At 46.1% G+C, this 53,792-nt stretch overlaps 1 protein-coding gene across 1 annotated transcript; it reads left to right on the top strand.

Moving 5' to 3' along the window:
• Positions 1-6,319: 6,319 nt before the first annotated feature.
• FBXO32 (F-box protein 32) lies at positions 6,320-53,546 on the top strand. Its single transcript, XM_068237993.1, has 9 exons — positions 6,320-7,091; positions 19,715-19,827; positions 22,182-22,231; positions 22,812-22,904; positions 32,523-32,616; positions 38,423-38,607; positions 40,559-40,741; positions 42,733-42,876; positions 46,635-53,546. The coding sequence occupies exons 1-9, from the start codon at positions 6,979-6,981 to the stop codon at positions 46,722-46,724; spliced, it is 1,065 nt and encodes a 354-aa protein (XP_068094094.1). The 5' UTR covers positions 6,320-6,978; the 3' UTR covers positions 46,725-53,546.
• The last annotated feature ends 246 nt before the right edge of the window (positions 53,547-53,792 follow it).

Here is a 53,792-nt window from a genome sequence, read left to right as displayed (position 1 = left end):
AGGTGGGTGGTTAGGTAGCTGGGTGGGTGGGTAGGTAGCCTGGTGGGTCTTTAGGTAGGTAGCCTGGTGGGTTGGTAGGTAGCCGGGTGGGTAGGTAGGTAGGTAGCCTGGTGGGTGGGTAGGTAGCCGGGTGGGTGTGTAGGTAGCCGGGTGGGTGGTTAGGTAGCCGGGTAGGTAGCCGGGTGGGTGGTTAGGTAGCCGGGTGAGTGGTTGGGTAGCCGGGTGGGTGGGTAGCCAGGTGGGTAGGTAGCCGGGTGGGTAGGTAGCCGGGTGGGTAGGTAGGTAGCCGGGTGGGTAGGTAGGTAGCCGGGTGGGTAGGTAGGTAGCCGGGTGGGTGGTTAGGTAGCTGGGTGGGTAGGTAGACGGGTGGGTGGTTAGGTAGCCGGGTGGGTAGGTAGCCGGGTGGGTGGTTAGGTAGCCGGGTGGGTGGGTAGATGTGTGGGTGGTTAGGTAGCCGGGTGGGTAGCCGGGTGGGTGGTTAGGTAGCCGGGTAGGTAGCTGGGTGGGTAGGTAGCCGGGTGGGTGGGTAGGTATCCGGGTGGGTGGGTAGGTAGCCGGCAGGGTGGTTAGGTAGCTGGGTGGGTAGGTAGCCGGGTGGGTAGACGGGTGGGTGGTTAGGTAGCCAGGTGGGTAGGTAGCCGGGTGAGTGCGTAGATGTGTGGGTGGTTAGGTAGCCGGGTGGGTGGGTAGCCGGGTGGGTAGGTAGTCGGGTGGGTGGTTAGGTAGCCGGGTAGGTAGCCGGGTGGGTAGGTAGCCGGGTGGGTGGTTAGGTAGCCAGGTGGGTAGGTAGCCGGGTGGGTGGGTAGGTAGCCGGCAGGGTGGTTAGGTAGCCGGGTAGGTAGCCGGGTGGGTGCGTGGGTGGGTAGGTAGCCGGCAGGGTGGTTAGGTAGCCGGGTAGGTAGCCGGGTGGGTGGTTAGGTAGCCGGGTGGGTGTGTGGGTATCCGGGTGGGTAGGTAGCCGGGTGGGTAGGTAGCCGGCAGGGTGGTTAGGTAGCCGGGTAGGTACCTGGGTGGGTGGTTAGGTAGCCGGGTGGGTGGGTAGATGTGTGGGTGGTTAGGTAGCCGGGTGGGTAGCCGGGTGGGTGGTTAGGTAGCCGGGTAGGTAGCTGGGTGGGTAGGTAGCCGGGTGGGTGGGTAGGTATCCGGGTGGGTGGGTAGGTAGCCGGCAGGGTGGTTAGGTAGCTGGGTGGGTAGGTAGCCGGGTGGGTAGACGGGTGGGTGGTTAGGTAGCCGGGTGGGTAGGTAGCCGGGTGAGTGCGTAGATGTGTGGGTGGTTAGGTAGCCGGGTGGGTGGGTAGCCGGGTGGGTAGGTAGTCGGGTGGGTGGTTAGGTAGCCGGGTAGGTAGCCGGGTGGGTAGGTAGCCGGGTGGGTGGTTAGGTAGCCAGGTGGGTAGGTAGCCGGGTGGGTGGGTAGGTAGCCGGCAGGGTGGTTAGGTAGCCGGGTAGGTAGCCGGGTGGGTGCGTGGGTGGGTAGGTAGCCGGCAGGGTGGTTAGGTAGCCGGGTAGGTAGCCGGGTGGGTGGTTAGGTAGCCGGGTGGGTGTGTGGGTATCCGGGTGGGTAGGTAGCCGGGTGGGTAGGTAGCCGGCAGGGTGGTTAGGTAGCCGGGTAGGTACCTGGGTGGGTGGTTAGGTAGCCGGGTGGGTGTGTGGGTATCCGGGTGGGTAGGTAGCCGGGTGAGTGTGTGGGTATCCGGGTGGGTAGTTAGCCGGGTGGGTAAGGTAGCCGGGTGGATGGGTGTGTAGCTATCCGGGTGGGGGGCCCGACTCCTATCCTCCCTCACTCACCTCGGGGCCCCCCTCCCGGTATGCGCGGCGGCGGCAGCGGGCGGGAGAGCAGAAAATCCAGGAAGTCTCCGCCGGGGCTGCAGCAGACACTAGAGGCTGCTGCCGCTTGGTCTCCCGTGTCTCCAACTTTGTACACTGCTCGCTACTAAACCAGGAAGTAGCGAGCAGTGTACAAAGTTGGAGACACGGGAGACCAAGCGGCAGCAGCCTCTAGTGTCTGCTGCAGCCCCGGCGGAGACTTCCTGTATTTTCTGCTCTCCCGCCGCATCGCATGAGGGGGAGGGGGGGGCCGATGTGAGGGGGGAGGACAGGAGTCGGGGCCCCCCAGGTTAAAATAAAAGGTAAAATTAAAAAAAAAACCCTGCAATACTTAATGGGCCCCTGAAGCAGCGGAACTTCAGGGGCCCTCGTGCGGCTGCACGGCCGTATGTCCGCCACTGACGCAGGTGATCCTGGGACTCCGGAGCTGCATGGAAGGACATAACGGCTGCCAGGGGCTGGAGGAAGCCCCGGGTAAATAGTTCTCATTTTTTGGGGGGGCTCGGATGTATCCTTGAAGGGTTGTGGAGATGAACTTTTCAGGGCTGCAGTCAGGATGGGCTTTGGTTGTGATTTACTAAATACAGCATGTTTTTTTGTACAGTGTTTGGAAAACCACAAATGCAGCAAGAATGCAGTGCAAGTATGGCACAAAAGTTTCTACGCTCCACTGCTGCTTCCTCTGCATGGGGGGCACCATGCACGTTAGATATATTTATGAGAGCACCACTTACTTACTACTTAAAGGACACCTAAACTGAAAAGGATATGGAGGCTGCCATACTTAGTTCATTTTAAATAATACTAGTTACTGGCATCCTTCTGATTATCTGCCTCTTGTACCTTTAGCCATAGGCCCTGAATAAACATCCAGATCAGGTTTGTCTGACTGAAGTATGACTACATTAGCCACATGCTTGTTTCAGGTGTGGGATTATTATTTTCAATATTTAGTATTTATATAGCACCAACATGTTCTGCAGCACTGTACATAGTGTATGTTTTGGGGATGTTGGAGGAAACCAGAGTCTCCAGAAGAAACCCAAGCTGACACGGAGAGAACATACAAACTCCATGTAGATAGTGCCCTTGCTGGGATTTGAACTGGGGATGCAGCACTGTAAGGCAAGTGTGCTATCCACTATGCCACCATGCTAATTCAGACAGTACTGCGGCTAGAGAGATCAGCAGCACTGCCATGTAACTGGTATTGTTTAGAAAGGAATACATATGGCAGCCTCCATGTCCCCCTCAGTTCAGGTGTCTTTTAATTCAATTGTAAAGGAAGTAAGCATCTAACTATATCTGATGTCAGGGGCACACAGCTACCTCGAATATCTTTGGCTTTGAGCCCGCCAGGAGAAAAGCGCAATATAAATGTTATTTGTCTTTGCTTTAATATCTGGGGCTACTTAATTCCTGGGGGCTCAGGGCTACTTAACTACCTGCGGACCGAGCGAGTATGAATCTACGGCGGGCAGGGGGCGCTGCGGTCCTGACCGGACGTAAGCTCTACGTCCCATTGACCGTGTGCCCCTGCCGCTCGGTCCGCTCTGCCCCCGCCGCTCGTTGCTGCCCTGCCGCCTCTATGACGGCAGAGCACTGTGAGCCGGGCAGGAGCCGTTCCCATTGGCTTACATGGAATGACAGGGTCAGGAGCCAATGGAAGCGGCTCCTGACCAGCGCACAGCGCTCTGCCATCATAGCGACGGCAGAGAGAGCAGCCTGCGGCGGGGACAGAGCGGCGTGACCGGCGGGAGCGAACGGATTATTGCGGAGATTCGTCGGGAAGTGGCGGTTTACTGTACCAGCACCCTCTGGTCCTTAAAGTGAACCTTAAGCTAGAAAAAAAAAATGAGTTTTACTCACCTGGGGCTTCTACCAGCCCCCTGCAGCAGTCCTGTGTCCTCGCAGCCACTCACTAATCCTCTGGTCCCCCGCTGCCAGCTAGTTTCGTTTTTGCCGACAGGCCCGTCAGGATTGGCCACGCATAGCTTTTTCCGCATTCCCGACTGTAATTAGCGCTATTGCGGGCCGCAACTCGTACAAAAATACGCGTTGCCGCATATCTATGTGTGCGTAATGCGGCAACGCGTATTTTATTAGCAATAGCGCTAATTACAGTTGGGAATGCGGAAAAAGCTACGCATGGCCAGTCCTGACGGGCCTGTTGGCAAAAACGAAACTAGCTGGCAGCGGGGGACCAGAGGATTAGTGAGTGGCTGCGAGGGCACAGGACTGCTGCAGGGGGCTGGTAGAAGCCCCAGGTGAGTAAATCTCATTTTTTTTCCTGGCTTAAGGTTCACTTTAAGGGGGCAGAGGGTGCTGGTACTGAAGTGGGTAAAGAGGAACTGTAGTGAAAATAACAAATAAAATTGCTTGTTGTTTACAATATTCATTTATATAGTCAATGTTTGCCCATTGTAAAATCTGTTATTTTCCCTGATTTACATTCTGACATTTATCACTGGTGGTGACATATTTAGCTCTGCCAGGTGATCTGTGGGGAATGTTTGTTTACCGAGAGTTCTATGCACAGAGGGAGATACTGCTTGCTTGGTAGTTGGAAAAAGCTGTTATTTCCCACAATGCAACAAGGTTCACAGACAGGAAACTGTCAAGACCAGGATCATGACATCACACTGTATCAGCCATACAGACCCCCCTGATGATCTATTAGAGAAAAGGTAAAGATTTCTCATGGGAAAGGGGGTATCGGCTACTGATTGGGATGAAGTTCAATCCTGGGTTAAAGTTCTTCTATTAATCTAGTATCTGGCTGTCTATGGATCAGCCAACTATATTGTGTGTCTAGTAAAGTTTACAAGTAGCTCTGTGCAGCTTCTCTGCTTCATTTTCCTCATAATAATCTTTTAAAGGGAACCCAAGTTGAGAGGAATATCGAGGCTGACATGTTTATTTCCTTTTAAATAATGCACATTACCTGGCTGTACTGCTGATCCTCTGCTTCTATTACTTTAAATCATAGACCCTGAACAAGCATGCAGATCAGATGACAAATCTGACAAGATTAGCTGCATGCTGGTTTCAGGTGTGTGATTTAGACCCTAGTGACCAGAAAGATCAGCAGGTAAGAGAAAAAGGACACTAAGAGCCCAGTATAGTGTAGTATGTATAATGAATGGCTATATTCAGAGTAAGTAAACAATATACTCACAAAGCAGGGTCACCGTATAGGCAACCACTGTAAATACAGGTGAGGAGATTAGACCAGTCCTCACTCAGGAATAAAGATGTCGCTCTCTGTAGATCAGAAGAAAAAATGGTATAAACCCCTCCACCAGGGGAGGACACGATTCTCTGACAGAGGCGCTAAGCGTTATCTGCAGACTGCACTGTTCTATACTCCTACCTGTTATTGCCTGAGGAAGCAGGAATGTACCTGCGAAACGTGTTGCTTTGCATTTTTGAAGTATTAACATAAATGTATCTGTTTTAAAATCAACAGTTTTCATGTCTCCTTCGAGGAGGTTAGTCCACCACTTCTTCCCTTGAGAATTTTAAAGTTTTTAGCTTATTTTATCCTGTTGGCGCCTCTGTTCTCCTTCTACAAGAAAGATCAGCAGGACTGCCAGGCAATTGGTATTGTTTAAATGGAAATAAACATGGCCGCTTCTATAGGTCTCACCCCTCGGGTTCCTTTTAAAGAGAACCCACGGTAAATCAATCGCCATGCTGGCGACACGCTTGTGTGTCACCAGCAGGCTGTTTACTTCAGAAGTGTCACTCTCGCCGCTCCCCCGCCTCCTCTAGGTCGCCGTTCCCCGCCTGCATCCCTTCCCTCCAATGAGCGGGGAGGGAAGGGACGCAGGCGGGGAGCGGCACTATGGAGGAGGCAGGGGAGCGGGGAGGGTGACACTTCAGAGGTAAACAGCTGGCTGGTGACATGCTGCATGTCGCCAGCATGGCGATTGATTTATGGGGGACAGCAGAGCGCAGGGGAGGGGGGGGGAGACTGGGGGAAAAAGTATAGCAACAGAGGCTGAGCATTATATGCAGACCCAGCCTCTGTGTGCTAATTGGATTCTTAGAACCCACCACGGTTTCTCTTTAAAGCTCAGGGCAACCTCACAACCCCATACCTAATCTATGCAGTAGGTTTAGCTGAGTTGAATACACTTTGAATGGATATTTTAGGTAGCCCTTGATAATACATAGAAATGGTAAGATTGGACAAAAAAGATTGTGTCATTAGTGGGCACCTTCAGCCACATCTGCTATTCGACTTTATAAATCTGACCCCTCTTTATAAATAGCACCTCTAGGAACTCTGTTGCAGAGGCAGATATTGGTATTGGTAGGGACGAGGCACATACAGCGTTTCAGGGCCGCAGCTGTCGCTTCCAGCACGCAGCAGCAGATCTCTGGTTTCCAATTGTGCAATAACAAAGATCTGGGCATAAACAAAGCCACGTGTCAGCGGAGGGGAGGGCTGTGTACTTCCGGCAACAAAGGCTGCGCTATATATAGCTCAGCACAGGCTGGGAACAGTAGACAGAAAACACTGCGAAGGCTCTGACAACAGGCAGAACAATCAGCAAAACAGAAAACACTGCAGAGACTCTGACAACTGGCAGAACAATCAGCTGAGCAGAGAACACCGGGGAGACTGACAACTGGCAGAACAATCAGCTGAAGAGAAAACACTGGGGAGGCTCTGACAACTGGCAGAACAATCAGCTGAACAGAGAACACTGCAGAGACTCTGACAACTGGCAGAAGAATCAGCTGATCAGAAACACTGGGGAGGCTCTGACAACTGGCAGAACAATCAGCTGAACAGAGAACACTGCAGAGACTCTGACAACTGGCAGAACAATCAGCTGAACAGAGAACACTGCAGAGACTCTGACAACTGGCAGAACAATCAGCTGAACAGAGAACACTGCAGAGACTCTGACAACTGGCAGAACAATCAGCTGAACAGAAAACACTGCAGAGACTCTGACAACAGGCAGAACAATCAGCTGAACAGAGAACTCTGACAACTGGCAGAACAATCAGCTGAACAGAGAACACCGGGGAGACTCTGACAACTGGCAGAACAATCAGCTGAACAGAGAACACTGCAGAGACTCTGACAACAGGCAGAACAATCAGCTGACCCAGAACAAGGGAGGCTGTGGGGTCACAATGCCTTTCCTAGGACAAGACTGGCGGTCCCCTGGACAGAGCTGGGTGAAGACAGAGGATGGCTGGAAGAGATTTCTGGAGGAGCACAGCAACTACGTCAGCGACATCAACAGGTGAGTCCTGAATCGCAGCCAATTAGGGCGTCGGTGAACTACAAGTCTCAGCAGTCCTATACCGAGGCCTACTATTTTCCCCAAAAAAGCTATGGTGGATGAGCAGGACATCTAATATTAAACAGTGTACTCAGGCATATCATGGAATACCAGATCTACTAGGATATTGTTCGGGTTTTTGGATTATTTGGTTATTAAAAAGCCTTGGCTAAAAATGCAGCAAACCACAGTGACTGCATGTTGTTTCCAGGAACATTTTTCCGGTTGAGCTGTCAGATTTGACGGACAGGGGGGCAGACAGTTATTATTATTATTAATAATTTATATAGCGCCATCATCTTCCGTGGCGCTGTACAATAGGAGAAACAAATAAGGGTACATAACTGACTTTGGTGCATAGTATAGAAGAGATAGACAAGGTAAGTTACAGTGACAATTGTATGGTGATTAACAAAACACAGCAATTTATAAGACACAAAGGGTGAGAGAGCCCTGCCCTTGCGAGCAGTGGTGTAACTAAGGAGCTTGGGGCCCCAGTGCAAGTTTTATGTGGGGCCCAAGCACTCTATTGATAAGGAGTCCCAAAACCTATCTAGGACAGCTGCAGTTACCATTATGCGATGCACATATAGAGGTGTTCATTACCAGCATAGCACCAATACAAAGCTAATAAGATGGATGAAGGATGGCCCCTAGTGGGCCCCTCTGGTCCAGGGGCCCCGGTGCAGTTGCAATCTCTGCATCCCCTATTGCTATGCCTCTGCTTGCAAGCTTAAAATGAAACAGGGAGTAAACAACTGGTATAGTCATCAGGCAGAATCAATATTGATGCAAAATGCTTCTGCACTGAAAAAGATAAGTAACATGCATAAAAGGGGGAGTTTGGGGTACAGTTGATGAGTCCTGCGGCCAGAGACATTGCCAGGGTCATGATGTGAGCTTCATTGCTTCGAGCCCAGCGATGGCCAGCCGTGTGTCTGCAAAGTAAACACTTTTCTTTGTTCCCTGCAATTCTCCTCCCGGTCTATAAGCAGTTCAGAGAATGCCAGCCTGCTCAGATACTTCCTGTGTGCCAAAAGATCCTGCAGCACTTTACAGAGAACACTGAGCCCAGCAACATTTCTCTCCAAAAACACTACCCACAGACTAATAAGTTCGCAGATATTACCAGCACACCGCAAATTTAAAGGATACCCCAACTGAAATGTGACATAATGAGATAGACATGTGTATGTACAGTGCCTAGCACACAGATAACTATGCTGTGTTCCTTTTTTATTTTTCTGCCTGAAAGAGTTAAATATAAGGTATGCAAGTGGCTGACTCAGTCGTGGCTCAGACAGGAAGTGATTACAGTGTGAACCTCACTGATAAGAAATTCCAACTATAAAACACTTTCCTAGCAGAAAATGGCTTCTGAGAGCAAGAAAGAGGTAAAAAAGGGGAATTTCTTATCAGTGAGGGTCACACTGTAGTCACTTCCTGTCTGAGTCAGGACTGAGTCAGCCACTTACATACCTGATATTTAACTCTTTCAGGCAGAGAAAGAAAAAAAGGAACACAGCATAGTTATCTGTGTGCTAGGCACTGTACATACACATGTCTATCTCATTATGTCACATTTCAGTTGAGGTATCCTTTAAGATACGCACTTTATTGTGCCAGTTTCCACAGGATAATCCAACAATTGTTTCAGGGGCCACGCAGGGTAACCACATGCCTTGATAAAGGGGGACCCTGCGTGGCCCCTGAAACAATTGTTGGATTATCCTGTGGAAACTGGCACAATAAAGCGAGAATCTTAATTTGTGGTGTGCTGGTAATATCTGTGAAGTATATATTGAGTTGTGGCACTGCCTATGCCACTTTACCAAGCACCCCAAAACAACCGATGGTGTGCCAACTTCACCTTTTGACATTACTCACAGACTAAGGCGGTCGCAAGTTGGTCTGTTTAGACAAATGATTGTTGACTTCCCCTTCACAATCCAATCGGTTAGCTGTGATCAATACACAATCTATAGCTGCATTCCATCTCCAGCTGATTTTTAGCAGGGAATTGTGTTGTCGATTGCATGGCTGCTCTGCTAGTTTCGTGGTTATCAATGTACAAATCTATCGAACCGATGATAGACGCATTGCTCAATCGATGGGAATGTTTATGACGATAGTGATTGTCACGCAGCTGAAAATCAAGTTGGAAATTCTCAGAATCGTTTTCATTTGGCCAAATAAGTTTGCGGTTAAAAGGAATTTGACATGACAGGTGCGACACAAACAGTATGATACAAGGACAGACAGTGAATTGGCAAGGGGAGGTTGCAGAGGGGGGACAAGGTCCTCCAGCATCCAAGGCTGAGACACCAAAGTGCGCCTCTCCATCCCTCCCACCCCAGCCGTCACACACTGATTGCTATTAGACTAAGAGGCCCCTCCTCCATCCCTCCCACCCCAGCCGTCACACACTGATTGCTATTAGACTAAGAGGCCCCTCCTCCATCCCTCCCACTCCAGCCGTCACACACTGATTGCTATTAGACTAAGAGGCCCCTCCTCCATCCCTCCCACCCCAGCCGTCACACACTGATTGCTATTAGACTAAGAGGCCCCTCCTCCATCCCTCCCACCCCAGCCGTCACACACTGATTGCTATTAGACTAAGAGGCCCCTCCTCCATCCCTCCCACTCCAGCCGTCACACACTGATTGCTATTAGACTAAGAGGCCCCTCCTCCATCCCTCCCACTCCAGCCGTCACACACTGATTGCTATTAGACTAAGAGGCCCCTCCTCCATCCCTCCCACCCCAGCCGTCACACACTGATTGCTATTAGACTAAGAGGCCCCTCCTCCATCCCTCCCACTCCAGCCGTCACACACTGATTGCTATTAGACTAAGAGGCCCCTCCTCCATCCCTCCCACTCCAGCCGTCACACACTGATTGCTATTAGACTAAGAGGCCCCTCCTCCATCCCTCCCACCCCAGCCGTCACACACTGATTGCTATTAGACTAAGAGGTGCCACAGGGCCCACAACCTCCCCAACACCTTAATATCTAGTTATCTGGCTTGCAGTCACTGTCATGTATCCCCTTTTCTTATTTCTTTCTGCTTCAAACACAATTAGGAATGACAGCTGAATGAATTCTGCGCCCCCTCCTACACTGCGCCCTGAGGCTGGAGCCTCTCCAGCCTATGCCTCAGCCCGGCCCTGGGAGGTTGGGATCGATGGATCACTGGCAAATACCATCAAAGGGGTACAAGCTTTTGACATGGACAGAAGGAAAACAAAGAGCAATGCACCCTGTTTGTTTTTAGAGGGTTTAGCCTGTCTAATCCCCCCTCATCTGTGACTAATCACAAGTTGTAATTTGATATCTCAGGGTGCATTTCTCTGTTTTCCTTCTGTCCTGTGCAGGTGCAGTACAGGGCGACCTTCGAGGTCGTCCTCTGCACCAGTAGGGACCGTGGCCCGGCGGCTGCGTGCGGAGATGCGGCGTGGGACATGTCGGCTGCAAGGGGATGGAGGAAGCCGCAGGTAAGTAGGTCTAAAGGTAGCAGAATGTGCTTGATGACTCCTTTAAAACAGAAGGTATTTGCATATTACACTTCCACATGAGCAAGAAGCAATGCTGCTTATGTATCTCTTCAGGGTATAGTGTGCAATTTGTTATTTTGTAGCTTTGCGCACCAGGCCTACATCCTTACAGCTTATGAATGTACAGAGCCATATAGTGCAGCTTGCAGACAGCTGATGTAGGCTGTTTGGGTCTTTATCAGTGCTCTGCAGGGAAGGGACATGACTCAGTGTTGGGTCTGCACTGATGGGGTGACTTGTTTCCTGTCAGGCTGAATGTAAACAGTGCTGTGTATGCTGGAATGTTCTAGATGCAGTGCTCCCAGCCATAGCCGCTGCAGTGGGGGCCCTGGTGATACTTAATGTATTCACTACCCTTTTTGACTTTATCCCAGAGATGGTGGGATTGCACCCACAGTGTACAGAGGTTTGGAGGGGCCCCACAATTTCTTGCTGCGCCACCGGTGAGGGCCCCACTGTGATCTGATCTGGCTTGGAATGCTGCTGCTTGTTGTTTTTGTTGCTGTTTGAGAAGCATGTGACCTGCAGTAACGCCTTCCTCCAGCAGGTGGTGCTGCGCACAGCCCTGGCACCATGCCCTGCAGCCTGGCATTGCTCACAGCAGATGCAGTGTGTGTGGATGACATTGCCCGGGGTAATCTGTTGGCAGCTGCGTGTGATCTGGTCACTGTGAGGACACGCTGCACGCCTGGACTCTGGCGGAGACTCATGGGAACTCTGCAGGCGCTGTCGCTGTGCCCTTCTGATGAAGAGAACCTGTCTCACATAACAGAGCAACTTGCCTCCTAAGTACCCCTTATCAATAATGCAATCAATAATATCAATTATTATTATTATTGTGTACTAATATATATTATTTCCCCCAATAATTCCTTACTGAACAGGTGCTGGTGTACTGAACAGTTCTGATCTCCTATGTCAGAGGCAGAGCCTTTAACCAGTACACTATTTAGGCACTGCAGGATAGGACAGTCAGTAAATACAGATATACTGAAATACAAGGGCCTGAATCACACTCTGCTGGGAGTATTTCCATGTGAAGGCATTTACTACTGGCAGCAGAGTACTGCATGTTGCGCAGTTAGCGTAACCCCCAGTATACACAGTAGGTAACACAAGCTTTCCTATGGCAGCACATATTACACACATAGCATATCATGCCTTACCGTAATGGTGCTGCCTGCACACACCAATATAACCGCCAGTACAAGAATCAGGCCCAAGAGGAGAGAGATCCTTGCCCAATGCAAACTTAATTCAGCAAAGCAATTCATTTCGTGGACTGTAAATTTCCACTTCCTCAGAACTTCCTCAAACTCCCTGCGCTTGCCCATTAGCAGCAGTTTGTACACAATACATCAGTGCAGATGTAGCTGCTCTCTACTTTTCTGACTGTTTCTGCTTCCTCTCGCAGCCACTGCCTGTGTGAGGCACACGATTACTCACATATCTGTTATCCTCACATCATGTCTGTATAGCGCTACCTGTAATCTGTACAGAGATGAAAGCTCATCAGACCTAATGAGCAGATAACAGATATGTGAAGAGTCTTGTCGGATACAGCCAGTGCCATTCATGGCCGGATTTCCACACAACCTGGATAGGTTGGGGCGGCTGTCGCTCACTAGCAGCAGATCAGCTGTTGTCTGTCCCAGTAATCGGCTGTCTGTGGCCGCACTGTCCTGCCACTAGGGGTAGCTGTCAGGTAAAAAAAGAGATGGAGGGGTATGTGTAAGGCCTCTTTTCCACAGGGCAGTGGATAGGCAGTGAAATGCCTCTCAAACTCTCACAACTGCTCACTGCTGCCTGGAAACTGCTCGCTGCTGCCTGGTAACTGCTCACTGCTGCCTGGTAACTGCTTGCTGAGCACACAGTTCAACTGCCTGTATAAAATGAGCCCTAAGACCGGCAGATAGGCACTAGGGATGGTCAGTGAGATGCAAATTTCGAGTTGGTGCAGCATTATGCAAATTTTGTATGCAAACTTATGTAGCTTGAACATGAACCAATCAAATCCTGCTGAGGTATAATTCAATTGGTCCATTTTCAAGCTGCATAAGGGCTAATTTCCACAGGCAGTTGGACCCTTTTTCCAAGAGCAGTTGATGGGCAGTGAAAAGCCTCTCAAACTTTCACAACTGCTTGCTGTTGCTTGGCAACTGCTCACTGCTGCCTGGCAGCTGCTCACTGCTGCCTGTTAACTGCTTGCTGAGCACACACTTCAATTGCCCGTGGAAATGAGCCATTAAGGCTGCTTACACACTAAGACGTTACAGGCGCACGTTAGTGCGCCTGTAACGCTCCCCCAACGCACAGCAATGTAACACAAGTGGGCTGTTCACAGTGCCCACGTTGCGTTACATGTAACGCTGCACGTTCTGCCGAAAGTGCAGCATGCTATGGCGTTAGAGCGGCTATAGCCGTGTTAGACTGTTTGCACATGCTCAGTGGGGGGCGGAGAGGAGGCGGGGAGAGCCAGCTACAGTAGCCGCGCACATGGCTACTTAATATTCACTGCACTGGCGGCCGCTGATTGGCCGGCGGGGACACGTGATGCGGAGTGTCTCGCTCCGCATCACGTGGTCCCGCTGGCCAATCAGCGCCACTCTGGGAGACCTTATACGGATAGAGCCGCCTAACGCGGCTCACTCTACCGTCCTCTCCCGCACCACCATACGTTGCGTTAGGTGCACGTTATGCGACCTTAACGTAGCACCTAACGCAATGTCTTGGTGTGCAAGTAGCCTAAAGGATACCCGAACTGACATGTGACATGATGAGATAGACATGTGTATGTACAGTGACTAGCACACAAATAACTATGCTGTGTTCCTTTTTTTCTTTCTCTGCCTGAAAGAGTTAAATATCAGGTATGTAAGTGGCTGACTCAATCCTGACTCAGACAGGAAGTGACTACAGTGTGACCCTCGCTGATAAGAAATTCCAACTATAAAACACTTTCCTAGCAGAAAATGGCTTCTGAAAGCAATAAAGAGATAAAAAGGGGAATTTGTTATTAGTGAGGGTCACAATGTAGTTTAATTGTACTAATTGTGCTACTGTAAGGCACTGTGGCCCACTGCTGTCCTGGGCCTGGGGGCAGTTTTGGCTCTCTGTAAGTAAACACAGGATAGCATGTTGTGTCTGCGGCTCTCCTGCATCTTCTCGAGGTCTGTGAGTCATTCTAGAAAGCTGAGATGTTATTTATAGGTCTTTTTGTCTCCGAGTGTAACTCAGCCCTCGGCACTGCATTGTGACAGCCGGTGCTGCGGCCACATTACTGACAGCTCCCCCAACAACCGGTTGTGAAAGGCAATACCTCCTTCAACCAAAAGTTTCCATCTGCTTAAAATAGAACAGAACATTCATGAAACAAAAGCAGATTTATTGCTGCTGCGTTGTTGTGTTGTCCTGATGGCAGAACTACAAACAGAACTTCGTAAGGCCTCTTTTCCACGGACTGTTGATAGGCAGTGAAATGCCTCTCAAACTCTCACAACTGCACACTGCTGCCTGGTAACTGCTTGTTGCTGCCTGGTAACTGCTTGTTGCTGCCTGGTAACTGCTTGTTGCTGCCTGGTAACTGCTTGTTGCTGCCTGGTAACTGCACACTGCTGCCTGGTAACTGCTTGCTGACCACACAGTTCAACAGTCCGTGGAAAAGAGGCCTTATCGTGTTAAAGAGAATCTGTATTGTTAAAATCGCACAAAAGTAAACATACCAGTGCGTTAGGGGACATCTCCTATTCCCCTCTGTCACAATTTCGCCGCTCCCCGCCGCATTAAAAGTGGTTAAAAACAGTTTTTAAAAGTTTGTTTATAAACAAACAAAATGGCCACCAAAACAGGAAGTAGGTTGATGTACAGTATGTCCACACATAGAAAATACATCCATACACAAGCAGGCTGTATACACCCTTCCTTTTGAATCTCAAGAGATCATTTGTGTGTTTCTTTCCCCCCTGAGGGGGGAGTGCATAGCAGAACCACAACACTGAAGAACTTGGCAGCCTTCCAGACACAGGCTGACAAGTCTGACAAGGGAAAGATACATTGATTTATTACAGAGACTGTGATAGTACAAAGTGCTGCAGTAAGCCAGAACACATTAGAATAGCTTTTGGAACTTGTAGGATGATAAAAAACAGGATGCAATTTTTGTTACGGAGTCTCTTTAAAGCAAACCGGAAGCAAAAATTATCTTATGCGATAATGACCTATATGTGTAGTACAGCCAAGAAATAGAACATTAGTAGCAAAGAAAAGTCTCATTGTTTTCTCGTACAGGAAGAGATAAAGAAAGAACTTCCGTTATCTATGCAAAACAGGGTCAAAGTGCTTCATTTTTACAATAATTATGTATAAATGATGTAGTCAGTGTTTGCCCATTGTGAAATCTTTCCTCTTCCTGATTTACATTCTGACATTTATCACATGGTGACATTTTTACTGCTGGCAAGTGATGTCTGTGGAAGGAGATGCTGCTTGCTTTTTTACCAGTTTGAAACAGCGGTAAACAGCTATTTCCCACAATGCAATGAGATGCACAGACAGGAAACTGCCAGGACCACGGCCCTGACATCACACTGTGGGAGGGGTTTTATTACAATATTAGCCATACAGAGCCTCCTGATGATCCATTTGAGAAAAGGAATAGATTTCCCATGGGAAATGGGGTATCAGCTACTGATTGGGATGAAGATGAATTCTTGGTTACAGGTTCTCTTTAAGCCCTTGACCACTGCCTTGTAGTGTTGCTCTGCCTCTCCTGGACAATTGTTCTGTAGGCTGAGAGAGGATGAGCTCATTGCTGGTGTTTATTTCACCCTAGTTAGCTCTGTAACTCTATCTATGTGACCCAGGCAAGTGGATGAACTTGTTGAAACCTCTCATTGTGTTTGCCGGGTGACTCACCTGTGCAATGCGATCACCTTTACCTTCTCGCTGCTGCCATTGGCCCCGTGGCCCCTGGGGAGGAGGCGAGCCATGCCTGTGCCAGGAAGAGAAGTCATGTGACCGGGCAGAGTGCAGTCATTACAGAAGGTGCATTATGAAAGCGGAGAGCGGTCCGTTCACAAAGCCAGCTGGGCTGACGCATCGCTGTGAATGGGCGATATTATCTGTTAGCTATTGTTGGGCAATATTCAGCATAACAGAGGCACAGTTCATGCCCGCGGCCCGTACGGAGCTCACACCGTGCTCCATGTGACCGGAATGAACAGGGACGGCGCTGGAGATAGTGTGACTTGTGTGTATCACTGACCGAGCTTAAAGAGGAACTACAGTGAAAATAATGTAATAAAAAAAGTGCTTAATTTTTACAATAATTACGTATATAGGATGTAGTCAGTGTTTGCCCATTGTAAAATCTTTCCTCTCCCTGATTTATATTCTGACATTTATCACATGGGGACATTTTTTACTGCTGGCAGGTGATGTCACTAGGAGGAGATGCTGCTTGCTTTTTTGGCAGTTGGAAACAGCTGTAAACAGTTATTTCCCACAATGCAACGCGGTTCACAGACAGGAAACTGCCAGGACCATGGTCCTCACAGTTTCCAGTGGGAGGGGTTTCACCACAATATCTGCCATACAGAGCCCCCTGATGATCGGTTTGGGAAAAGGAAAAGATTTCTCATGTAAAAGGGGGTATCAGCTACTGATTAGGATGAACTTCAATTCTTGGTCATGGTTTCTCTTTAAAGGAGTACCCCACTCCAGTATAAACGTCGCCATACATCTAGCGATGGGCAGATTTGACCAAAAGGCCAATCTCTCTGTGATCGAATCTAATTAGAGAGAGATCTGTCAGCTGCCCATGCACCACAGGCCGATTCCCGATCGTTTTCTGTATGAAATCTCTTAGGAGACGGACAAATCTGCTGCATCCGCCGCTGACCCTCCCCCCTCTAGTGTATTAATGTGCCCCCCCCCCCGTGTATGCATTTATACATTCCCTGTGCTTTGTCATCCACCATGTGATGCCCATCCGCCTTCCGAACCCCCCGCTCTTCCATTGGCGGTATACACGCTGCCAGCATATAGCACGTGCTGCGTGTGTGATGTCACAAACGTGCCACGCCAGCAGCATGTATACCAACAGAAAAGCACGGGATTGGGAAGACGGATGGGCACCGCGACACGGGACAGGTAATGTATATATGCACACACTAGGGGGGCAGCTCCGGGAGTTTTGTCTCGTTTGGCGCTCGGCCCTATATCGCTCGCCATTACCTTGCGCACTCGACCACGACGCATGTCCAATCGGTACATGCGACCAATTTCGGGCCCGAAATCAGTCACATCGTCGATCAGTCATGCTCTTGGCGGCACAGGTTTTCATCCAATTTGATAATAATTATTAAATCGGTTGGTCGATCGGCCGCCAATTAGAGAGATATTTGGCCATCGTCTATATTACTTAGATCAGTAATGGCTAACCTTGGCACTCCAGCTGTGAAAAAACTACAAATCCCATCATGCCTCTGCCTCCCCGTGTTATGCTTAGAGCTGTCAGAGTATTGCAATGCCTCATGGGACTTGTAGTTCCACCACAGCTGGAGTGCCATGGTTAGCCATCACTGACATAGATCATCACTATACAGGTCATGGCAACTCCACAATCACAGTTTGTACAGAAACTAATTAAGTTACTGTCCTAATTTCATAAGTGTGGTTGGAAATTGAATTACTCTGGAAATTCCCTTAACCGCAAATAGAGCACAGAGAATCCCATGCAGATAGCGCCCCTGCTGGTACAGGAATGCATGATCCCAGTGCTGCAAAGCCTTTTCAGAGTTATCTATACTTGTCTTGACTTGCCTCTGTTTACATTATGCCTGACGTTTAATCCTTTGTTATTATGAGTAACTTTAATCTGTTGAAATAATAATAATATTGATGTGTAATTATGCTCAATAAATAAACTGTTCAAGCATATATTTATATTTGGCATAAAAGTAACAGAACAATAATGTGAATAATAGTGATTTGTTACAAACCTATTCCAACCAAATTTTATTACAGACGTATTGATTTGCTTTTAAATCTCCTTTTGAAGGAATATTGAGGTGAAAATAATTTGTATGCCAAACATCAAAATACCGTGTTTCCCCTTAAAGGGGCACTATAGCGAAAAACTGTAAAATGTAAAACATATACAAATAAGAAGTAAATTTTTTCCAGAGTAAAATGAGCCATGAATTACTTTTCTCCCATGTTGCCGTCACTTACAATAGGTGGTAGAAATCTGACAGAAGTGACAGGTTTTGGACTAGTCTATCTCTATATAGGAGATTCTCAGGGCTATATTTATTTTCAAAAGCACTTAGTGAATGGTAGTTGCTCTGTCCAACTGACAAAAAACTGTGTAGGGAGCAGGGAGGCTGGCCAGCATCATTATTTAAATCCTTTTTAGGGAATATCTTTATAAAGAATAAAAGCCTTGCTGAGAATCCCCTATGAAGAGATGGACTAGTCCAAAACCTGCCACTTCTGTCAGATTTCTACTAACTACTGTAAGTGACAGCATTATAGGAGAGAAGTAATTTATGGCTCATTTTACTCTGGAAAAAAATGTACTTCTTATTTGTATATGTCTGCACATAGTTTAAATTTTACAGTTTTTCGCTGTAGTGTCTTTTTAAATAAGACAGTATCTTGTATTTATTTTTGCTCCAAAAGATGTGCTAGGGCTTATTTTGGGGGATGTCTTATATTTATATCAGGAAGTGTCGCTCAGCAGAACATTTGCTGTTGCTTTGTACTGTGATGTTCATGGATTTGAAGGTATGCTACTGTACTGATCAGGCACCTGACCTGTCATCCCTGCACACTGCAGATGACCTGGCTGTGTGCTGGGGTGACAGGACCGGTGCACGATCGGCACTGCACTGCTGTGTCACGGCTCACTGGCCACCTCTTCCTCCTCTTTACCTTCCACTAGGGCTTATTTTCGGGGTAGGGCTTATATTTCAAGCATGCTTAAAGTCTCTAATTTGTTGCTTGGACTACAGCGCACTGGTTGCGCACATAATTCTATGGCTACTCAGAGATTTTACATTTTTTCGCTTTGTGCCACGCATGCATGGAAGGATATTTTTTCAATAAACTTTCTTGCAATTTTAATTTTGGCCACAGGAAGTGAGCGCTAGAGATCCTCACTTCCTGCTAGGTCTACAACCAGAAAGGAGATTACTGTGCATTGCCATGGTAATCCGCAAAGGTTATTTTTAGAGCGCTCCCATAGCTCCGGTTGCCAGTATGGAGCCGGCCTGATCCGGTGTCCATGTTATGGCATTGACTCTCCTCCTGTTCGATGAAATTACCTAATTGGAAGGTTGATCAGACCGCAAATGTATGCGCGCCTTTACAGTTTAACCACTTGAGGACCACAGTGCTAAACCCCCCTAAAGACCAGGCCATTTTTACTGAAATGGGTCACTGCAGCTTTAAGGCCAAGCTGCAGGGCCGCACAAGTGATTCCCCCTCCCCCTTCTTTTCTCCCCACCGACAGAGCTTTCTGTTGGTGGAGGTCTAATCGCTCCCCCCCCCAAGATGTTTATTTTGTACAAATATTTGTTATTTTTTTTAAAATGTTTGTATTTTTATTTTATTTTTCCCACTCTCCCTCCCCCGGCCAGCCTATCACTGCTGATCGCTCTCTTGTACCCCAGGGGGACAGCCGTGTCACACGGTTGTCCCCAGTACAGCGCTGCTGTAGATCGCAGCGCTGTACTAAGTAAAAAGACGGCGCCGTCTAACAGTCTCCCGAGCGGCCTCTGGGAGACTGAAGACGAGGCGGAGCTCCGCCTCCCAAGCAGGACATCGCACGCGCCAAGCAGGAGATGCGTGCGCAACCTGTGCGCGATCTCCTGCAGTAGCCAGCCCCAGGGCTGCCGCTGTGGTCACGCCCATTGGCGTGACGTGGTCGTTAGGCAGTTAATGTCTTTTGTAACGCCTGCATTGAAGCTATGCGCATTCTATAATAACATCTCCTGTTCTTTGTGTTCTGAATCTCTTACAGCTACTGCAATGTGGAGAATAACAAGGAGAATCTGAAAAACAACAACCTGAACTATGACATTTCTGCTAAAAAGAGGAAGAAGGATCTTCTCAACAACAACACAAAGTCACAATGTAAGACAGTCCCATATCAGTTCAGTTTGTACATATCATATCAATCCTTATTGATATGATATGTATCATGTATTGTGGTGTTTTTTTTCCAATTGAGTCATCTTCAAGCATAACTAAGTAAACCTTATAGGTCTTCTGGTTTACTTTGCTAGGACTGAGGAGGAGGGGCCTGTTTTTCCTGCTTGCGTCAGGGTATACTGTAATCTGAGTCCAGTACAGATTTTGTTAAAGAGGAGCTGTCAGCCATACTATCTCAGAAAAAAAAAAAATATAAGTAGATAAATACTTGCTCTACTTACATAACATATGTATTGCACTGTCCACGTTTTTGATTTTAGTGATTGTTTTTTTTATAGTAAAAAAAAGAGAAAATCCTTCTTAGAATTCTCCACTCTCCATTTTAACTGTGTATATCTTGAAGCCAATCCTGATGTCATTTCCCTCCTTCTTCTGCCTGATTGTGTATGCAATACCCGCCCTCCTCTCAGTCTTCAGGCACTCCCACCCAGAACTGCAATAGAAAGTGCATTGTCTCAGCATTAGAAATATTGGCCAATTAGAGAGGAACAGAGGTGTGGGAGGGAAAACAGGAGGGAAAGAGGCTTCAGCCAATCAGGCTGCATTAGTTAAGTCTGAGGGGAAAGTAAAGAAGCAAAAAAAGACAACCCAGCATGCCCTGCAACTTCCTTTGTGCGGCAATGTACCAAATAAGAGTCAGGTAAACGGGGAAATGATCATTTATCATCAAGAAAAGTAAGAGTAAGTGATTTTAAACCTTTGGATTGCTCGGTTAGCATCCCTATTACTTGCTTACCAAATAAAAATAAAAAATTGAATTTTGATTTTATGCCCGACAGTTACACTTTAAAGCCAGGCCTCTTGTTTTGAAATGTTGAGTTGGCCATTCTCCATACAAACCTGATGGTACAATCATGTCCAATATTTCCACATACTGTGTATGTTGTGCAAATGCCAGCTAATTTGGAACTCTTTGAAAAGATTGTTTAGTAAAGCTCTCATATTATGTAGACGTGTTAGGACTGGACAGAAGTGTAAATCAAGACTGTATGGTGTATGGCCAGCTTTAGGGTTGGTTCACACAGGCGCCAAACAACAGGCCATGGTGCTCTTCTAAGTGCTGTCTATCCAAGTGAACAAACAGCGCCAGAAAGATTGTTTACTGATGTGTGCCGTCGTTTGTACGAACGCTGCGTTACGATCTAGATCTTCCCTGTTGTTTCAGGCGATTCTGGAAGCAACATGCTACTTTTAGGATCGCTCAGCATTGTTCCTCTGTGTCCCACTGCGGGGGTTAAAAATGACGCACGGCAGTAAGCGATTCCAGAAGCCGACAAATATTTTTTGCATGCTTGGAGACAAGCATTTGAGCGAGATGGCGAGTGGTTGGTTAAGATGCCAGCCTGAACTGGCCCTTGAAGTATGGCTGCGGTTTTAACTACCGGTAAACTTAAATGATATCTGAAGCAAATTAAATAAACTAGCTTTACTTACCTGGGTCTTCTTTCAGCCCCTAGAGGTCACTCTGTCCCACTCAGGTCTTCTCTCTGGTGCCACTGGCAGCCTCTGAAGTACCGTCGACCACCGGCGAGTCAGCGTCTTCTGCGCGGGCGTGCACTTGCGTTGTGTGCACCCATGTCATCGGGAGCATACTGCGAAGCCGACTGAGGGGGGGGGGGGTTGATAGGTGCTGCCAGCAGGACCAGAGAGAAGACCGGCGTTGCGGTGAGGGACAGAGTGACCTCTAGGGGCTGGGAGAAGACCCAAGTAAGTAAAGCTAGTTAATTTTATTTGCCTCGGATATCATTTAAAGAGGAACTCCAGTGAAAATAATGTAGTAAAATAGTGCTTCATTTTTACCATAATTATGTATAAATGATTTAGTCAGTGTTTGCTCATTGTAAAATCTTTCCTCTCCCAGATTCACATTCTGACATGTATTACATGGTGACATTGTTACTGTGGGCAGGTTATGTAGCTGCTCCTAGCTGTTTTGGCTGTTAGAGACAGCTGTAAACAGCTAATTCCTGTCTGTGAACATTGTTACATTGTGGCAGTTTGCCCAGAGTACTGTGGTACTCAGAGCTTCTTGTGGGAGGGGTTTCAGCACAAAATCAGCCATACAGCGCCCCCTGATGGTCTGTTTGTGAATAGCATCATATTTTTCATGTAAAAGGGGGTATCAGCTACTGATTGGGATAAAGTTCAATACTAGGTTGGAGTTTCTCTTTAAATTAAAGTTCTGTATGCTTAAAATATGACACAATATAAAGTTTTCTAAACACGGATATTCTGTTCCTGTGTCACAAATATTCATTACAGTGTTGTCTTCACAGATTTCTACCAGGAGAAATGGATCTACGTACACAAGGGGAGCACCAAAGAGGTATGCGGGCTGACTGATCGATTTTGGCTAGGTACACACTTAGCAGAAACGCTGGCGTTGCGGAAAACGCTGCGTTTTTGCCACTAATGGAAGTCTATGGGCCGCAGGAAAAAAACCATATTAAAAAAACCGCATATGCATTTTGTATGCGTGTGTTTTTAAAAACGCTGGTTTTGTTGCATAGTATGCAAAAACGCATTAAAAAAAAGCACATAATAAAAGACAATGCGTTTTGTATATATGCGAAATGCAAATGCATTAAAATGCTAAGTTTACCGTCTGTCCTGTGCAAGAGTTCAGGTCCACTTTAAAACTTCTGCAGGAAAAACTTAAAGGGCAAACTTTTTTCTTAAAGGGTGTAAATTACAAATTATATCTATTGAGTGCTCCAGTCCAATGACATTTTATGGACTTTTCCTAGTATCCCCCAATGATGTTATTTATGGTATTCCCCATCCTACAATGCAGACACATGAAAGTGTGATTAGTAGTTTTGTGGAATGTGGATAGTGTATGGGGGCGGGGCCTGAAAAGGTTTGTCTGGTTCTTATGGAGTCCTTTCCTCTTTCTGCTCCCTCAGAGGCATGGATATTGTACTCTCGGGGAGGCCTTCAACTGCCTAGACTTCTCCACGGCAATCCTGGACTCTCGAAAATTCAACTATGTTGTACGGGTGAGTAAAACTCATGTCTGCTGTTCCCAGGCTTTGCTTCTTGTTTGGTCGTTGGGATTATATATGTTACATCCAAAATCTGAAGTCTGGCAACTTCAGGATCTGTACGGCCAGTGTGAAAAGTGGCCGGCGGATGCAGCCAATGTGCAAACAACATCATAAGTACTTGCATTTGTGGACTTTGGCCAGACAGAATGCGAAATGGCAGATCCCGACCGGACAAGCCTCGAAGAAGATGTCTATACCTTAGCCAGGGGCGTTGCCAAGGTTTTTGTGGCCAAGCAACATATAATTTGTGCCCACAATATTCCTGTGCTGGTGGTCTCTCTATCTGGGGTTGAAAAATCCAGAAGGTCCACACACTCAATTGATGAATACAGCTTGGTTTATTCCCATATCGTGACAGTTCATTCACAAAACCAACAACCGTTTTGGGGCATGGGACCTTTATCATCATGTTATCAGAACAGAAAGGGACCTGCCGTGGCCCCAAAACGGTCGTTGGTTTTGTGAATGGACACTTGTCATGATATGTGAATAAACCAAGCTTTATTGTTCAAGTAAGTGTGCGGACATTCTGTATTGTTCAATTTGCTATTACGATGGTCCAGCACCTCAGGAATTGTAACTCTGCTATTGTCTGTGTCTGGGGTGACGATTGTTTTCCCAGAATACCATTGGTTGCCCGTGACAGCAGTTTGGATGGTGTGTGGGGTGGTTTGACAAGTGCTGCACTACAGTCACCAAGAACCGTTAATTCAGGGCAGAAAAACGTTTGTTGGCTGCAGACTGTCTCTCCAGTAATAATATTTACTTAGGGCTTGGCAGGCCTGAATAAAATGTAATTTACAGGGCTGGGTGGTGGCCAGGATGGCAGCGCCTGTGTACTGTCACAGGATGATAAAAGCATCCAGCTAGAGGATATATCAGCTGCTGGCAGCACAGCTCCCAGAATCCTCTGCTCCGCTCACGTCACTCACCCTGGCTCTCACTCAATTCACTTTCTTCCTGATCCTTCTCACAGAAGATTGTTTTTGTATCGTATCTGTCAAATACTTCAATATCAAACGCAAGTTAATTAGGAACAACCAATTTTAAGTACAGACCGCCTCTTACTTACAAACACGTTCTGTTACGGGCAGAGCCGGGACAAGGTCTTACAGCACCCAAGGCTGAGACACCAAAGTGCGCCCCTCCATCCCTCCCACCCCAGCCGTCACACACTGATTGCTATTAGACTAAGAGGCGCCCCAACTTCCCTAACACCTTAATCTCTAGTTATCTGGCTTGCAGTCACTGCCATGTATCCCCTTTTCTTATTTTTCTCTGCTTCAAACATAATGGGGGAATGATAGCTGAGTGAGTTGTGCGCCCCTCCTACACTGCGCCCTGAGGCTGGAGCCTATCTTGCCTCTGCCCGGCACATCCTACACTGCGCCCTGAGCCTTGGCCTGGCCCTGGTTACGGAAGCTTGTTTGTAACTTGAATTCATTTTTTAAGTCGAGTCATGTTAATGTACAATCTCCGGAATGATCGCCCATACGATCAATCGGATTGGAAATGGTTATCATGTACTACGATTAAATATATATTTGTCAAGGGGTATTGTGATAATGTTTACTATGCCAGGGGGTACTTGGTGAGTACAGGGTTTTAAAAGGGGGTACATACCAATAAAATGTTAAGAAATACTGCTCTAGTTAATGGAGCAAAGTGGTCTGTACATGCAGAAAGGCACCAGTATAACAAGTTAGTTAGTTCTTTTTTGAAGAAAACGTGCAGAGATAGATCATATCCATCCATCAATAATGCAGCTTACTTAGAACAGAGAGGAAAAATACAGGAAATCACAATACCATAGAGATCATTGCAGCACTAATATAGACAGTGACATCTTGTTGGTTGGTTGCTTTGCAATACTTCAGCTTTGGTAAGAATGTTGTTAGATCTCTAACACTAGCATTGTTACAATGTTATAAAATGAGGTTTATATGATGGATAATGCAACACACGTGCATTACTGCAGAGCTGTACAAATGCCCATAGCCAGCAGGGTTCCTTACAAACCTGGTTTCACCATAAGAAACACTTTATATATCAGTTGCTGTCAGTTATAACTGAAAGGACAAATTATGTGCAAGGTAGTGTCCATGTTTCCCTATGGCTCACGCGGCGATATTACAGTTTAACAGTGTGCTGACCAAGAAGCTGTTAAGGGGTAACGGTCATTTTCAAAATGGAGGACAGAGAATTCCATTGATCACAGTGGATAAACAGGACGCAGGAGAGGAGAAAGAGATTGATGAGTAGATTACACAGGAGGTAAGTATAACGTGTGTATGGTTATTTTGACTTTTAATTTTCAGTTCAGGTTTTCTTTAAAGAGAAACCGTGACCAAGTATTGAACTTTATCCCAATCAGTAGCTGATACCCCCCTTTACATGAGAAATATTTTCCTTTTCACAAACGAATTATCAGGGGGCTCTGTATGAACCCCCCCCCCCCCTCCCCCCAGGAAACTGTGAGGACCATTGTCCTGGCAATTTCCTGTCTGTGAACCTCGTTGATTTGTGGGAAATAGCTGTTTACATCTGTTTCCAACTGCCAAAAAAGCAAGCAGCATCTCCTTCCAGTGACATCACCTGGCAGCAGTAAAAAGGTCACCATGTGATAAATGTCAGAATGTAAATAAGGGAGAGGAAAGATTGTACAATGGGCAAACACTGACTAAATCACTTGTACAGAATTATTGTAAAAATGAAGCACTTTTTTTTATTACATTATTTTCACTGGAGTTCCTGTTTAAAGAAAACCTGAACTGAAAATGAAAGTCAAAATAAGCATACACAAGTCATACTTACCTTCCATGTAGTCTACTCCTCAATGCCTTTCTCCTCTCCAGCGTCCTGTTTGTTCACGGTGATCAAGGGAATTTTCTGTCCTCCATTTTGAAAATGACCATTACCCATAACAGCTTCCTGGTCAGCACACAGTTAAACTGTAACATCGCCCACTTGAGCCATAGGGAAACATGGACATTACCTGGTGCATCAGTTTTCCTCTCAGCTATAACTGACAGCAACTGATATTTTACTGACTGCAACTGATATATTTCAGATCTGACAAAATATTGTCAGAACTAGAAGGGATTATTGTCAGAAGAAAATGGTGAGCTTCTGAGAGGAACTGATGGCAAGGTAACTATGTAATGTTCATTTGAAGTTACCTCATGTGTTTATTTTAAATATTTTTACTCAGTACAGGTTCTCTTTAAATTTGAATACTTGCAAAAATCTTGAATGTCAGCCATGAGGCCCTAAAATCTGACTTGTAGCACCTTGCTTGGAGGTCAGCAGAGTTCTGACTGCCCTCCCAGCCGTCTGGGGAGAACATCTGCTCTATCTGGATCCTCACAAGCCGCCATGATGCACTTTGCTGGCAGATCGCTATTGGCTATTGGAATCTCAGCTCCGCAGATCAATATGCCGCGATGTGTGAGAATCAGGGAAATAACCAAATCCTTCATCTATCAGCCAAAAGCAGATCCATCAGCCTGTCATCAGTTCTTCTACAGACTCTCAAACTACGTCTGCCTCATCCAAAATCTAATCAAACCCCGCAGAGATTTCTGTTTTCGCTGAAACAAGGTGTTGGTTTCTAACAGGCTGAAGAGTTTAGATAACATCTCAGCGGTGCGGAATTTAAAAAGTGAGCTCCTCTTTGCAGCTCAGAAATAAAATATAACAACAATAATATATAACAACAATAACATTTCTGAAGCACTTTTCTCTCGGAATCCGAGATGAAAAACGAACTATAACAAGTAACTTGTCTATATATCTTATCTAAAGTTTAGATGGTTTACACAGCAAATCTAGCTGCAAACAGCTTTAATAGACTAAGCCTGATTATTCCTGTGATACAATGACAGCAGCCATGTTGTTTGTAAACATTACACAGAGGCAGGCTTATCTGTATCTTGAGCAAAAAAACCTAATCCCCCTCCTCCTCCCTCCTCCCCTCTGCCTCTGAAATCTCTGGCTAGTAATACCTCCCCCTCCTCCTGCCTAGACTGAGCTCCCATGAGCCCTTGCCACTGTCTGAAAGTGCCTTGGCTCTCTGAAAACCTGTGGGTGTGGCTTGTTTAGTTGGTGCGCATACATCATCCGATGTATGTGCAATAAAATGGGTGGGTTTTATTTATAGTAGCATCGCTTATTTTAAAACTATAGGGGATGGAATTGAAGAGAGAGCGTATTTTTTTCCATTTTCCCCCCAGTTTTTCCCTATCAGAGCCCGTTTCCACTAGCCGCCACACGTGGCTTCGAGACTTCCTGGTCTGTGAATACGCAGACGAATCCCAAAAGCCGTACCATGCACGGCTACGGGATTAGCTGCCGCCCGCACGTAAAAATGCTGCATTGTCGGCCGAATCTCTATGGCAAGGGATTCGGCCGGCGGCAGCAATATTCCCTATGACAGCGCGATTTGCCTGCGAGGAAACTCTGCAGATTTGGCCCGATTTCCGCAATAGTGGAAACGGGCCCTAAAATTGCTAGAAAATAAAGTAATTACTGAAAACACACAAAAAGCCTAATTTGTCGCAAAAAAAAATAAATAAAAAAAACCCAAGATATAAATCATTTAGGTGTGATATGTAGTGAAAAAGTTATTGGCGAATCAATGGGAGCAATGCTGACAGGGGAAAATTGCTTCCGTCCTTGAAGCCCCTTTCAAACTGAATACTGGTGGCAGCGGTGCAGTGTAGGCCGCACCACACCGCCAAAAACCGGCCTTCGGGGATTACTGCATCTGGCAGCTGGCCAAGTAGGAAGTGACGCTGACTTCCTGTGTGTCCAAAGGGATCACGTGTGCAGAATTGTATTGCTAAAATACGCTTCTGCGCATGCGTGATGCGTAAACTTGCAGCAGTCCTTTTAAACAACATGCGTCGCTATAGACTTACATGACTTCCGGTCCGCCTCACTTCGCACTGACCAATGAGAGAGTGGTAGACTATTCCCACTGTTGCTTTAATAAATAACACTGCTACTGCCTATAGAGCGCGCCCTAGTGGCTGCAGCTCTGGCGCTTTGAGTCCGCCAGGAGAAAAGCGCGATATAAATGTTATTTGTCTTGTCTTGTTTGTCGACTCAGGTCAACCCCTTGGCAGGCAGGATTTGTGCTCTTTGTGGAGTGCAAGCTCTTGGGCCGCCCAGTCAAAAAAGGTGCAATGAGGACCAGCTGTGTACCCATCACATCTTTATGTACAGCTTGCAAGCCAATGTTAGCATTAAAGAGGAACTGTCGTCAAAAATAACATAATAAAATTGATTATTTTTTTTACAATATTCATTTATAGATGATTTAGTCAGTGTTTACCCATTGTAAAATCTCTCCTCTCCCTGATTTACTGACATTTATCACTGGTGGTGACGTGTTTAGTTCTGCCAGGTGATCTGTACGGAATGTTTGTTACTGAGAGTTCTATGCATAGTTCTTGCTTGGCAGTGTGAAAAAGCCATTATTTCCCACAACGCAACGACCAGTGGCGTAGCTAAGGAGCTGTGGGCCCCGCTGCAAGTTTTACATGGGGCCCCCCAAGCACTCTATACATAACAATTGTTACGGCGCACCAAAACCTGCTAATGGCAACTACTGTGTCAGAGGTGCAAGAAGGGGATGGGGAACAGCTTGTTAGTGATTACTACTACTCAAAGCATCTATAGAAGTGATTATTATGAGCACAGAACCAATAGAGATCTAATACTGTAGTTGACCAAGGGCCCTTCGGGGCCCCTCTGGCCCAAGGGCCCCGATGCGGTCGCTACCTCTGCAACCCCTATTGCTACGCCCCTGGCAACGACGTTCACAGACAGCAAACTGTACCATGGTCATGATATCACACTGTAGGAGGGGTTTCACCATATTATCAGCCCTACAGAGCCCCCTGATGATCTATTTGAGAAAAGGAAAAGATTTCTCATGAGAGAGGGGCTATCAGCTACGGACTGTGATGAAGTTCAGTCCTTGGTTACAGCAGGGCCCCCAATTGCCCCGTTTTCGGCGGGACGGTCCCGATTTCGGGGGGCCGTCCCGCGCTACCCCCCCCCCCCAGGTCCCAGCCGCTGGGGAGAGAGGGGGAAAAAAAACGATCGCGGCACCAGCCCGGGATGCGTCATGGATGGCCACCGCCCGCCGCCATTACACTTCTCCCTCCCTCCCTCCTAATATGCCCCCCAGTGTCCCCTTCCCCCCGCAGAGAAAATGGGCAGCGGAGCGGGCAGTAAGTCTAAGGTTACAGTTCCTCTTTAAAAGCGTTCGGAATAAAGAGGCGGCTACGCTTTGCTAAAAGGAAAATTAGCGCACTTCATTCATAGAAGTGTGAATCCAGTGACAGCGATATTTACGAGTCTGAGCCCTGTATACATTTCAGCGTTGTCACCTCGGGGGGACAGCTGCAGGTCGTATATTTAGTTCGGTCAGGCTGCTAGGCCCATGGCACTGCAGCGTCAGAGGATTATACAGCACTTGTGTTGTGTTTCTGTGGCTCTGTCACATGATGCGCTGGTGACAGGAATGTTACTGGTTGTATAAGCAGGGGAATAGGTGACTAATAGGTGACTAACAAAAACACATTCCCAGAAGAGCTTCACTAATAAATAACTAGTACTAGGATCTCTCTTTCTCCTAGAATTCTATAACTAAAGAAGATACAGTATACCTATAATGATTTTTTTTAAGCTCCTACCCAACATAATGAAGAAAACTGCTTATTGTTTCCAATATTAATTTATAGTATTAGTCAGTATCAGTGTTTGCCCACTGTAAAATATTTCCTCTCCCTGATTTACATCCTGAGATTTATTACTGGTGGTGGCATTTTTAGTCTTTCCAGGTGATCTGTACGGAATGTTCGTTACTGAGAGTTCTATGCACAGAGGGAGATACTGCTCGCTTGGCAGTTGGAAAAAAAGCAGTTATTTTCTACAATGCAACGAGGTTCACAGACAGGAAACTGTCAAGACCATGGTCATGATGACATCACACTGTGGGAGGGGTTTCACCACAGTATCAGCCATACAGAGAAATTGGGCTACTTACCTCGGTAGAGAGAAGTCTCTGGATCCCCCAGGGGTTTCCCCCGCCCCCTCCACCTTGCCGTTCTAACGCTGGGACCCCAAAGCTAGCGGCCCCGCTACCCATATGAAACTGTGTCCACACTGTGCAGACACAGAAGGCTTGCACCTACGCAGTAGCACAGAGCATACATGCTGCAATGCATTGGGCCATCGTGGTCAATCTGGTGCGCAGCGGTTACGGCAAACGATATTGGGAAAAGGGACGAAACCCCCCAACGCTGCGTCGCAGTGTGGTCCAAGTGCAGAACACATTACCTGTTCCTGTCCGCTGCTCCGTCCTTCGTCCATACACGCCCCCCATGCGGTTGCAGGTGTACACATGTGGCATGTGTATTATAGACGGAGGGAGGAGCCCGAAGCCAGCGGCGTTCACGGACAGGTAAGGTATAGTGCATTGGACATTAGAGGAACAGCATTGGACCGATTTTTGGATCGATTTCAGCATGTAATCAATCGGGCCTGCGGTGTATGAGCAGCTGACAGATCTCTCTCTAATCAGATTCAATCAGAGAGAGATTTGTCACTTGGTCATATCTGCCCATCATCGCTAGATAAATGGCTACCCTTAAGGCCCATACACACGTCGGATTTCCGCGAATGACGGGTCGTTTGAACGTTCCGTCGTGCGCCCGCTAAATCGGGCATGTGTACAGGCTGTCGTTCGCTTGATAAGGGCGAGTTTGAGCGATCCGCCGGGCGGATGGCTCAAACTCACCCTTATCAAGCGAACGACAGCCTGTACACACGCCCGATTTAGCGGGCGCACGACGGAACGTTTAAACGACCCGTCATTCGCGGAAATCCGACGTGTGTATGGGCCTTTAGGCTAGTTTAGTTTTGGGTTCAGGACCCCCTGTGACTATGGCTCACACAGTGGAAAGGGTAGTCGGTTGGGGACTGAGTCATGATTCCTTGCATGTCACATGTCACCGAGCGGAGAGACTGACAGCTCCAAGTGTGTGACACCTGATGACTGGGCGGCTGGCTGGAAAGTCTAGTTTACATTCCTGCTAAGTAGCTATTTTCCATGTGACAGGCCAGCCGTGTGCCAGCCGCCCCGCTTGCTCGCTGTCAGGAAGTTGCTGTTTTGGAAAACTGGATATATTGTGACTCTGAGCGGCGGATAAAAATGTTATTAGAAGCAGACAAGCGGTACGGCGTATTATGTACACATGTACAGTACAGATATGTTTACAAACGGCATGCGGGGGCTATTTATATAACGTAGTGCAGCCAAACCCCAGGAAAGCATCTTATTTAATTTATGGGTAGTGGTGAAAGAGGTTAATATATTTAAATGTTGCCTGTACACCCCCTCCCCGCCCCCGGGAATTTTCAATGTTGCTAAATTCTCCCTAACCTCCACAAATGAGAGGAGAACAAATAGACGTTGTTATGTTGAGAATAAAACATGAGATTTTTTAGCAGATAGAAGGCTCAATAGATAATTTCCAACAGGTCCGATCTGATTTTGATCGTTTAATCTTCTCGATTATCTCATGAAGTGAATGGAAATCGACCCGACATCAATCGGCCAGTAAATCTGTTAAAAAAACACATAGGGCTTGATTTACTAAAGTGTGCTAAACTTCCTGCTCAGGCACAGATTTTGTGATTTGCATTAGTAGAACATTATTTGAAAGCAGTTAAGCATGAAAAAAACTTTTTTTAAATAGGCTTTTAGAAGCTCTTTTTCACACCCCTGCTGTGTTGAAAATGATAAATAGCTTCTGAAAGGCACTGATTTATTAACATGTTATTAATTTAAAAAAAAATATATTTAATGAACATTATTGTCCTTGAAGCTATAATGTAATGAATCTGTTTCTCTATTTATCTCCTAACTCATTTAAAGGACAACTGAACTGAGAGGGACATGGAGGCTGCAATATTTATTTCCTTATAAACAATGCAGAGCGCCTGGCTGTCCTGCTGCTCCTCTGCCTGTAATGCTGGAAATACACAATGAGTTTTTTTCGGCAGATTTACTGGCCGATCGGTTTTCTGATCAATTTCCATTCACTTCAATGAGGAAAAAAAGCAGAAAAACTCTCAAAATCAGATCGCACCTGTCAGAAATGATCTATCAAGCCATCTATCTGCCAAAAAACCTCATGGTGTATTCCCAGTATAATATGTTTAGCCGTAGACCCTGAATTGCTGCATGCTTCTTTCAGGTGTGGGATTCAGACACTACTGATGCACCAAAGATCGGCAGGACTGCCAGGCAACTGGTATTGTTTAAAAGGAAATAAATATGGCAGCCTCCATATCCCTCTCAGGTCAATTGTCCTTGAAGAAACTGAGTCGGTTGGCTGGCTAGAGGGAGTGTTTAAAATGTATGTAACTGGAAACTTTTCAAAGGCATAAAAACAATTATGAAGCATGTTTAAGCTGATTTTGTTCTCAGGTATATCTAAGTAATTGTAAGAGACCAGATTGCCTCTAACAGTCACGGTTCTTGTTGTTCTGCAGCTAATGGAACTGATTGCCAAGTCCCAGCTGACGTCTCTAAGTGGCATCGCCCAGAAGAACTACATGAACATCCTGGAGAAAGTGGTTCAGAAAGGTAGGTGAGCAAGACTTACTATCGGGGAGCACTTACAATGGTGTGAAAAACTATTTGCCCCCTTCCTGATTTCTAAAGCTGGCCACTAACGGTCCAATTTCTAGCGAAAAATCGTTCGAGCGATCAGAAATTCTGATCGGATTGGTTGTAAATAATCTCCATTGGTGGACACAATCGATTATGAACGAGTGAAAAAAATGTCGCCCGAATGAATTTTCGTCGAACGAAAATTTGGATTTTCTTGGTGGTCGTGATAGATAGGAAGCAATGATTGGTTAGTTGATGGTGTAGTGAACGATTTTTCGTCCGATCAGAATTTCTGATCACTCGAACGATTTTTCGCTAGAAATTGGACCGTTAGTGGCCAGCTTTATTCTTTTGCATGTTTGTCACACTTAAATGTTTCTGCTCATCAAAAACCAATAACTATTAGTTAAAGATAACATAATTGAACACAAAATGCAGTTTTAAATGATGGTTTTTATTATTTAGTGAGAAAAAAACCTCCAAATCTACATGGCCCTGTGTGAAAAAGTGATTGCCCCCCCTTGTTAAAAAATAACTTAAAGGTGGTTTATTACACCTGAGTTCAATTTCTGTAGTCACCCCCAGGCCTGATTACTGCCACACCTGTTTCAATCAAGAAATCACTTAAATAGGAGCTATCTGACACAGAGAAGTAGACCAAAAGCACCTCAAAAGCTAGACATCATGCCAAGATCCAAAGACATTCAGGAACAAATGAGAACAAAAGTACTGTAATTGAGATCTACCAGTCTGGTAAAGGTTATAAAGCCATTTCTAAAGCTTTGGGACTCCAGCGAACCACAGTGAGAGCCATTATCCACAAATGGCAAAAACATGGAACAGTGATGAACCTTCCCAGGAGTGGCCGGCCGACCAAAATTACCCCAAGAGTGCAGAGAAAACTCATCTGAGAGGCCACAAAAGACCCCAGGACAACATCTAAAGAACTATGGGCAGCACGGTGGTGTAGTGGTTAGCTCTCTCGCCTTGCAGCGCTGGGTCCCTGGTTCGAATCCCAGCCAGGGCACTATCTGCAAAGAGTTTGTATGTTCTCTCCGTGTCTGCGTGGGTTTCCTCCGGGCACTCCGGTTTCCTCCCACATTCCAAAAACATACGGATAAGTTAATTGGCTCCCCCTAAAATTGGCCCTAGACTACAGTATGTACACTACATAATATAGACATATGGCAATGGTAGGGATTAGATTGTGAGCTCCTTTGAGGGACAGTTAGTGACAAGATATATATATATATATATATACACTGTACAGCGCTGCGTAATATGTTGGCGCTATATAAATACTAAATAATAATAATAATTAAAAAAAAATAACTACAGGCCTCACTTGCCTCAATTAAGGTCAGTGTTCACGACTCCACCATAAGAAAAAGACTGGGCAAAAACGGCCTGCATGGCATATATGCAAGGCGCAAACCACTTTTAAGCAAAAAGAACATTAAGGCTTGTCTCAATTTTGCTAAAAAAAACATCTCAATGATTGCCAAGACTTTTGGAAAAATACCTTGTGGAACGACGAGACAAAAGTTGAACTTTTTGGAAGGTGCGTGTCCTGTTACATCCGGCGTAGAAGTAACACAGCATTTCAGCAAAAGAACATCAGATCAACAGTAAAATATGGTGGTGGTAGTGTGATGGTCTAGGGTTGTTTTGCTGCTTCAGGACCTGGAAGGTTTGCTGTGATAGATGGAACCATGAATTCTACTGTCTACCAAAAAATCCTGAAGGAGAATGTCCGGCCATCTGTTCGTCAACTCAAGCTGAAGCGATCTTGAGTGCTGCAGCAGAACAATGACCCAAAACACACCAGCAAATCCACCTCTGAATGGCTGAAGAAAAACGAAATGAAGACTTTAGAGTGGCCTAGTCAAAGTCCTGACCTGAATCCTATTGAGATGTTGTGGCATGACCTTAAACATGCAAAAGAATGAGAAATCAGGAAGGAGGCAAATAGTTTTTCACACCACTGTATATCTAGGGATGCCCTGATTAGGAGAACTCACGGAGAAGCATGTGATCAGTTTGATCAGCTGATAGATTTGTAAGGTCCTGATTTGCTGTGAGGACTTCCTGGTTCCCGGTATGAAAGAATAGATTGCGATGTACCCATAAACAGCGTAAGACGACCCCTGACTTTTCAGAAGATTTTCAAGGGTTAAAAAGTAGTCTTATATGCCAGAATATATAGTAAGTGCCATTCTGGCCCTTGTTCACTTTGGAATTTACAGCTGAATGGAGCTGCCGACTTTGGGGAAAAGTCGTCCTGTGTAATACAAGCAACTATGGAAAGATGCATATCATTATGAAGCTCTCTTTCTCCTCTTTCCAACGACACATAAACCACCGCCCTATGCCTTTTAGTTTTCGATATTTTCGTGATCAAAATCACAGATTTCAATCGCAAAAATAGCAAAAACTAAAAGGCGTAGGGCGGCGGTTTATATATCGTTGGAAAGAGGAGAAAGAGAGCTTCAGAATGGTATGCTTCTTTCCATAGTTTCTGCACTGCTCGGAGTCCCTTTAACCTCCTTGCCGGTTTTCCCGACCTGAGCTCGGGGTAGAAAAAAGAAGCTATTAGCGGTGATCCCGAGCTCAGGTCGGGGTATGCATTGCAGAGCTTTACCTGTAGTTTTGGAGTCCCGTGCGCGATCTCGCTGCGCAGCGGGACTCCAGCCTCTCTCCCCGGCAGTGTGGGGTCTTTCCCTGGCCGCCGGGATCCCCCATGTCCCCGCTATTCTTCCGGGGACCCGGCAGCCAGTTAGAGCAGCGCAGCCGTGGTGGCAGCAGCAGAGCGGTGGTGGCAGCGTGACGTCATCGGGGGCGGGGCTAATATTGAAAACAAACTTCTCTATATTAGAGAAATATAGAGAAGTTCGTTTATATGTATATTAGCGCCATCTTGTGGGCAAAGAGAAAACTGCAGCACAGGAGCCCAGGAAGGTACTTTTTTTTTTTTTTTTTGCTGCAGATGTCCCTGCCAGAATGATTTTTTTCAGGTTTTAATTGCACCGCTTTTAGACCCTAAAATCTGGAAAGAATCAGACCGCCAAGGAGGTTAAGGAAGACCTAATTTTTTTTTTTTAGGTTATTCCATAACTTTTCTCCTGTGGGTGGCTGTAAAACTTTGGAAATCATGTGACTTTCTGGCCTAGAGCAACAACTGTTCCTAAACTGACAGACATTCCTCTCCTTGTTCTCCATAACGTTCACCTCAGACATGGCAGAACTCTGAGAACTCGCAGCGTTTGGCCGACTCTTTCCTCTCAGCACAGATCTGCGATGTTCTTGTGTTTAGGATTAGGAAGTATTCAAGGCTTGGAATGGAGGCCCAGAATAAGGAGAAATAAATATTTGCCTTGGAGAGCCTCAGTATAAACAATCACCTTAAATCTAAGAAACGTGGCAAAGCTGCCAGGAATAACAACTCTCCCGCCCGCTTCTACTCTTTATAAAGAAAAGGGTTTTTTTTTGTTTTTTTAAATTTGAAGATAGGCAGTAAATTGTGGAATTCATGACAGTTTGGAATTCCAGTACAATCAGATTGTGTAGAAATGACTCGTAAAATAAAGGGGGAGGGGCATTTAGGGGCGTTTTTAGGTATAAGCAGCTAAGGAAGATGCCTGGGGTGACACTTACTGAAGGGGCACCACCATGGCCGGTTCTAGACTTTTTGCAGCCCGAGGCAAACTTGTGAGGATGCTCCCCCCCCCAAATTTGGAATGATCGCACAGCATCGCACGTTATAGCTGCGGTAGCCCCACAAGAAACACCCTCAGTATATGTACGTAGCCAGGTATAGGTGCCCCCAGTGTTGGTAGCTAGGTACAATTGCCCCCAGTATAGGTTGGCCAGGCCCAGGCACTCTCTTCACTTCCTGTTTCTGCCTGGTGCTGTCCCCAGACTTCTGCCGTCTGAGGAAGTCGCCTCACTTGGCATCAAGGGGCGGACCGGGCCTGTTTGCAAACTGCTTTATGAAATTTATTTTAGGAAGCAACATTTCTGCATATATCCTATCAGTTTGTTATTGTTGCCTGCAACACTAATAATGTAGGCTATGATCTTCCTATTCACAAGATTGGGGAAACAATGCTGTAGGTGTCCAGACTGGGCCATCAAAATGACCAGAAATGGCCTTGGAGGAATTATATGGGTAGACCTACCCATTGAACATGTGTGGACCCCGAGGTTCCAACGATCACCCCACACTGGAGATTCTATCCGGTATTCTGTCTGATTCATGGGGTGGGTCTTTCGTGTCATCGCAGTGGCTGCCACTGCTTAGTGGGGGCAAGATGCCTCTCCCCCCTCGCTTCACCATTAGTAAAGGGTAACATGTCAGTGAGCGATGTATGATGAGTTGGGGGCACAAGGATGTGTAACCAGGGCAGGGGTTTGTTGGATGCAGTACGGGGGGGGGGGGGGGGGGGTTGGATGGTTGGTTGGTGGGTTGTGGGAGGGGGTGGAGTTGAGACAGCCCAATCAGAGTTGACGTGCCTTGTAGGATTGGCCCTGACCCTAAACTTGAGGATGGAGGAGGTTTTGTGGGTAGATCGAACATTGTTAAGCTGCTTACAGATGGAGAGAGTAGTTTGCTTAAAATAAACATACCTTACATTGAACTTTTAAGGCCCCTTTTACACTTACTGTATATTCCGGCGTATAAGACTACTTTTTAACCCCTGAAAATCTTCTGAAAAGTCAGGGGTCGTCTTAAATGCCGGGTGTCACTGATGCCGGGTGATACGCCCCATCCTGTTACCGCCTCTCAGATCTCACTGCTGAGGACTGTAGTGAAGTGGCGCAGGCGCAGATGTGGGAGATATGAGAGGCAGAGAAGGAGGTAAATAGGGTGGGCCAGACGGGTGAAAAAGATCGTGTTTTATGGGCACAGCACAATCTATTCTTACATACAGCTCTGATAAACAGGGAGACAGGGAGAGCTGACCAATCCGCTTAGCAAGAGGGGGAGTTCACCAATCCAACCAGTCAATCGCCTGTATACTGTTATATACCGAGTACCACATACAGTACAGCCCCAGTATCTGTTCATTTATAGCACCAGCATATGATTTTTTTAAATTTTTATTTGGTGTGCGTTGGAAGATGGGTATTCTATATGGCGAGTATATCCCAAACTCTATATTTTAACTGGAAGTTGGGAGGGTTGTCGTTATATGCCCAGTCGTCTTATACGCCAGAATATACGGTATACACTTTTCTTCTGTTACATTACCCTTTCTGCGCGCAAAGTAACACAACAGCAATGAAAGTGTATGGGGCCCAGCACACTTACCGAGTCACGTTAGAAGATTCCAATTCGCCGTCAACCCGCTATAAAGTTAACAGTGAATTACCACGTGCCATCCGTTGCGATGCAGCAGCGGCGGAATGCATTATTATTATTGCGCAAAGCAGGAAATACGATGGGGAGGGCGGGAATCCCAGTGATTAACTTCCTGTTTAGCAAAGGGCAGCTAGGAGTGTGCGGCGGTTGGCCTCGCTATGCATATGACCTGTTGGCGCACTCTGCCACAGAGTCATATGAAGCTTGGTTTTGGCGTTGTGAGGTTGTGAGGGGGTGGAGCATTGCACCACAAAACGCAAAAACGCAAAAAAAAAACGTTTGGTTAATTTTTTTTTCCTGTTTTTAAAAAAATGTTTGTTACCCGTATGATTTCATTTAGATCTGTTTCTGGTTCAAATGAAGCTTAATTGACCCCATTTAATTATATCCAATCGCTTTGCTGTTTTTTATTTGCAGTTTTGGAGGACCAGCAGAATATCCGCCTGATAAAGGAGCTGCTGCAGACTCTGTACTCCTCTCTGTGCACGCTGGTCCAGGGGCTCGGCAAATCCGTCCTGGTGGGCAACATTAACTTCTGGGTCTACAGAATGGAAACTATCTTAGAATGGCAGCAGCAGCTTAACAGCATCCAGATCACCAGGGTAAGGATTCAGTTTCCCGGGCCCGTTTCTGGGCATAGACCATCAAGGCAAAATGATGAGGGGCCCTCTGGTGGACAGAGCACAACGTTGCACCCTCTATGCCACTGAAATTCTGTTTACAGCTGTCTTCATGGCGCAACACAGTATATTCTACCCGTGATGTCTTGTCGATGTCCCCTGTTGTGTATTCTTTAGCTGATGCCTGATGGCACCCCACTTATCTGCTCCCCTCCCCTTTCCATGAGGTGTGGGTGTGTATGGGGGAGGGAGTATAACATTTTATTGTGACAGGAGCAAATGGGTCAGAAATGGCCCAGCAGTTACCTATATGTGAGACGCCCCACCAGATGTGTGAAGTATTGATAATTGTAGTCAATTTATTTTACAAAAGTGGATTTTTAGCTTAAAGAGAACCCGAGGTGGGTTTGAAAAATCCTATTAGGAAACAGAGGCAAGTGCTGTAAACAATGAGCAGCCTCTGTGTCCTTACAGTGTTTCCCCATTCCCCCCCCCCCCCCCCCACCAGGCTAGCAACACGCAGATTGTCGCTAGCTGGCTGTTTACCTGAAGGCTGTCAGTCACTGCTACTCCCCCGCCTCCTGTATAGTGCGGCTCCCCACCTGTGTCCCTTCCCTCCCCACCTCTGTAAGCCGATTGGAGGAAGCTTTCAGTGGCAGCGAGGGAAGAGACACAGGCGGAGAGACGCACTATACACGAGGCAGGGAAGCGGCGGGGACTGACAGCCTTCAGATAAACAGCCAGCTAGCGACAATCTGCGTGTTGCTAGCCTGGCATGCATTTTTTTTTATGGGGGACATCAGAGCCCGGGGGGAGCCTGAAGACAGTGCGTGAGGACACAGAGGCTGCTCATTGTACATAGCACTTGCCTCTGTTTCCTAATAGGATTTTTCAAACCCACCTCGGGTTCTCTTTAAAGAGGACTTATGATGTAAATAACATGATTAATAAAATTGCTTATTTTTTTTTACACTATTCATTTATAGATGATTTAGTCAGTGTTTGCCCATTGGAAAAACTTTCCTCTCCCTGATTTATAGTCTGAAATGTATCACTGGTAGAGATGTGGCGAACGGTTCCCGAACTGTTCGCTGGCGAACATCTCTAAATCCATGGGCCTCTTACTACTTTCGGGTCGCAATGACCCGGAGTAGTACGCCTGCGCTGCCCGGCGGAGCGCGTCCTAGATCGCGCTCCCGTTGCCGGGCACTCTCTGCGCATGTGCGTGACGTCATGAGTGACGTCACGCTCATGCGCAGAGAGTGCCCGGCAACAGGAGCGCGATCTAGGACGCGCTCCGCCGGGCAGCGCAGGCGTACTACTCCGGGTCATTGCGACCCGGAAGTAGTAAGAGGCCCAGAGAGGTTCGCCAGGCGAACTGTTCGGCCCAACTCTAATCACTGGTGGGGACATCTTTAGGATTGCCTCTGGGGAACGTTTGTTTACTGAGAATGTAAAAGCCACTACAGAATAGAAGTGTTTCTGATGCTGGAAGCAGGGAAATGACCATAGAAGTGGATATCCTGAATAATTTACTGCATTCTACTACAGTATATGTCACTACAGGGACTCTTTAAACACCCACCATAGAGCTAAGGGCTCTTTTTCACTATGAAACGTTATATCGATCACGTTTCAAACTAATTTCCACCAATGCGATTGAGCTACTGTCCTCAGCATAGGAGCTCAATCGCATCCAAAATGCAGCAGGACAAAGATTGCGCTCGGGACAAAATCGCAGAGCAATCGGATCGCACTGATGGAAACGGCAGCTGTTTCTGTTAGTTTTACAGTAGCCTTTGTTTTGTGATCCGTTAACAATAGGAATCAGATCTCAAAATGCTGTGTAGTGGAAAAGGGCCCTAAAAGTGTTTCATGTTGTGCAGTTCTCTGCGCTTCTCGCAGCTTATCACATTATCTTCTCTATCTTCAGCCCCCTGTAAAGGGAACGACCCTAACAGACCTGCCGCTGAGTCTGCAAATGGACATCCTCCAGAGGTTAACGGACGGGAGGGATATCGTGTGCCTCGGCCAAGTGTCCTCGGACCTGCAGGTTCTCAGCGAGGACCGGCTGCTGTGGAAAAAGCTGTGTCACTATCACTTCACAGAGCGACAGGTGAGCCAACTCCTCCCTGGCTAATAAATGAAGGGGGGGACTGTTTGTATGTTTGTCAAAGTGCTGCTTAAAGTGGACCTGAACTCTTGCACAGGACAGAAGGAAAGCATAAAGAAATGCACCCTGTATGTATTTAGAGAGGTTATCCTATCTAATTCCCCCTCATCTGTGACTAATTACCACCGTAATTTGATCTCTCAGCTGTGTCAGCTCAGGAATCTGGGCTGCCTCGGCAGAGCAGATAATTTGTAAACACAGGATGTTAACCCTTTGTCTGCTTCCATGAAAAGCAGGAAGTTGACACACTGAAGATTTATTGCAGGATTTGTATCAGCTGTAACAAAGAAATGTTTTTCTTCAAAGGTTAGTATGTTGCTGCTTATCTTTTAGAGCAGGGAGGAAGTTCTGAGTTCAGGTCAGTTTTAAAGAGAATCTGTAACAAAAAAAAAGTTCCCCTGGGGACTGGGAGTACTCACCTCGGTAGGGGGAAGCCTCAGGGTCCCAATTAGGGTCCTGCATCCCTGTAGCTGTAGGCAATCCAACACTGGCTCCCCAAAGTCTCCCGCAATCCACGCTCGACAAGCCTGACAACGCTTGATATATTTACCTTCCCGGCTCCAGCAGGGGCGCTGTTGCGACTCTCAGCACGGAGATAGGCGAAAATAGCCGATCTCTGTTGGGTCCGCTCTACTGCGCAGGCCCAGGAGACTTGCGCCTGTGCAGTAGAGCGGCCTGACAGCAATCGCATATTTCCGCCTATCTCCGAGCGGAGATCCGATACTGCGCCTGCGCTGGAGCCGGGAAGGTAAATATTTACATCCCCGCTGTTCGGAGGGGCACAACGAGACCGCCGTGGGACACAGGAGGACGGGGGAAGCCTCGACCGGATCCAGAGGCTTCCCCCTACCGAAGGTGAGTACCCACCAGGGGAACTTTTTGTCATTACACGTTTTCTTTAAGTAGGGATGAGCTCTGGATGAAATCCGAATAAGTTTCATTCGGATTCCATCCTCCTAATTAGTGCACCTGAGCGTGTGTGCCCAGGGGGAGGGATATGGTAAACTTACCCAGCAGCCTTCTTCTTTAACGTGTCCCACGCTGCATTCCAAGCCGTGGTCATGTGACTACAAACACTTCCTCTTTTCGGGTTGAAGGAGGAAGCGTAGTAGTCATGTGACGCGGCTTGGAACGCAGCGCGGGACTCGCCATTGGACGAGTTAAAGAAGGCTGCTGGGTAAGTTTAACACCTTCCCAAACCCCCCTCCCCCACACCCGCTAAGGTGCACTAATTAGGAATTTGATACGGAGTTCATCACTAGTTTTATAGAGGAGCTGTCAGCCATACTAACTCAGGAAAAAAAAAACATAAGTAGATAAATACTTGCTCTACTTACATAACATATGTATTGCACTGTCCACGTTACGATTCCTGTGAATTTTATAAAGGAAAAGTAGAGAATCCTATTCTAGACAGTTTTTTACTGTGGCTATTTTGAAGCCAGTCGTGATGTAATATCCACCCTTAGTCTCCTCTGCCTGCCCTTCACCATAGAAAGTGCATTGTTTCAGCCTCAGAAATTTTGGCCAATCAGAGAGGAACAGAGGTGTGGGAGGGGAAAACAGGAGGGAAAGAGGCTTCAGCTAATCAGGCTGCATTAGTTAAGTCTGAGGGGAAGTAGAGAAGAAAAAAAAGACAACCCAGCATGCCCTGCAACTTCTCTTTTGTGTACCAAATTTTCTGTGTACCAAATAAGTCAGGTAAACTGGGGAATGATAATTTAAGAAAAGTAATAGTGATTTTAACTTTTGGATTGCCTGATTAGCATCCTTATTACTTGATAAAAATAAAGAATTGATTTTTGATTTTATGCCAGACAGGTACTCTTTAAGGAACACAAACGTCCTCTAGTGAAAAAGTGCTGCTGCAACGTTTCTAATGTTAAATATCAGCTGCCTTTGTAGAACACAGAACTTACTTATTTCTGTTTTAGATCCGCAAGCGGCTCATCCTCTCTGACAAGGGCACTCTAGACTGGAAGAAGATGTACTTCAAGCTGGTGCGGTGCTACCCCAAGAGAGAGCAGTACGCCGACACACTGCAGTTCTGCCGACACTGTCACGTCTTATGCTGGAAGGTAAGGGGCAATAAACCGTAAAACTCCTCTGCTCTGTACACCTAGGTGTTACAGAACTAAAGGCTCATACATACGCTCAACAAAAGTCTTTTACATGCACAATTATCAAACAACTTGAAGAAGATGGACAACTTTTGTCAAGGCGTGATCACTGATAAGAGGCGTCCAACGACTGATAAGACGCAGCTCAGGTCAATGCAACTTGACGAACAACTGAGAGAAGCAGTGCAGTTTCTAGGCTAAATCGCACCCAGGGCGAGGTTGTAAAAGTTGCGCCCTCTTCCCCCCACCCCTGTGAACTCTTACTCTTCAGGGACAGTCACACAGTCACAGGTCACAAGTAGATCTGTCTACTTACTAGTGACCAGCCGCTCAACCAGGAGGAAGCAGGGACCAGGAAAACACACAGGCGGAGAGAGCCTGGAAAGCCGACTCCTCCTCCTCCTGACAGCCTGCAGTACCGCTACAGGACACCAGGTGTCATCACGTGGTGGTGACGTGATGATGACTCGATGTCTGACGCAGGCAGCCCAGGAGGAGTCAAGGAAGATGATTGCGCTGGTGATCTTCTTTCTCCTTCCATTTGGCTGCACCAGCTCTCTAGCGGTTATGTCCTTCGACCTGCGCCCCCCTTCTTCTACTTGCCAGTCTGCGCCCAGGGCGACCGCCCTGCCCGCACTGCCCAAGAAACAGCCCTGGAGAGAAGTTGTGTCCAACATGGCAATGTGTACAGAAGTCTGCTATGACTTCCATTACTGGAACAGGTACAAGGTGAACACCGCTCACATCCCACACACAATCTCGACAGTGCTCCACCTGGTTAGCAAGTCCAAAGTTCCAGGAAGAAAGAGAGGGTCCGCACTTGTCAATGGAGTGTAACCTTTATTGAATGGACATATCAAAAGCCAAGGCACGCATTAATTAGCTGACATGTTTCGGACTAACCGTCCTTAATCATAGCTGTGATTAAGGACGGTTAGTCCGAAACATGTCAGCTAATTGATGCGTGCCTTGGCTTTTGATATGTCCATTCAATAAAGGTTACACTCCATTGACAAGTGCGGACCCTCTCTTTCTTCTCCGACTTCCATTACTAACATATTGGTCGTTCACCAGTTGAGTAACAATATGTTAATTTGTAGTTCTCCGTCAAGTCGTTCTGTGTGTATAATAGTTGTTTGCACGCCAAGATGTATCTTTCCACTTAATCGTAGTTGTTTGTAAAGTTGTTTATAGTGAAAGACTTTTGTTGAGCGTGTGTATGTGGCCTAAGCCATAGCTCCCAACGGTCCCTTTTTCAGAGGGTCAATCCCTCTTTGAGAACCCTGTCCCTCTGTCCAGCTTTCTTCTTCATTTGTCCCTAATCCTTTGTACTTTTCTACTGAAAAATTTGTTTAATTGACTCTAAGGCCTCGATTCATAAAGCATTCCCGCATGCGAAAATGCTGAAAACCGCTCACTTTACCGACCACATAGCAAAATTATTATTCATAAAGGCTTTTTCCGCATGAAAAGCCGACATTCGCGAGCAGAGTAATAAATCACCGCCTTGCGCGGTGATTATCTTAAGAAAAGTAACAAATGTCAATTCATAAAGATTAGAGGAAGCGGTATGCAGACGGGGAATACCGCTACCTCTGATGTGGCGAGAAGCGTGCGGAATACATTGCAGTGAATGGGACAGACCTCCCAAGCAGCAGCAGAGAGAACACCGCACGGAGGGATTCCGCCTGCTTCTCCTGTTTCCGCATGTCTCCCGACAGCCTAACGCCTGCCTACAGCGGAATATCTCCGCACTCCTATAACAAAACGAAACATGTTTATGAATGACCACCCAGAAGGCTGAAATACCGACAGCGGTGTTTCCCCGCTCGACTTTACCTTACCGACAGCACTTTTATGAATCGAGGCCTAAATGTTATTTCTATTATATAAATTGATACATTTCTTATTTTCAATGTTAATATGAAGAACTAATGATGATAGAGAGGAGTGTGTCAGGGGTGTGGTTAGGGGTGTGGCAGGGGTGTGTCATTATAGTGTCCCTCTTTCTTCTCTCAAAAAGTTTAGAGGTATGCTAAGCTGAACACAAACATGGAGGAGGTAGACTGCAGGAAAACATGAATAGATTGTTTATAATGAAAACCTAACATGTCCTCTCCTTATATTTAGGAAGTTTTTTTTTTTTTTTACATAATGATAGTTGTGATATCATTATAAGAAAATCATTCCATGCGGCCAGCAGAGAGGAGGGTTGTATGTGAACTACGAGGCCTGAGCAGCTCCAATAGCTGGGCTTGTTGGAGGAGGTGGGCCTTTGAGTTGAAGAGATTTTAGAGGAGATAAGTAAAGGAGGTGTTCCCAGGACAAGTTGAGGAGAAGCTTTTATCTCAGCGGGAAATACTACATGGATACACATAGTTTGAGAGGGTTGGAGAAATCAGGAGATACAAACAGATGCAGAGCATGCAGGAAAGCTGTGCTAAGTACTGCAGCATCTCTCTCAAACAATCTGATTGGTTGGAAATGTTTTCTGCAGGAAGTGACATCACTAGTCGGGAAATATTGCAAAAGAGCACTTTTGTGACACATGCTTTCCAACTGTGAATAGGGGTGTGGTAGGTTGCTACCACTTGAGGACGGGAACTTCAGCTGAAGTTTGCAACTAGGGCCTCATGATTTTCAGTTCTGATCCTGACTCAGCTTGTCATCTGTCATATAGGCGTGACTTCCTGTCAGTTCTTTATTTCTTGAAAGGTGACTTCAGCATGGCCGGATTTGAGGCAAGGTCACAAAGGCCATGGCCTAAGGCACAAGGAAGCAAGTTAAGTTAAACTGCCGAATGTGATCTGCAGCAGTCACAAACCCAGTCCACGTTTGCCCTGCTTCAATAGGATGAGCAGTGGAGCACTGGTCCTGCGTTCTCCCCATCCTGTGTGGGCGGTTTGGGGGGAGGCGGGGTTGGTGACAGTGGGCCTTGGCCACTAAAATGTACAAATCTGGCCCTAGGGTTCAGTTCACTCCAGACTAATGAAGTGTAAATAGGAAATGGCTGTAAATCCTGACTAGCTATTCACTTCTACACAAGACTTTTGACAGCTGTGAAAGAGACACTGAAGCGAAAAAAAAAATTACGATATGATTGGTATGTGTAGTACCGCTAAGAAATAAAACATTAGAAGCAGAGACATAAGTCTGATATTGTTTCCAGTACAGGAAGAGTGAAGAAACTCCAGTTGTTATCTATGCAAAAGAGCCATTGAGATCCATGACTTTCAAAGTCGCAGAGAGCTCTGTCTTCTGAAGCTTGTTATCTCAACTATCAGTCAGTGTATTGTTTGTTTTCCTGCAGAGGACAGTTCAAAAGTTCACCTGCTCTGTAAAATCATTTAGAATGCTGAGTAGTGTGTAAACTGCAAATATTAGAGAATGATTCAATGTTATAAAAAAAACTATATAACTGAAAATAAAAATTTGAGAATATTTTCTTTGCTAAATGTTCTAGTAATTATCCGTACTACACAACCAATTCATTATATCATATTTTTTTTCACTTCAGTGTCTCTTTAATCTTAATGATTTTGTGTTTGGTCTTTTTAGAAACTTTTTTTTTTTTTACCTGGAACAAGTTGTTCAATAAAATAAATGTATATTTAATTATTTTAAATATTAGATCTAGTGCTAAAATTAGAACTGCTACTTCCATACTTCTTTTTCTTCCATGATCTCTCACCGCAATCCTTGCGTTCCCCTTTTAGGGTACGGAACACCCCTGCACAGCCAACAACCCAGAAAGCTGTCAGGTCTCTCTGTCCCCACAAGACTTCATCAACTTATTCCGGTTCTGAACTCTCCAGAGAAAGTGACGGAACTGTGCTGAACAATTGTAGGTCTCTGAGCCTACTCTGTAAATACTGTACATTTCTCAAATGACCTTAAGCCACGGACATTTCCCTGTGGAGACAGCTAAGCTTGCTGGACGACTGTCCAAGGAAAGTGTTTCATGTACAGGCCTTGACGTGGTTGGACCCCTTGATGCATTGACCAAGAATAAGTGGCATTTGTGGAAAGAGGTCTTGGCACGGCCGGCTAGGCGGAATCCACAGAACCGGAGTCAAGATGTTCCATAATACGAAATCTGAAGTCACAGCTTGTGTGGTTTGTGAATGTGTACGGAATGTTCATATTGCTGAAATTTTTGTTTTTTTATTGTAAACTTTTTGGGAGACTTTTGGAAATGCTTCTAATCGATCTGATTTCACCTTAGCTGATTCCTCGACAACCCACCCAAGAGACTGTTGAACACACCACACATCTCTCTCTACCTCTTTTGTGAAAAAAAAAAGAAAATATTAATTTCAACCACTAAAATGTACCCATTTCTGAAAACTGCGCAGTCCGGTGAAATGGTGGATTATTTTAATGGGTTCCAAAGTTATTTCATTTTCCTTTATCTGGTAGATGTTTGTCATAGTTGCGCGGCATGAACTGTGCTATGATGGTAGGAGGTGTAGGACTGGCGTGTACTGTACTAGAGGAAGAGGAGGGGGAGCCACTGTGCTATGTGAGTGGAGAAGTGGCATGTACTGTACCACGGTGGCATGGAGAGAAAAGTGGCACTTATGGGGCGGGATAGGAAGAGAACTACCATGTTGACTTGAAAATAAGCCCTACCCTGAAAATAAGCCTTAGATGGAATTTCAAGCATGCTCGAAATAAAAGCCCTATTCCAAAAATAAGCCCTAGTGGCAGTTAAAGGGAACCTTAACTAACCTGAAAAAAAGACTTTCACTTACCTGGGGCTTCTACCAGCCCCCCGCAGCCGCCCTATGCCCGTGCTGCCCTGGAATGATTCTCCGGTCCTCCGCAGTGGCTGAGTTTCGATTTCGGCAACAGAGCCAGTTGCCTACCATTGAGTCAGGCAGAGCACGTCCTCGATCACGCTCCCACAGCCTGGAACTTCCTGCACAGGCGCATCACAAGGATCTCATACTGCGTCTGCGCAGGACGCTCTCGATGTCGGGAGTGTGATAGAGGACACGCGCGGCCAGGGCTCTGACGCAGAAATTAAAATTCGACCACTGCAAGCGACCAGAGGGTCTTTCCAGGACAGTTCGGGCATAGGGCGGCTGCAGGGGGGCTGGTAGAAGCCCTAGGTAAGTGAAACCCATTTTTTTTTCAGATTAGTTGAGGTTCACTTTAAAGAGACTGCTAGCAAGCGGGGACACAACGGTGCAGCGCCAATCGAGCGCAGTTTGCTCCTGTGCTGTGTACAGATCTGAGGCTTTTGGGGGTGGAGTCTTGTGGCAGTTACTCTCCTAGCGTTATGCATTTCCTCCGTGTCTTAATCTGTATAAAGAGGAAGCTTTGTTTCCATTAAGTTAGAGAGCACTTTCATCACATGTGATATGAAAAATGTTCACACAAATGCACATTTCTTTTTTTTATTTAGATATTTATATTTGCTGTGTGTCAGTGAGCCTGTGACCTGCACATTTATGTATATATATGTCCCGTGAAGACGTGTGCTTTAATAAGACTTGGGGCAACATGCAAAGAGCCTGGAATCCTTGGGGGAAATTTCACTTTCATTGAAACAAAACTGCCGTCCACAGCGTCCTACATTTCCTCCATTGCAGCTCGCCGACCCCCAAAGATGGCCGACAAGGGCTTGTTGCAGGGGTGTAACTAGAAATCACTGGGCCCCCCTGCAAAACTTTGGATGGGGCCCCCTCCCACCAAGGGGGCTGGGCGCTGTACACAAGAGCCTGATGCACACTGAATAGGGACTGTCTACAAATCTTTGTCTGCAAAACGTTGTAGGATTCCTTATCAGTGGCTGACCAGATGCAGTCATTAGAACAATTGTGCAGAGAGCAGAAAGCTTCTTCTCTCCTTGCCCATGGTTTTCATTTTCTCAGTATGGGCCCCCCTGTGGCTTCTGGGCCCCCCCGCGGCTGCATCCCTTGCAGGATCTATTGTTACGCCCCTGGCTTGTTGGTAATCTGATTTGGCCACGCTCCTCTTCAGCACGAGTACGGCCGTAGTGCACCTGTGCGAATATGCCTGCGGCCACGTTCATGCTTGGAGCATTATAAATACAATAAGGAGAGCACAGCCCCCAATGTGATGTTGCAGTGGCCATACAAAAATTCTAGAAAAATCACTGTGCACTTTAAAATAAGCAGTGCAATAATTTAGAGGAAGAACAATAACTTAGACGAAGAACCAACTTGCCTGTAGTACTTGGTACGAAATGTACCAATATGCAGAAGAGCTGAAAGAGGGACAAATAAGGCGTAAAAAGGAGCAGAGGTTTCAAGTTCCCTCCTTTGCACTTTTTGCAGCAGATCACAACTTTATGACATAGGAATTAGTGGCCCAAAACCAAGTCAATGGAAGGCATATCCCTATTTCTTCCAGTGAGAAGATTGCAGGCAGCTGGCGATCCACTACTCCAGCAGTAAACTCGGATGTTTGCAAAGCAAACAGTACAGGGATATATTGTCTGGATGACTGATGTGACAGCTACACTGATTCGGAGTAGCATACACCTGTTTTTCTACTTTACAGCTGCTTCCACCACCAGCTGTGGTGTGACCTGGATGGGAACTATGATCTTTACACAGATGTTATTGCTTTGGGATGAATGCAAATAAAACAACTATATCGACAATATGGAATTTGGAAACAGTTTTTGTTTGTTGTTGAATATTGGGACAGACCAGATTAATAGAATTAAAAAGTGATGATTAAAGATGTAGCTTTCTGTTATTAGTCATATGTTTTTTAAGTCCAGCCAGATGGTAGCTTTGTACTGAGTGCTGGAATCTTGATGGTTATACCCAGGGCTGGATTTAGGCCAAGGCCACCTAGGCCATGGCCTAGGGCACCACAGGAGGAAGGGCACCAAAGCAACAGGCTAAACTGGTGCAGCATTTGTAAGCTTGCAATTGCTGCATTGCAGGGAGATCAGGAGAGCGGCTGACCACGGTACTCTGCTGCCAGCTGCCTGTGCAGCAGCCACCTTGCTCTATGTGCACGTTTGCATTGTGGCCAGCAGCTATGGGGGGGAGTCATCTGGCTTCATATTCTAGAGGGAAGGGGGAGGGGCCATCTCGCTACCTATACTGAAGGAGGGCGGCTGGTGGCAGTGGCCTAGGGCGGTAAAGAAAACAAATCCGCCCCTGGTTATACCCTGTATTATCTTCAGAGCTCTTTGCACCATCTTATTAAACAAAAGTATTTTATTGTAAATTCACTTTGCTGCAATAGTCACTATATAACCTAATGAGAACGCATACCACTATTATTATGGTCGCTAGCTAGCCACGAGCATTATGTTTTTACATTAATAACTATGCCACAATGGTGCAATACCAAAAACTGTGCAATCTTTTCCAATTATTCACATTTTGTGTGTATATATTTATATGTTTGAGGTTTTTCTCTTTTTATTTTTTTAGTTGGAGGATGAATTCCAGGCAGGTACCTTGCAAAGCAAAACATAGAGAAATGCACCCTGTGTGCATTTAGAGAGTTTAGCCTTTCAAATTCCCCCTTATCTGTGACGAATCACAAGTGTAATTTGATCTCTCAGCTGTCAGCTGGCTGTCTCGGCAGAGCAGCTAATTTGTAAACACAGGATGTTAACCCGATGGGCTTGATTCACAAAGCGGTGCAAACTGTTTAGCACGGGTGTGCTAAACAGATAGCACGTGAAGTGCCGTTCGCGCACTTTTGCGATTCGCACGATCGCAGACTTTTGCCGGCAAATTGCGCGCGAAAAAGTCCGCGATCGCGCGAATCGCAGCACTTTGCGCGCGCAAAAGTCCGCGAACGGCACTTCACGTGCTAACTGTTTAGCACACCCGTGCTAAACAGTTTGCACCGCTTTGTGAATCAAGCCCTATGTCTGCTTCCATAACAGCAGGAAGTAGAAACACTGCAGATTTATTGCAAGATTTGTATCAGCTGTAACAAACGTTTTTTCTTTAAAGGTTATTATGCTGTTGCTTATGCTTTAGTGCTGAGAGGAAGTTCAGAGGCACGTCTACTACCTAGATTAATGGTGTTACCAAATAGGGAAGGGGGGTGCCTACCCAATATGGGGGTGTGGCCTGAGTTGAAGGGGTGGAGTTTAGAGCACCAGAACTCCTGTCTGAGGTGGAAATCCGGCTCTGGAGGTCACTGAACCAGCTCTGCATCTGCCAGGCTGTCAGTATCATCAATCCGGCAAACCAGAATGTACATTTTTTTTGCATGACACATACCAAAAATCCGGTATTTGGCTGTGTATTTAGCGGTCTGCCTGGGGTTCAGTTGAGAAGTTAAGTAAAGTAAACCCAAAATAGCACAAGGCATTTTTAAGAATAGAAGTTGATAAGTGAATACAAACCATGTATAGAAGCAATGCAGTAACTATTTCACCTGCTTCATAGACCAATGTGATTCCCAGACTCCACTGTAGCTCTCGCCTGCTTCTCTTGATGGCTCCGGTAGGAAGGGAGGGGAAAGGGGTTTGAATATGTTGTGCACAGTTCAGGAAAAAAATAGATTCCACACTACATTTTCCAGCATCCCTGCATTACAATAAAACATAAATACTCTTAAAGAGAAACTCCAACCTAGAATTGAACTTTATCCCAATCAGTAGCTGATACCCCCTTTTACATGAGAAATATAATGATTTTCACAAACAGGCCATCAGGGGGCGCTGTATGACTGATTTTGTGGTGAAACCCCTCCCACAAGAAGCTCTGAGTACCGCGGTACTCTGGGCAAACTGCCACAATGTAACAATGTTCACAGACAGGAATTAGCTGTTTACAGCTGTCTGTAACAGCCAAAACAGCTAGCAGCAGCTACATAACCTGCTCACAGTAAAAATGTCACCATGTAATAAATGTCAGAATGTAAATCGGGGAGAGGAAATATTTTACAATGAGCAAGCACTGACTAAATCATTTATACATAATTATGGTAAAAAATGAAGCACTTTTTTTACTACATTATTTTCACTGGAGTTCCTCTTTAAGTGTCACCATGCAGGCTTTTAAATCACTGGAAGAAGTTGTAGGACCAAAGCCTGTTCACCGGAAACATCTCTGGCAGTAAAGGTCCTAAACCCTGTATGGATAGATGCACAGCTACACATTGGGTTTTTTTTATATACTAATCAATACGGTTGCTTGGAAAATTTGCCTTTTTCGTTTTTTTGCCTTTACCCAGACTTTAAATAGAAGTTTAATTCTGACTAAGTCAGTTGATCTTGTTTGCAGTATAGGAGGTTGAACGTAGACACTTTTGCAGTTTTGACCAAGTCTGTTTGCTGCTTTGGTAGTAGTGCAATACCAGCTGAAGCCATGATGGGAGTTGTTCTTAAAGGACAACTGTACTAAGAGGGATATGAAGACTGACACATGTATTTCCTTCTAAGCAATACCAGTTGCCTGGCTGCCCTGCTGATCCTCTGCCTCTAATACTTTTAACCATAGACCCTGAACAAGCATTTCGATCAGATATTTCTGACTAAAGTCCGACTTAATCTAGTTGGACTTCAGTTGCTAGCTGCATGCTTGTTTCAGGTGTGTGATCCAGGTACTACTGCAGCCAAAGAAATCAGAAGGACTGCCAAGCAACTGGTATGATTTAAAATGGAATAAATATGGCAGCCTCCATATCCCTCGCAATTTAGGTGTCCTTTAAATACATTAAAGTGTGTTTTTTATTCTTGTTGCCTATATGATAAAGTTGTAATATACAGAACTACTGTAAGCGTGTTGCTATATTGTAATATATTGCTGGAGGCACATTGCCATGTTTGTACCCCACAATGCATTGCTGCTCATTCTGCTTGTGTTTATGTGAGAATCTGGCCTTGCGCTGCCAGAAAGCAAAGCCCGTCTTTCTCGTTGGCTAATGAAATATGACGTCACACTTTCAGACCTGACGCAAAAGTTCTCCTGCCCCACATCACAGGTTCCAGTTTGATGGGGGTGCATAAAATAGTAGCCTGCTGTTCGGAAAGGCGTAAGGCGCAAAGTGCAGCCTATCCGTTCACGGTGTAGGACTACATCGCATGTAATAGCTCCACCCACAAAATGGATACCCGTAGTGGGGTCAGGAATGGAGCATGCCATCACTAGAACTTCTTCTATATAAGTTAATTCAAAAGTTTTTAAAATAATTGAGAACTTTTGATCATGCAAAAGTTTTTTTTTTTTCACTATGACAGCAGACTGTTTCTTGAAAGAGGCGTGGCCTTGGTGAGTGATAAAAATGTATCTCGCAGACAGAACAAATGTGAAACCATTTCACAAGTGAAAATACTGATCTAACGGCAGTTCTTTTCCAGTAGACTGTAACCCCAGTAAACACTCACAGGCCGCCAAGAGTGAAGTCTCTTAAGCTTGGTACACACATCCAATTTTGATTGGCTATCCTACGCAATCTGTTCATAGTATTCAAAGTCTTTTGGCCCTCATACTACATGAAGATGATGAAATTGGTCAGTGGCCAAAGAAAATAAGACATGTGTATGCACCTTTAAGGTATCGGCATTCATTGCCAGCCAAGCACGCCCTGCTGAGCATGCTGGAACTTGTCGTTTTCTAGCACTCATCTGCAATATTTAGTACGATGGCAAGATACAAAAACTTCTCTGTAAACCCCCCCACCCCCCCAAAAAAAAAAAAACAACAAATAAGTAAATAAAAATTAAAGTTGAGCTCCAAGAAACAAATATTATTTTACCTGTGAAACATAGCTGTGATCTGTATTATGAATACTACTCCAAGAGTAACTATGCTCTTGTAAAAAAACAAGTATAGGATGCGTAAGCATCATCAGCGGTGCTTCTCTCAGCAGGAAAACTGATCTTTTTGCAGGGCCGTTAAGCGTCTGAAGCCTGGTCT

Source organism: Hyperolius riggenbachi, chromosome 5 (assembly GCF_040937935.1).
Source record: "Hyperolius riggenbachi isolate aHypRig1 chromosome 5, aHypRig1.pri, whole genome shotgun sequence".
Lineage (NCBI taxonomy): Eukaryota > Metazoa > Chordata > Amphibia > Anura > Hyperoliidae > Hyperolius > Hyperolius riggenbachi.
The sequence above is the reverse complement of the archived record's forward strand: the minus strand, read 5'-3'. Positions and strand labels throughout refer to the sequence as shown.

Bases quoted from the DNA above. Each gene is read 5' to 3' on its own strand.
- FBXO32 (XM_068237993.1), top strand. From the start codon at position 6,979: ATGCCTTTCCTAGGACAAGACTGGCGGTCCCCTGGACAGAGCTGGGTG. The intron at 19,828-22,181 runs GTAAGACAGTCC...TTGTCTTCACAG, and splicing joins CAACAACACAAAGTCACAAT to ATTTCTACCAGGAGAAATGG. The intron at 42,877-46,634 runs GTAAGGGGCAAT...TTCCCCTTTTAG, and splicing joins GTCACGTCTTATGCTGGAAG to GGTACGGAACACCCCTGCAC.